General features: G+C 37.6%; 3 protein-coding genes across 14 annotated transcripts in view; 1 reads left to right on the top strand and 2 right to left on the bottom strand.

The window, feature by feature from the left end:
- Positions 1-27,790, top strand: part of LOC131146960 (SKP1-like protein 21) — a 31,805-nt gene extending 4,015 nt beyond the window's left edge. For 7 of the 12 annotated variants that reach the window (XM_058096844.1, XM_058096840.1, XM_058096841.1 and 4 more), the window contains 4 exons: positions 14,731-14,852; positions 14,972-15,144; positions 19,375-19,508; positions 27,399-27,790. In XM_058096844.1, the coding sequence (XP_057952827.1) occupies positions 14,731-14,852; positions 14,972-15,144; positions 19,375-19,508; positions 27,399-27,415 (446 nt within the window). In that variant the 3' untranslated portion in view covers positions 27,416-27,790. The remainder of the gene's footprint in view (positions 1-14,730; positions 14,853-14,971; positions 15,145-19,374; positions 19,509-27,398) is intronic. The other 5 variants (XM_058096851.1, XM_058096849.1, XM_058096848.1 and 2 more) reach the window with 1 other exon arrangement.
- Positions 27,791-30,601: 2,811 nt separating this feature from the next.
- LOC131145681 (uncharacterized mitochondrial protein AtMg00810-like) lies at positions 30,602-31,231 on the bottom strand. The gene has a single exon (XM_058094880.1). The coding sequence runs from the start codon at positions 31,229-31,231 to the stop codon at positions 30,602-30,604; it is 630 nt and encodes a 209-aa protein (XP_057950863.1).
- A 25,545-nt stretch (positions 31,232-56,776) lies between these two features.
- Positions 56,777-65,634, bottom strand: LOC131146959 (short-chain dehydrogenase TIC 32, chloroplastic-like). The gene is made up of 8 exons (XM_058096839.1): positions 65,273-65,634; positions 63,410-63,641; positions 63,098-63,177; positions 60,893-61,046; positions 60,073-60,151; positions 58,384-58,468; positions 58,000-58,046; positions 56,777-57,214 (listed from the first exon to the last, which is right to left on the bottom strand). Exons 1-8 carry the CDS (start codon positions 65,376-65,378, stop codon positions 57,056-57,058), a joined length of 942 nt encoding a protein of 313 aa, XP_057952822.1. The 5' UTR covers positions 65,379-65,634; the 3' UTR covers positions 56,777-57,055.
- Between the last annotated feature and the right edge of the window lie 6,455 nt (positions 65,635-72,089).

Here is a 72,089-nt window from a genome sequence, read left to right as displayed (position 1 = left end):
TCTTCTCATTTTTGTTATCTTAATTTATTTTCTATGTAGAGGATTTCGATGTTTTGGCAAATTATTTAGTTCATCAAATTTGAATTATGTTGGGGATTGTAGTTCATTAATAAAATGTTTTTTGGTTACTTTTTTTGACAAAAGTCTAGTCCTCCTTCATTCTCCCCTCCCCCTCAAAAAAGGAGGGGGGGGGGGGGGAGGGGGAACAGAACCTAGATTTAAGAATTGTTGTCAATTAATCATGCCCTGCCTATAGTCACTTTTAAGTAACTAGGTCAGAATGACTGAAGACCCCTACAAACCAGCTTTATAGTGCATGAATTCTAAAATGAATTGAAGTTGATGCGTTGTAGACATGTGAAGATATATCACGTGCTAAAAGGTGGAAAGTCAATGTTAGACTGATATAAATTAGATGTGGGACAAGGTCTTTTAAGGCTGATTTGCAAAGAATTTTTGGCCCTTTGATTGTGTTAATGTTTCCTAAAAGCAATTGCCGGATGAACTCAAGCATAATAATATACAATTTCAAGCAGTGTTTTTAGTTTGGGGGAGCTTTGCTCCAATCAGCATTATTAAGGTGGGATGTTACGCCTATTAAGTGAGATCATTTTTGTGCAGTGATGTACCACAGTGAAGGGATATTTTGTTAAAAGAAAAAGACCAATGTTTCTTTTTAGATATCAATGATAATGTTTAGTAAATAATAGAAAAAGGCAAAAGACACTAAAACGCCTTGAGGTTTACTAGATAGATGGGGACCTCCCTTGACATTTCAAAAATATTATTGACCTCTTATCTCAATGACAATTTGCAAGCCACATTAAGTTATTCTTATCTGGGCAATTTTACCCATCTCTAGAATTTCCAAATTATTCTATCTTCTTTGTGTCACTCCCTCCTCTCTTTGTAGGCTATTTTTTTTTCGTACTCCCGTCTATCTGCTCGCTCACATGCTTTTCTCTACTGTACTAGAACCAATCCCTCTCTCTATCCTTCTTCAAACTACCTATTACCCTTCTATTCTCCAGCTGCAAGTGAAACAAAGGCTGTCACATCACATGCTATATAAACCTCTATTAATCAATCAAAGACCACCACCCAACTCAACTCCATCTGCTCCCCCAAAATTTTTTATTTGCTATGCAAGTGGTACAACCTCAACATTGCCTTGTGTCATGGGCCGAATATTTCACGCCTTTGTGAAAGGACTGTGCAGTCTGTGCGGCGCTAGCTAAAGTACTCTTGTTTAACTAGCCAACCTAGTGTTTACCACAATTCACCAACTGAACACTTTCATTGTCATTCAAGCAAATATAAGTGAAAGTAATAAGCAACTTATGAAAGCCATGACACGCAAGCAGTAAACATTGAAGTAACGTAATTTATTATCAACATCTCCGTTAACAACGTGTCTAGTGAGGGAGGCAAGTAGGCTAAACATGTTTAAAATAGCCAGTAAGTTTTACAAGTTGATGAACAATCACCTTCCCCTAAAGAGCTTTCTATGCTATTCTTACTCTGACACTAGGAAACGTCAATATGACCGAGGAGTCATGCTCTCATTTTTAGTTTAGGGAAAAACTATCTCTAAAAAATAACCCTATACTAGTATTTACATGATGGAAACCCATCCCAAACGCATGAGACAAGCGGTCACAGGCAAGCATGATGCCCTGAACAAGCTCGGTTTGTGACGCTCCCCCACTTATGTGGTCGATGTTTTTGTAAACTTTGACGCTAGATACACTTCAACTTCGTCCACAAATGGTTGTATATCTTCTGTAGAAACCCAACTGATTTCTTCGTTGCCAAGAATTTTCCACTTCACTAAGAACTCCTGCCGCTTCCTCCTTAAGGATGTGAACTCTTTGTTTGCAAGGATGTCTTCAAATTCTCGCTTGTTGGATTGCAGTGTATTGAATTCTGCTCTGGTTGATTGACTTCTTCTTGGATCTTCGGTGTCGGCGTTGAACGGATTTAGGCAGCTAATGTGAAACACAGGACGCACTTTCATCCAAGCTGGAGGGTCAACTCTGTTAGAGGCCTTCCTGAATTTGGCCAAGATGGGGATTGGTACGTCATATTTACGAAGTATTCTCCTATCTCGTCCTTGTAGGAACTTGATCTGTTTAGGATTGAGCTTAACAAGCACCAAGTCACCTACGTTGAAGTGTTGCGGTCTTCTCCCCTGATATGCCCACTTCTTCATCTGCTTAGAAGCTTTCTCCAGGTAGGCTCAGGCGATTTCTGCATTCTGTCTCCATTCTTTGGTGGAGATGTATGTCTGTGACTTTTCCTGTGAGGTAGCAACGACTATTGGTCTATAACAAGCTTAAAAGGACCCTTGTTAGTTGTTGAGCTCTTTTGGGCATTAAAATAGAATTGAGCCACATCAAGTAGTTGCAACCAATTTTCTAGTTGGCATTGATGAAATGGTGCAAGTACTCTTTTAGTAGCCTGTAGAATCTCTCCGTCTATCCGTCTGTTTGTGGATGATAGCTCAAAGAGATGTCAAGCTATGAACTGAGGATTTTAAAAAGTTCTATCTAGAAGTTGCCGGTGGATCTTGAGTCTTGATCACTGACGATATCTTTGGGAACATCCCAATACTTCACAATATTCTTAATGAATAGTTGTGTCGTCTCCTCTGCTGAACAGTACTTCGGTGCAGGTATAAACATACTGTACTTTGAAAACTTGTCTATAAGCACAAGTATAGACCTTGCATGTCCCACTTTGGGCAAATTGGTGATGAAGTCCAGTGTGACGCTTTACCACGGTCTGCATGGTACTAGTAGGGGCTCCAACAGCCCTGCAATCTTCTTCTGCTCCACCTTGTCTTGTTGGCAAGTGAGACAAGTCCGGGTATAATCAACCACATCATTAGCCATGTATAGCCAATAATACCTATGCTGCAGTAGTGTCAAAGTTTGCTTCCATGCTGGATTTCTGGCCCACATGGTATCATGACACTCTCTCAGCAGTGTCTTTTTTTAGATCTCCAACTCGTGGCACAAAGAGCCAGCTACCATGGGTCCCCTCTTCTGTTATCTTCATGAGGTTTTGCGCCACTAGATCTTTGGCTAAATTCTCCTTGATGTGCTCTCGCATCGTCGTGGTAACAGTACCCAGCGTCAAGTGTGTTACCATCTATAAGACCGCTAGCTCGGCCTTCCTGCTTAGTGCATCAGCAACTTCGTTCAAGCGCCCCACCCTGTGTTCAAAAGAGGAATAAAATTCTGCCAAGAATTCTTACCACGGGTCCTGCTTGGGTGTCAACTTTGGCCGTGTGAAGAAGTGGCTAACACTTGAGTTATTTGTTTTCCTCATGAATCTTGACCCAAGTAAATAATGCCTCCACATGTGGAGACAATGGATTACCGCCAGCATCTCCTTCTCCTGAGCTGTTTACTTCCGTTCCACTTCACTAAGCTTACGAATCTCGTACGTAACAAGATGTCCCTTCTGTAGCAAGACTCCTCCAAGGACGTAGTCCGATGCATGTGTGTGTACCTCGAAAAGGTTTCATGATGTCCGAAAGAGCAAGTACCAGACCTCTCATCATGGCATCCATAGAGTCATCAAAGGCTTCCTGACACTTCTCTACCCAGTTCTTTAGTAGTTCTATCAAAGGAGTAGTTCTTGTTAAGTGCCCCCCTACAAACTTCCTGTAATAGTTGGCAAGACCAAGATAGGAATGCAAATCCTTCTTTGTTGTTGGGATTTTCCATTTTTGAATAGCTCTCACCTTCTCCATATCCATCCTAATATGACCTTGTTCATTCACATGACTAAGAAATTTGATGTTCCGCTGAGCGAAAGAGCACTTCTCTTTCTTCACACATAGAATATTCTCCTTTAGCCTGTCGAACACCTTCCGTAGATGCTCTTTATGTTCCTTCAAAGTGAAACTATAGACAACAATATCATCTAGGTACACCACGACAAACTTGTCGAGGTATTCATGAAATACTTGGTTCATCAAGGTACAGAATGTCACAAGTGCATTTGTCAACTCGAATGGCATCACCAAGAACTCATATGCCGCATACCATGTCACACAAGTTGTCTTCAGCCCATCCCCATCAGCAATTCTCATCAGATTGTAGCCAGACCTCAAGTCGAGTTTAGTGAAGTACTTGGCATGACTTAACTGATCAAACAGATCGGTAATGAATGGAATAGGGTACTTGTTGCGCATTGTTACCTTGTTTAGCTTGCGGTAGTCTATACACATCTGCATGCTCTCATTATGTTTCCTTTGAAACAACACCGGTGTTCGGAATGGTGCTTTGGAAGGATGAATATATCCTGCTTCCAACAAATTATCAAGTTGTTTTCTCAACTCTGCTGGCTTTGGAGGTGTCATCCGATATGATCCCTTAGCATGTGGTTTCACTCCTAGGATCAACTCGATCTTATGCTCCACACATCATCTTGAAGGCAAGTTGTGAGGTAGCTCATCTTACATCACCTCCTTGTACTCATCCAACACAACTTGGATGGTCATAGGCACCAACTCTTGGCCTACTTCTTCCTGTACCACCACCATGGTGAGATACATTTGTTCACGCCTTTTCAATCCCTTCTTGAGGTGCATGGTTGAAAGGAACTTCTCATTATCTCCTTTTTTTGCATTCACTTGCACCATGCAAGGTTGATCTCCCATTAGATAGAGAGAACCAGCAAAAGGCATCCACATTGCCTTAGTCTCCCTTCGGAATTTCATTTCCAAAATGACTTGGAAGTCAAACAACGACACTGCTGTGAAATTCGCATGATCTACCCACTACCCAAGCTTCTTAGTGACTTGCTTGGCTACTTCTGGAGTAGGTTGGCCTATAGAATTCATCGCTTTCATGCATCCTGAATCTGTCTCCAAGGATAAGTTAAGTCTCCTTGCTTCTGCCTGTGAAACAAAATTATGAGTAGCCCCCGTATCCATCATAGCATGGGTACTCTTCCCATTGATCCTCAAGTCCATAAACATCAACTCTTTCGCTTGTGTAACTTTCGGTGCTTTCGCCTGCTTTTCCAATGCGTTCACTAGCCGTATGGCACCCATCCTTGAGGTATTCTCCTCTTCCTCATCACTTTCCAATGGCCCCTCTGTGATGGAAGCTTGTAAGGTATTGAGAGATGACTTGGGCATTCAATAACTCTACGAGTGCCTCGGCACAATTAGCATGAAATTTCACCCTTTCCATTGGGTGTGTTGAACTCTTGGGATGATGAAGCTTCTTTTGAAGTTGACGCCTTACTGTTGGCTACCCCACTTTTGGGTTTGCCCTTTTTGAAATACTTTCTGCTATTTCCACCTACGCCACTTTCTTTAGACAAAGCAACATTATCACTAGCATAGCTAGTCAAGCATTCCATGGTAGCTTGTGCAGTAGACAATTGTTTGTCCTTGCCTACGGTTTCAACCCCTCAAGAAAATAGAACAGCTTGTCCTTTTCCAACATGTCCATGATATCCAACATTAAAGCGGAAAATTGTTTCACGTATTCCTTGGTTGACCCAGTATGCTTGAGGTCTTTCAGCTTTCGTCTAGCATTATACTTTTCTCAGGAAAGAATTAGACCTTGAGCTTTTTCTTCAAGTCTGCTCAACAATCAACTACATAGCGTCCATTCTCAATTTCATTGTCCTTGGTACATTGTCACAGTATCCACTTTCACCTGTTCTGAGTCCGTCCATTCTCAAAGCGCGAAAGTACTGCTTCATATCAAACAAGAAGTTCTCCAACTCCTTGGCATCATGGGCACCCTCATATGTCTTGGGTTTTGGTACCTTGGCCTTGCTAAACCTTGGAGTGTTAAAGAGTTTCTTATTGCAAGAATCATCACATTCACCTTTGCAGTCAGATCAGCTATCTGAGCTTGCAAGGTCTCCACAGTGTGGTGAAAGTCCTTTGACATTTCCACCATCGAACTTTGTTGATGTCTTTGTGATCCCTCCAATTCATCAACATGTTTCGTCAGTCGGGCCATCTCTACAACCACATTTTTGGTTGCCATCTCAGCGTATGCTTCCAACGCATCAATTCTTTGGGCATTGGTCGGCAATCGACATGGTCATTTACTAAAGTTTTACCAATCCACAACGAAAGCAATTGAATTCCCGTAGTAAATAACTGAGTTCTAATATTAGGTGTCACGGGCCGAATATTTCACACCTTTGTGAAAAGACTGTGTGGCGCTAGTTAAAACACTCTTGTTTAACTAGCCAACCTAGTGTTTACCAAAATTTACCAACTGAGCACTTTCATTGTTAAGTAACTTATGAAAGCCATGTGTCACGAGCTAAGCTTGTTCAGGGCATTATGCTTGCCTGTGACCGCTTGTCTCGTGTACTTGGGATGGGTTTCCATCTTGTAAATACTAGTGTAGGGTTATTTTCTACTAGTAGTTTATTTGTATGTCAAGTAAGGTAGTATGACTCCTTGGTCACTTTGATTTTTCCTAGTGCCAGGATGATAATTACATAAAAACCTCTTTTTAAAGGGAGGGTGAGTGTTCATCAGTCATTGTAAAACTCACTAGCTATTATCAACGTGTTTAGCCTACTTGCCTCCCTCGCTAAACACACATTGTCAACGGAGGTGTTGTTAATGAATTGTGTAGATTCAATGTTTACTGCTTGCTTGCCACTGCTTTCATGAATGCTTACTATTTCTGTTGCCATTTGATTGAATGCTAATGAAAGTGTTGCGTGGATGAATGTTGGTAAATGATAGACTGACTAGTTAAACAAGATTGCTTTAGCTAGTGCCGCACGGCCCTTTCACAACGGTGTGAAAATAGTTGGACCGTGACACCATGCTGCTCAAGCAATAAATATTGAAGCAACATTCATTATCAATGCCTTCGTTAACAACGTGTGTCTAGCGAGGGAGACAAGTAGGCTAAACATGTTTATAATTAGTGAGTTTTATAAGTTGATGAACACTCACCCTCCCCTAAAGAGCTTTCTATGCTATTCTCACTCTAGTACTAGGAAACATCAATATGACCGAGGAGCCATGCTCCCCTTTTTGGCTTAGGTAAAAGCTATCTCTGAAAAATAACCTTACACTTGTATTTACTTGATGAAAATCCATCCCAAGTGCATGAGCAAAGTGGTCACAGGCAAGCATAATGCCCTGAACAAGCTCGGCTCGCGACGCCTTGATACGTACTTTCTTCTAACAAGTGCTCCAGCACTGCTGTTAGTGAAAAGGTTTTGACATCCGTGTTCTGGGATCAGATTGCGGTTCCTTTTTTCCTCAATCACATGCCCAAGAGATCGACTTAGGGGGGAGGGATTTTCATAGTAGACCGTGCCATGGGGTGTCGATTGTCGTGTATAGGCTCTATTGGAGGTGTCTAATGAACTTTTTGGTGTTGCTTCTTCTTCTTCTTCTTCTAATTAATGCTCTTAATTTTGAGGTGATCACCAAGTTTTCTTTAATCATCCAGCAGTGAAGGAAAATATGATCAGTAGTCTTGTTCACCTCACAGCAATGCATACAGATATCTGGAGCTTTACTGCTCATCTATAGCAAGTCATTTGTATTTATCCTGTTGAGACGAAGAGTTTAGATGAAAACATGGATTTTGGAAGGAACTTTCGCTTTACTAACAGCTTTGTTCAAATGGAAAGTGTAAGATGAATAAGCAAAGATTAGAAGAGAAAGACCCTGAAGAATCCCCAATCAAATACTTGCATCCTTTCTCAAAGTAAGAGAGAAAGAATCCAGCAAACCCTATAAAGAAGTAAGCTTATGGATGTCTCTTTTATTAAGACTCTTAAAGAATTGAAATCTGAGAGCCCCCTTCTAGAAAGCTGAAATTGGTGCATATGAGCATAAGAAAGTCTAAACGAACGTGGCACCAATGGCCCCAACAGCTTCTCACCTACCAAATATCCTCTTAGGATCAAATTCTATTATCATTACCGACTAAGGTGAGTAAGAAGGAAAAAAAGACAAGCTAGCTGGCAAACATCATCCAGGGGATTGCATAGTTGACAGTGCCACTCCCTTCAGCATCCCAACCATTTTGGTGAATTCCATACTTGCCCTTAATAACTTGAATACTTTGTTCACTTGTTATGGTGAGAATTGGGTGGCTTTGCAGAATGTACATGAATTTTTGATGGTGATTTTTTGGGGCTTTGGGAATACTACAAGAGGGATGATTTTTTGGAATTGTGCAGTATTTCCTATTTTGTGGGTTCTTTGGCTCGAAAGGAATGTGTGAAATTTCAAAGTTTAGGAAACTTCTCCGATTTTTCTTCAGGAGAAAGTTACTTTTATTTTTATTTTTTTTGTTTGCTTCTTTTTGGGTACATTCCTTTGGGGTTTTGGAGGTCCTTTCACTGTCTGATCTTCAAAGGGGTTGGAAGGAGGCACTACTGTAATTCTGTTTTGTCCTTTAATGAAGGATGCCTTATCCTCCTCCTCTAGTAATTATTCCTTTTACTAATGGATTTGTTTGTTATAAATTTTTTTTTTCTTAATCTCAAAGGAGAAGGCACTTTCATGAGCAACATATCAATATGATGCTCTACTGAAGAAAGGAATTCCCAGGTTCATGAGAACGAAGGACACTAGGTGGGCAAACTGATTTTGCCAGCAATACTTCACCCTTTTACTTTTCACTTCACTTTGTTTCTGACTTGTAATTCAATTCAATTATTTCAATTTCATGTTGGCTAATTAATTGATGCACCTGAGGGTGAAGAAAATAACCCTTCTTACTGTGTTCTGCCTGCCAATTGTTGTTAGTTGCAAAAAATAACAAAATGGTCCAAACATATTAGTATTTTAACATGTTAGTTGACCATTGTTTTTATTGATAACAGTCAACTAACAGAAGTGATGTATGTCACAGCACTGCAATGGGTGTTTGTGTCATTTTAAAACATCAGGGGATGTTTTTTGACAAACTTTAGGAGAGGTTAGTGTCTTTTGCCCTTAAAAAAGAAATGTAAAGTACCTCCCAGCCTTGCACATCTCCACATAAATTCTTCTTTGCCATTTTTCCATGACACTATTCACATCTATTTGGATTTAAAAGAAACACTAAGTGGTAGCCTCAAATAAATGCATAGAAGTTGCCGATCTTGCACCCAAGATCAACTGCAAGCTGCCTCAAATTTCTCACCTGCGTCAGGATAATTTCATTTTTCTATCATTCACCCTAAGCCTTGAGATAGTGTCGAACCATGATAAAGCCACGATAAAGCATATCTTAAATGGTGAAGCTGCACTTCTGTCCCGCAGAAAATATTGGTGTCATTTGGGGAAAAAAAGCTCGTCAGGCACGTCCTTGTCTGGGCTATCATGCTTTCCCACTCTGAAACCCTTTTAAAATTCCTCTGCAGCGACTTTCCTCATTAAATGAGTCAAAACCTCCAAAATAGGCATGGGAAAATTGGATCCCCTTGCTTAAGCTCTCTTAAGCTTTGGGAGAAATTGCTCAGATTTCCATTAATGAGATTGGAAAGACGGACTGAAGAAATGAAGAATTTAATCCTTTCCTTCCATGTAGAGCAGAACTTCCTCCTGCCCAAAACATGTAAAAGGAAATCCTAGCAAACTTGTTTATAAGCCTCTCTACATCCTTTTTGCAAATTAAGTCAATTCCTACTTCTTGAATTGTCACATTCGTTAGGCACAAGAACAACATTCAAAATTTGTCTCCTTAATACAAAACATTTTCGGATTCTGAAACCACCTCCCTTTTCAAAGTGAAGGCAAGAACCTTGGCATTGAGTTTGGACACGCCTCCTACCAAACAAATAAGTCTTGTCCACTTAACTACTTTTTTTTTAAGGAATAAGAACAATAGAAGTTGAATACTTGCATTCAGATTCTTCTTGAAGCCTCCTGTCTGATGGAAAGCTGCCATGACATCACTTCTGATAATACCACTACATTGCTTGTACTACTCTTAATTGAGAGCTTGCTTTCAAGTCTTCCAACCTATTTCATGTTAATCTGGTTTGGGTGGCTAGAACACTGTAGAAGCTCCAAAGGGATTTCCTGTAGGTTGTTTCAGACAGGGAGAGAAAGTATCACTTGATAACTGGGCAACTGTCTGGTCTCCCTTCAAAGCCCCGAGAGAGAGGGGGGGGGGGGGGTTGGAAGGGGTCTTAGGGTTAAGTAATTTGCAAATGTTCAGCCAGGCTTTATTGGCTGAATGGCTGTGGAAGAGGATGGGCTTTGGAAGAGTTGTTAGAAGCAGATGGGGCTGGTTGCAGATGTGGTATGAACCTGTCATGGGAAGGGACCTTGGAAGACTGTTGTGGCTGGAAAGGAAATGTTTTCTATGCTTTGTTGGCTTCATGATAATTGTTTGGTGTTTGGTGTGGGGATGTAGCTCTGAAATTTAATGATGCATACCCTGCCCTGTTTAACTTGACAAAGAACAGGGACGAAAAAGTGGCTGATGTTCTTTCTTCGGAGGAAGATGGTGGGTTGTAGAACCTGCTTTTACAAAGGATGTCAAGGATTGGGAGTTGGAAAAAGTGGAGAACTTATTAGGAAGCCTGTAAAGCATCAGGCTATTTAAATTTCTAGGAAATGGCTGGGTGAAAGAATGTTAGTTTCGCTGTTTAAAAATTTTACTATCTTCTTATCATAATCTCTTTCCCTTGGAAGATCATTTGGAGGCCCATAGTTTCCCAGAAAAGTTGCCCTTTTCACTGGTGAAGCTTCTTGGGGAGGAATCCTTACGAGGGACAACCTTAGAAGCAAAGGCACGGTGGGTGCTAACTGGTGTTTCAGGTGTTAGGAAAATGGTGAAACACTATTTGCCTGTTTCTGTACTTGTCCTATATCCAGGAAGTTTTGGATCATTATCTAGCAGTGGTTTCATATATTTTGGGCGATGCTAAATAGTGTCCATTCTCCTCCATTGCTGGAAAGATAAGTCTCGGATGGTTCTTCAAAAGAGGTGTGGAATATTTACCCCTTTTGTGTGTTTTGTGGCTTTTGAAGGGAAATAGGAGGGCTTTGAAGGAAGGGAGTTGCCTGTACAGAAATTGAAAAATTCCTTCATGCACATTTCTTCTCACTTAATGACTTAACACATCCATAATCTTTTGTTTCCTTTTGTATTGGATTTGGCACTCCTTGGTTCCCTTTAATGCATTTATCTCTTTACCTATATAAAAAAGGGCAAAGTACTTTCTAACTTGCATTTCTCTGTCTCCTGATATTGGTTATAGAAGTTCTTTTTTAACATGAAAGCTTCATAATTAATTGGACTCGTATTTGTAGCACGTTCTGCATGTTCTTCCAAAGCAAGAAGGCGAGAATGTCCAACACTTTGAGCATGTGATGATGGGCCCTAAATTAGAAAATATAGGCAATTAAAAATAATAAAATTGAGAACATTTATTGACTATATTTATAATTGTCCTTTCCTTATTTGTGTTTTGAAAATTGAAACGCAAAATCTTGACTCAAATTAGTTAGTGTCTTGAGTTGTATGAGTAAGTTCTATTCATAAGTGTGTAATATTTAATAAATATTACTTGCACATTTCTCATTCAGATTTTCTTGAATGGGTTTCATTTGTCTGTTTTTGGTACCATTGCTTCTTCCTTGGGTGGAAGTTGTATTTTTTTGTATGGCGATTCTTCTGAGCATCCTGACCAAGAAAATTTGCTTTTTTCCTGTATTTGCTGTTAAATCTATGGTTGCCAGCTGGTCAATAATCTGAATTTAAGTTAAGATTTAAGAAACATTTTATTATCTGTCAAGTAGAGAAACCTTATTCAAGAAGCAGAAAGATATGTAGCATACCCCTTCATTGATGGATAGAACCATTCAATTAGAATCTGGAGGAAATGTGCTTATTATATGAAAGCTGTATTTAAATTTTAGTCAAACAAACTATGAGGGGCATGCTAAATGTGTAAGGCCATGCTAATCTGATTTCCTAGGATATTTTAGTCTGATACTTATTTATCTAGTGTTGCTTTGAGGTTTGGAATTGAGTTGGATTGGATTACATAATTGACTCAGTTGTTGATTTGCTATTTATTTTTGTTGAAATTTTTCCGAGTGTCTTTTTATTATTATTATTACTATTATTATGGACCTGAAAAGTGCTCTGCTCTAACTAGGATGGAAGAAAGTCTCTATCCCTCATTCCCCTTGCCATTTTTTGGGCAGTGTGGAGGGAGAGGAACAGGAGAGCTTTCAAGGTAAAGTTTTCATCTCTTCAGGATGTGATGGAACACTTGATAACTATGATTTCTAGTTGCCAAACTGGGCTGGTTGGGAGGGACTTTTTTGTAATCCTTGATTTCCTTGAAACCTTTCCGTGAGGGTTGTGTTGCCTTTTTTTGTTTTTGTTGTACTTGGATGGCATCCCCTTGATGCCTTCATTCCACAGTAATAATATTTCTCTTTGCTGATAAAAAAAAACTGTTGAATATTTACCATTATTAGGCTATAATTATAAATTTATAAAAGATAAGAATGTGCATGTGAATTAATAAAATAGAAACAAATAATGAATACAAGCCAAGAATTTGATGGACTTATATTTGAATTCGGATAAGTATATTTTGGAGTTAAATTAGCATTAGTCGTTAGACATCATGAACCATTTTTCTGTATAAAAGAAAATCTATATTTCTATAGGAGAATATACTCATTCGAGAAAATAATGTATAAAATGTTACAACTATGAAACTAAAATAAAGTAATACATAAAAAATATTTGCCCTTTATTTGATGATAAAAAAGACTAACAATTTTCAAAAATAAATATTGGTAGAAAGCTTTGTTAGTCATATACTAAAAGTTACTTTATCTAATAGAATTTAGTCTTTAAAAGGATGTCTTCTAAGATTTGTAGCTAACTCTATAATAGTGTAAATAAGAGTGTGAATTTACTATAGAGCTTGTAAAAAACGGCAACAGTATGCAATTGGGCAAGAAGAAATAATAGCACAAGAAATACTTAAGATACAAGTGATATTAATGACAGTGAGAAAAGAAATGGATTTTTTTAATCCTTTCCCTCTATGATCATTTGGTTCTGATAATTTTAGAGTATTCCTATTACTATTTTTTCTTATGAGTTTGGTTTAAATATTTTCAAATTAATTTAATGTTAAATTGACTAAAAGAATACTGATTTATTTAATACTGTTGTCAATATTTTCTACTAGAGTTACCTTCTATGGTAATATACATTTATACATACAACACATTGTAATCAATTAATCATTGAGATCGAATTCTTCTCAACTAAAAACACACACACATACATTTGTGTGCACACAAATATGTTGTACGTTTTGATATCCTTTTAGTTGCTTAAAATAAAAACGTAATGAACTCTATTGCATATAATATTTCTTATTTGCAATAGAGATTATTCAAGTGAAGCTATGTCCAACCTTTATAATGAGACCAATGTGGGATAAGGATATCATATTCTTTCCCATTCTTTACGATACGAGCTGGACTTGGAACAAGGGTACATATTGGGCAGTTTTGGAACCTTGGTTGAAATATAACTTTTTTCTGCAGACCAACTGTTGCAAATCTTAAATCCTAGATGCTCAGTGAAAATTTGATACAGAACATTTTGCATTGGTTTTGGAACATTCTATGGGTTGCTTTTAGTTTTGAATTGTATACAGATCTGACTTTCCTTTTTCAAATTGTGCTTATAGTTTGTGGCATAGTAGCTGCACTTGATTATGGTCTCTTGAATATAGAGTGAAAGCATTGCTTGTTAGCCCAAGCAGAAAATGATAGATCTATGTATTTTTTTAATCTAATAAATTTCTGTAGCTAACAGCTTCAGCCTTGAACAACTATATCCTAGCTAACACAATCTTGTACCTGCTTAGAAATCCATATAGTAGGCCTAGGGCCAAAAAGGTGAGTATATATTTTTAGGTTCTAATAAATTCTTGCAGCTACTCTTCAGCCTTCTGCAGCCATATGGTACAGCTCAATCTTTTGCCTGCTTTAAGAGCTAATATCCTAGAAAACTCAAATCTTTACCCTGTTTTAAGAGTTATTTGAATTATGATTAGGTTGAGTTAGGTTTAAAGTGTATTTTATATGGTTTTGTTTTCTGAACACAAACTTCATGCTTTGAATTTAGACATGTCTTATAGCTGAGGGAGTGGAAAGAACGTACATGTAGCCTTTGGGTAAAGAAAATGTTTTGTGGGCTTCATTTGTTATGGAGTAATTGCTAGGAGATTTTAACAGTTAGAATGTTGAAATATATTGCTTTCAATTTTTTTCTTTGTCTTGTATTTCTTTGAGTAATACTATGAGGCAAATAATAATGTCAAAATCTAGGTCCTTTGTTATTCTATGTAGAAATAATAACAGTAGTGGCAGTACCTGTGTTGATGTTGTATTATAACATGTAAAGTTTGCATGGCTCTACTGAGGCTAAATAAACTACTTCAGTTAGTGGAATGTGTGATTGTTAAATGGTTGCAAACCTTTACTGGATATAAATCTATGAAAGTTGTTCTGTATGATGTGCGCTATTTCTTTGTCTATCGTAGCAGTGTCATGTCTTTGACATATTTGAGTTTGATTGACGGTTTAATTAGTATGTTGTGGCTCAGGTTATTTTTAGTGAATATTTATTTTTTTTATTTTTTCAGGCTAGCCTTGAAAAAGTCCTAACATGTTAGCTCCTTGCATTTTTTATTATGAATTTACTTGAGGGCAAATATGCTTTGCAGATTCAAAGGGGGTTAGAGCTAATAAAAATAAAAAGAAAAACAGACGAAGGAAAGATCAAGTGAAGGAGTCTTCAAGCAGTACTAATGGAAACCATCAGAAAGTTGAGACCACCGAACTCTGTGTGTGTGTTTGTGTTTGAGCCATGCGCTGGTCTTCTTCTTCCTTTTCTTTTTCCTCTTCCTCCTCCTTCCTTGGAGAGTTAATGATATTTTGCATACTGTTGTCTTTTTCCTGTTTTAGGATCTGGATGTCCTATCTGCTAGTGATGAGCTTGAAAATCTCAGGGCAAGTAGTCCCAATAAATCTTCTAAGTTGCAGGATTCTGCCTGCATGACCTTTTCACCTAAGCTTGAGTTTGATGATGGTGACATTGATGATGAACTAGATCCGGCAATGAAGGAAGAACTTGACAGGTTAGATGGATATGTAATTTAAATATGGGTCTGTAGTTTGAATGTCTCAATTATGATATGAATTGATCATTTGGTTTTCAGAATATATTGATTTTTCATCAATATTTTTTTTGGGGGTGATGCATGCTCAATAATTGTGCCAATTCATTGCCCAATTAATGTAATGAGTTTTTGTACGCTAGAATATCTAGTTTGTTTTTTTGGGCCTGTTTGTGAAAATGTTGGGAGTAAAAGTGTTTTCACAGTGGTGGCAGTACAATGCTAACATGCTGATCTAACAATTTGATCAGGATATGATCATATACAGTGTATATGAATGTACGAATGATATAAATTATGCAAAATATTTTGTGGACAAAAATATTTTTTTTAATAAAATTTAGAGAAATTATTTTAGATCAGTTAAAATTTGAACTTAAAAATTTTTATACATGGCTAGAATTTGCTTCCTGTACCAGTTAAAAAGGGTCATATTTCTATCATAGAGCAACAATTAGTTTTCCACAGTAAAATTTTAGTGATTTGTTGTTTATTTAGAACTTTAACAAATAGCTAGTAGTCATAATTTATTCCACTAATCAAAATGTTAGTTATGGCAAAAGGTCTCAAAAGAATAATGTTATTTATGGCAAAAGGTCTCAAAAGAATGGTCATTTGGGTGAAAGACAAAATGAAGGCAACAGGATCATACATGTTAGGAAGATATATCTTAAGTAAACCTCTCTCACATATTCCAAAACTATTATGAAATGTATAATATTATTTAGATGAATAACAAGTATGACTTCTAAGACATAAATATTGAGAATAAAATTGCATACATGTCAAATTTCTCTTAGAATAAAAATAGTTATCAAGTGCATTTTCAAAATATTGTTAAGTAAACAAAAAATAGATATAACGTGCATTTTCAGCTGTGAATCACAGTTTATACAAATTTTACAAAAAGCATCCAATTGACCAGCTTTACTCCAAACTTTTTCAAAAGTTGTTAATCCTGTTAATGAGATAACTCTCTCTTATGTCTACATATGTTTTTCAAAATATTGTTCTGCTGACTCGTAACCATGGTTTTAAATAAAGGTCGCGACCGTTACGTAACGCCGTTACGTAAAGGTTTTTTGGGTTACCGATACTGTTACACACCGCGAAATTGGTGGGAAGAAAAATCACGACCGTAGCGGCCGTTATGGACCGTGACCGTTACGTAAAGGCTGCTACGACCGTTACGTAACCGCTACAGGACTGTTAAACCAAAAAAATATTTTAATTTTTACTTTTTCTTCTCACTTTTTCTCTCTCTTTCATATATCATTCTCAATATACCAAGTGGCAAGAGGGGGAAAATATTATAATGAGGATGACAATGATACAAAATTTACTATTTCTTTAAATACTCACAATAGATGCATTAATTAACAATTTCAAAATACTAACTTGTTAGAAATTTTTTTTTTTTTTAATAATATTAGTAATGTGATATTTATGTTCTTTATTTTTCAACTTCAACCTTCTTTCTTTTCTAGCTATTTTATATTTATATTATTCGTATGTCTTATGTGACTAATAGATTAATGGAGTGTATAATGTATTTTATTTTATTAATTCATTAAACACACAAAAATTTATCACAGATAAGAATAGTGAGAAGTATAAATACGCGCACACATGTAATTTTCTATCAATGATGGTTTAAAACAAATGTAAACTTGTTGCCCTTACTAAATAACTTAGTTACTCGAACTAAAGGGTCCAAAATACACTAAAACCCTTTCTAAGAATAGCTAAAAGCTTAAAACATGCAAGTACGCTAATATGCACAAGGTTGTGCGTGCTTCAAAAAAATTCACGGCCGTTACACCCGCTTCCCGTTATGTAACATCCGCTACTCCTGCATCCCGTTACCGTTACGTTACGCTACCCGCTACCGTGATTTAAAACCATGCTCGTAACTAACAAAAGTGCTATATTTATGCATGTCTGTCACATAATAGCTCAACACGAACTTGATTTTTCATGTTGAGAGAATTGTCATCTGATTTTTTCTGTTTACTCTATATAGTTTCTTCATTTAAAATTTTAATTTAAAGATTTGATCAAAATTTTTTTTTAAAGAATGATGGGATCCATTAGTAAATAAATTATAATTATATATCAAATCAAGTATAATAATGACGGTATGTATTTTTTTTTGAAATATCATTTAATTATTTTTTTGGTTGACAGAGAAATATCATCTTATTATTATTATTTTTTTTAAAAAGGACCAAAGGAATATTATCTAATCATTTAATTGTACGATCAAAATATTAAATTTTCTTCTAAGTTTTCCTAAACACTTGGAAGCCTTGTGCACTAGATTTTGCGCTTATGTTTTATTTCCTTGTATCAATTCATTAGTTATAATCTCCTTCCCTAAAAATGATGTTGCCATTCTATGCTTTGCATTGAAAATTTATGACCCTTTGCAGCTCATAATATTGTGGCTGGAGCGTTGGGCATATTTGCCGGCATTTATCATCATAGTGTTCATCCATTCGCCCCAACATCTATTACGTAGTGTCTTTGTGTGTATGAGTCATAAAATTTGCTCCCAACGTGCATTGTTTTAGTCATGCATGTGCTTTCCCTTTCTATACTCACCCTCAATTTAACTGTCTTCTCATGTTTGTTGCTTGCCTCAGAGAGAATCTAATCACTTTGTCTTGTCAATCTGTGGAATTGTATCGTCTTTTTTTTTGTTGGGGGGGGGGGGGAGACATTTTTCTTCAATCATTTTCTGCTTGCAGTAATAATGCCCTTTTGAAATTATTGAATTTGTATTTTTTAGTTGAATGACAATATTAGACTATTTGCTGCTGTAACTGGTGTAGAACATTTTGTGTATTTTTGTTTTTTTTAACAAGTAAACATCTTTCATGTCAGCTTTTAAATCATTGTAATTAGTAATTATGGGTTAACATTTTGTTAATTAGATTATTAATTCAACAGAGCCTGGTAGAGACACTGTTAAATGCTGTTTGAATTTAATTGGTGTTTCCATCCACACTTGAGATAGATGTACTTGTTTGTTTGATGTAATCGATCCATAAGAAATTCTGGAAGACAATGGGTCAATAGCTTGTTTAGATAAACTGAATTGGGTGGTATTAATGTTGAATAAATATTATATATATATATATATATATATGTAAATATTTGCCTTCTCATTCTTTCACTTGCTTATAATATACAGCATCATATTGAATATGAAAGCAATTAGGTCTGTTAGAAAACCACTTCACCTAAAAGCTTAAGCTGCTAAGTTGTGGGCCGACAATGTATATCAAGCTTTAACACTCCCCTGCTCATGCAGCTTGACAGCACTTGGAGAGATAACAACACAATAATATCACCCATTATAGGGATTCCAATAATTTTTTAAATACCACAAAATGAATGCGGGCAATGAGACTAGAGCTCAGGACCTCGTGGTAACTAGCTTTGATACCATGTTAGACAACTACTTCACCTAAAGGTTTAAGCTGTTAAGTTTTGGGCCAACAATCTATATCAAGTTTTAACAAGGTCTATTTCATGAAAATTATATTTTGAATACTCGAGCACATGAAACCATTGGGTGGTGGCAGTCATTAGGGTTTATGCCATGTGCTTTGGAGAATAGAAGTTCAGGGTTTCAAATCGTTGTTGGATGATCATGGTGGTATGACTTAATTTAGTCATTGATCCTTGACCTCATGCTTTCAGCATCTTCTATGCCCTAGATGGGTTGTGCAACTCCCTTTAGAGGATGACTGAGTCTGTGGCCCCCTAAGGCGGAAACTTAAGACATGCTACTGTAATCCACAGGCTGTCCGTCTAGACCCTCATGGTATTGTTCCCCATTTGGTTAGGGGCTTGGGGCTCCTTTGATTGTTTGTGGGGATGATTGCCATGGATCAGTTGTTCATATTCTTTCAACGTAGCCAAAAAGAAAAAGGTAAAATAGAATTTAAAACTGGAGCAAATTCAATGGCAACATCAATGTAGATTCTCATTAGAACATCATTGCATTTTTTTGCCCCTTCTGTTTCCCTTTCCAGGTTCTGTTTTCCCTTAATTACATTCTCTGCTTTTCTACTCAGATCTCTCTATTTTATCTCTGGATTTAATAAATGAAACTGTGATTATCCATTATCTTCCTCTTCCTGTGAGTTTTAGATTATTTAAATTTGGAATTTTTAAATGCAGGGAAGTGGAGGATTTTGCTCGGAGACTTAATTCTGTTTGGCCAGAAAGAATGCAGGAAATTCTATCGTTGGGCCAGGAAAGAAGGCTTGTACCATTATCTATGAATAGCAATGGTTCCTCACATAGATATACAAGTATGCATTTGCTTCAAGCTACTTCGTACTTTTTCGTCAAAGAGCTTCCATTTATTTCATGCTTTCTATTCCTTAAGAGTGCAAAATTGTGCAGATATAATTGCTGTTGCCTGCTTAGTGAAAAACTGCTGTTTCCTTTTTATGCTACACTAAGTGGCTGTTTGGCATCATTTCTGTTTCTTGTTTTTTGTTCCATTACTGTACAGTAAAAAAATGGTTTATGACGATGTTTGCTTACATTGCTAGTTTTCTGTTTTTTTTTTTTTGTGTTTGCGTCAGCTTTCACAAAAAATAAAAGTCAGATTTTATGGCTTTTAGTTGTTGTGGCAACCTATTCCTGTTGTACTTTAATATCTAGAATTGACTCTTGTGGATCACTCATTCTATGCAATATATTTAGTTAAAGTTATAAAACAAATGACTGCATTTAAAACTTGTCTAAAATAAAAATATCATTAAATTTTCTGAAATTTTTGGGAAAATAGTAATTCATTAGAAAGAGTCATTTCTTTTTACCATTACTCTTTGTCATGTACTGAAGGATTTTTCTTTGAGTACTAAAAGTGAGTTTCAAATAATAATAATTATGATTACTTTCTATTTTTATTATAATATTTTGTTAATTTATATCTCTTATATTTCTGTTATTTGAATCATATTTTTTAAGTATTATATATTTAATTCAAGGACAAAAATGAACATGAGTTCAATTAGGTTTTAATTTGTTTTAGTTTTTGAAAACTTACAAAACAAGTTGCTAGATTTCTGTTTTTAGTTTCCATTGCTCATTTTCAGTTTGTGTGTCTGTTTTTCCCCTATAGTTTTGGATAATAGTGATAAAATGGCCGGTTAAGATTTTGGGTGCATATAGTTATTCTTTCCACCATGTTTAGCACCTTAACACTGCGCTTGGTTTGTGGAATAGCTGTTTCTTGGAATAAGATGGAATACAATGAGAAATTTGGGATAGAGGTAATAGTTATCCTTGTATATTCCTTATTATTTGATCCATTATTTGATAAGAAAGGAATAGATGGCGATGAAATTTGGGAATATTTATTCCTTGTCTATTTCTTGTTATGGATTCATAAAATTTACTTTGTTATTTGATTTATGGCAACAATATAATTTTTATACAATTATTGTAGCTAACTTATTATAACTAATTTATTCCTAGGAGTGGGCGTGACTCAAACCAAACACAACCAAGTTTTTAAAAGTGTTTTTCTTGCTTGATTTATAGTGGAGAAATTCAATCCCATTTCATGTTGATTAGTTACTTCCTTTATTTGATTTGATCATATGTCAGTTCTATTTTAGTTCAATGGCTTAAGTAGCGGCCATTGTAAAATGCTGCTAACATTTATTTTTTATGCCCGTTTGTCTGAAGCATTGTCATTTTTGTTGAATTTTTTGCATGTGCCTTTTTGTTCTTTTCTCACCATCAGAAGGTAGCAAACTTATGATTTCATCTCTTTGCTACACAAGGATGGTGACTACCTCATAGTTATCTATACAAATCTAGTAGAAACTAACCTGCACATAAAATCAGTTGACTTTGTGCTTCCTATTGCCAAAAATATGAACAAATCAAAGTAAGGCCAGGGATTTGAAGCAAAGATATAAATGATGTTAATTCAATGGTGTGAGATGGAGATTGATGGTTAATATGATGCTAGAAACACGCTCGGTGCTGAGTGGAGGGAAGAATAACTGACAAACCTTCTACACAACCCTCCTTATCAGGTCCTTTCTACACAACCCTCCTCATCAGATCCTGCACATAGTGGGAAGAAAATCACTAAAGTTTGTGCTGTTTTGTTAAATGTCCTTCAATTGGATTCTCCCATACCGTCACTGAACCACCTTGCTTGACATTCGCAATTTAAATAACCAAAAGATTAACTATTCAAAACTACAGGTATTCATTTTCTGCAGGCACACCTTTTCTCCCCCAGTCAAAATATTTCCAAGCATGAAAATCATTTACTCCTGGCTTGGATGATTTTAGTGTTTTTTGCTCTATTATCTTTATTAGAGCACGCTAACTCCCCATATAGTTAAATGTAGACTGCCTGTGTTGACCACTTGATCTTGCTAGTGTCTGACTCTGTTTGATTGAACATGTGCATGTGCACGACCTGAGCAACTAGTATTCGTGCCTTTTCCATTTCTTTCCTCATCCTTTTTCCAGCCAACTTATCCTTTTCTAAATGGTGCAACATGTATCACAGAAGAGTATTAATTGAACATAAATGACGACTCATAATTGTATCAACCAGTGGTGTGGGCAAACCTCAGGTCAACAACCACCGGTCAAATTATTTCTGCCCAGCATTTGGACTCACAATGCTGATGGTTACGAGGGAGTTGGCACCATTATTTGGGAGTCTGAGGCACATCATAACATCACGAGCTCCTGCTGTTAAAGCCAACCTTAGACTAGGGGTGAGCAAACGGTCGGTTCGGCCAAATTCGGTTAATTAACCGAATTAACTGAAAATTTCGGTTAAAAAATACTGTTAACCGAACCGATTGAACCGTTTGGCTGAACCGAACTGAACCCGACCGAATTTATTTTTTGGGTAATTTGGTTAACCCATTTTAACCGAAACTAGGAAGGGGGGAAGGTGTATCAGTGTATGTGTATCAATGTATGTGTATGAGTGTATCCAGACTGAAACAAGGGAAGGTGGGGGAAGGTTGAAGCCTTGAAGTCCAGAGTCACTGAGTGTAGATCCATCACCACGCCCACGCGAGGGAAGAGCCGATCGAAGAGGGATTCGGGATCGGGATGGGTCACGAATTGGGAAGACTGGAAGAGGGGCTTAGGCGAAGCGAGGAGGAGGCGATTCGCAAAGAGGGAGAACCGGAGAACTGAGAAGTGGAGATTGATGTGGAGGAAAGGTGGTTGGTTAGGAAGACAATTGGGCTCGGGCGAGCTTGATAGTTGATGCCAGTGAGGAGGAGCCAGGGTGGTTCTCTCCTTATCGGTGAACTGCTCTGTGCGTGAGAGTCCGAGACTGTGAGAGAATAAAAATGAGAATGAAAGGGAGCTTGTGTGCTGGTGACGATGGCCAGCGACGACGATGGCGATGGGCGCAGGCGATAGCATCATGTGAAGATGATGGTGCGAACTGTGGTGGATTGAGCTCGGGTGAGCGAGAGAGAGACAGTGAGGGAGGTGCCGGAGGGCCTTCTGACTTCTGAGAGCACTGAGAGTGTGAGACTGAGAGTGAGAGGGAATAGAAAATTAGAAATATAGATAATAGAATAACAGGATTTCCATTTACTAATTTAAAATTAAAATTTAATTAATTATTAATTCGGTTAATTGGTTAACCGAATTAATGTTTTCTATTCACCGAACCGAAACCCGATTCCCCAAAATATTGGAATGCATAACCGAACCGACCGAACCGGTTTTTTTAACCGAACCGAACCGACCAATTTCGGTCGGTTAATTCGGTTAATTCGGTTTTCCCCGAATTATGCTCACCCCTACCTCAGACCTCCAAGGATGCTCTCCAATGATTCGGCTGACTTCCCAAAGTCCAATACAAAGCGTAACTTCTCAGCTGACCGGGTGGATCAAATAAATTGCTGCTGCTGTGGCAACATTTTGTCTCTTGATTCTAAGATCCATCTACAAGAAGTTTCCACTAAAACAGAAAATCATCACAAATCAGGTGTTTGGGTGGCCTGGATCTGGGTCTTGAAAATAGAACCATTGGTAAATGTAATATCATTCTCATTCCACAAGGAGTAAAAACAGTCAAGGGCAGCGAGAGAATTTTCCTGTTTTTCCTTTGAAATGATCCCCTTGCTAATTTTCTGTGAGGCCTAGATTATCAGACATTTATTTTTGAGCAGATCAGATTTGGAAATTGAACACAATTCCTTGTCAAAAGAAGGGAACCATTCCTGAATGAAATCTTCTCTCTCTACAGGACGATGAAAGAAAGGGGGACCCAAGTCACACTCTTGTATACTAGTCGCAGTAAACAAAAGATGAGCATTGGTTTTCCTTAATTATTCTGATAGATTAGAGTCATTGGACAACCAGGCTCAATATGTCATGTCCCTTGTTTTTTGGCATGTGACCGGCCGTGAGTCCATCTAAAATCCAATGGAGTCACTAGGCCTAGGCAAGAATTTGTTTTACAAATCATCATTTGGAACCAAGTTAAAAGCCAATTTAAGAGTGAACATTTGTTGAAAGCACAAAACATATATATTCCATAAGCAACTATAAACGTTTTTTCATTTAGTAACAAGCTCTTTACATTTGACCTATACTTTTAATACAACATTTTTCTCTCTCCCTAGTCTGCATACATAATGGCCCAAAACTCAACACACGCTTAGTATCCCTATTGCCTTCCTGCCAACCTGTAATGCATGTCAAAATGGTAGTATCTTGGAGAACCTAACAAGTGGAGTTCTCCTTCAGTTTGAACCTGAAATCATTAAGGAATAGAGTGAGCAACCACAAGCTTAGTAGACATGCTTAACTCCCCCTTACTTGAATAAGGATAACACATGATTTCTTACATGCATGCATGATCATAACGTGCATGAACATAATCTTTATTCAAAGCAATCTGTTCATCTAAAGCAGTCTGCATACATAATTGCCGAAAACTGAACACACGCTTAGTATCTTTATTGCCTTCCTGCCAACCTGTAATACATGTCAAAATGGTAGTATCTTGGAGAACCTAACAAGTGGAGTTCTGCTTCACTTTGAACCTGAAATCATTAAGGAATAGGGTGAGCAACCACAAGCTCAGTAGACATTATTAACTCCCTTTTATTCAAATAAGGACAACACATGATTTCTTACATATATGCATGTTTATAAGGTGCATGAACACAATTTAGATGAACAGGTTGCTTTGAATAAAGATTGTGTTCAAATTTATACAAGCTTTTACCCTTGTTTCCTTTAAATATATAAATGAAAATGAAGAACACCTTCTTTGATATTCAGCTTCTTCAACTTAGTCGAAGCTCCTCTCTGAATTTCCTGTATTTTCTCTGAATTTCCCTGATTTTCTGCAGATTTATCTCTCTCTCTCTCTCTAGAACTAGGGTTTTCAGCAAGAGTTTTGGAGTATTCTATGTTCAGGCTGTTCTGCAGGTTGGAAAAGTCAATACAGCAGATGGACACGTGGCAGGACCATAGCAGCTGGAGGCAACAGGGGTCCTGCAGTGCTGACCATGGTTTGAAATCGTGGTAGCGGGTAGTGTAACGTAATGGTAACAGGTGTAACGAGAAGCGAGAGTAGCAAATGTTACATAACGGAAAACGAGTCTAACGACTGTGAATTTTTTTCAAGCACGTACAACCTTGTGCATATTAGCGTACTTGCATGCTTTAAGCTTTTAACCCTTCTTAGAAAGAGTTTTAGTGTATTTTGGATCCTTTAGCTCAACTAACTTATTTGGTAAGGGCAACAATTTTACATTTGGTTTAAACCACCATTGATAGAAAAATTACGTGTGTCAGTGTGTGTATAGTATTTATACTTCTCATTGTTCTCATCTCTGATAAATTCTTGTGTGAGCTAAATTAAGTAATAAAACAAAATACATTACACTCCATTAATCTATTAGACACATAAGACATACGAATAACACAAATATAAAATAACTAGAACATAAGAAAGTTGAAGTTGAAATATATAGAACATAAATATCAAATTACTAATATTATCAAAATAAAATATTTTCCTAACAAGTTAGTATTTTAAAATTGTTAATTAATGCATCTCGTGCGAGTATTTAAAGAAATAGTAAATTTTGTATCATTGTCATCCTCGTTATAATCTTTTCCTCTTTTTGTCACATGGTATATTGAGAATGATTTATGAAAGAGAGGGAAAAAGTGAGACGAAAAAGTAAAAAATAAAATAATTTATTTGGTGTAATAGTCTTGTAGCAGTTATGTAATGGCCCATAGCGACCTTTATGTAACGGTTGTGGTCCATAGCGGTTGCTATAGCCATGATTTTTCTTCCCACCAATTTTGTGGTGTGTAACGGTATCGGTAACCCAAAAAACGTTGTGCAACAGCGTTACGTAATGGTCGCCGCCGTTATTTAATACCATGGTGCTGACAGCTGTGCACTAGGTGTCTGCTGCTGGTTTTTCAGAATTGCTAAGTGGCGTCTGCTGGTTTGTAGTGCTGTGAGGTGTCACACTTGGTTTCAGCATGCCCCATCTTTTTTTTTTTTCCCCTCTTTGCCCCAACTCTCATGCTATTTATGTTTTAGCTTGGCTCATAATATTTTTTCGTCTAAACCCCTCCTACCATTAATAAGTCAAAAGGAATTTCCAATATCAATTAACACAACTCAAATAAATGAATAACATGACTAGCATGAACTTATTTATTGGAAGATAAAGCAAGTCATGCTAATTTATCAAAGTAGTTTAAATTTATCGTGGCCTAAAGGGTATGGTTATCACACAATAACTATACTTTTTATGTGCAGATTAGACCTAACCTAGATTGCTCCTAGCATGCATCTCTCAACGGAAATTTTCATTCTAGGAAAGACTGCATACCGAAACAATTACATTAGGCAGGTAGAATGATGTGTGTGTCAGGGTAAGAGGTTACCTGAGTCTATTTAATGATGACAATAGTGCTAAACCATCCTGCCAACTAACTGGAGAGCTGTTTGTGTGCCCCCCACAGAGATTATTTTGGGCAGCAAATAATGGCAAAATTTCTGAGAGCCTGGGATGTTATTTAATGTTGGGAGCCAGGTAGTAAGATGTGTGTTTCCTATTGCGAGTAACATTTTCAGTTGTGCAGCGGATAAAAAAGTAAAGTTTTGATTCTCTAGATTATTTTTGTCTCTGGTGGGAACCAGGTAGTAAGATTTGTGTTTTATATTGGAAGTAATTTCAGTTATACAGCAGATAAAGAAGTAACATTTTGATCTCTAGATTCTTTTTCCGTCTTCTTTCTTCAGTTAATTATTCATCATCCATGTGAAGAAATGTGTTATCGTAGCCTTTCTCCACTCAATTTATGATTCTTTGGCATTGGCTATTCAAATCCGAGATGTCCAAATGCTTGGACAAGGCAACGACTTTTGAGTAATGAAATATCTGGGTTGCATGTGCTGCAAGTTATACTGTTACAGTCCATCTATTGTAAATTATACTTGTACCCTCAGATGCTCTGTAATAACCTAGTTACAGTGTTTCTGTAAAGCTTAAAAAGTGGCAAGTTTTTTTTTTCCTTTGTTTTTTTTTTTTTTTCGCTAGATGCGTGCAAGTCTCAGTTTGGGAATGGTTAATAGCAACCTAGTCATGCGGCAAATTGCTTATTGAAAATTACGTGTGAGCTCTAGGAGTGCTTTGGACGACCAATAATTCATTAGTGCAACATTGCTAGGAAAATGGTTGTAACATTCCACAATAAACACCTGCTTTTTAATGATTAGTTTCCGCTTCTCTTTTCATGCCTTGTTTATTTAATATAATAAATAATAAATGCATTCACATATCAAGTGATTGTTTACTTCACAAATGGTCGTCTGCTTTCTAGAAATGCTATATTAGGTTTGCATCCTAAATGCCGATGAAGCATTCTACCACCATATATCATCTAACCCGGGAGTTTAGAGAAAATCTGGGTATTACCAGCCCTTAATTTTTAGGTTTATGTAGTGACTCAGACTGCTGATATGATTTGGGAGCCATCTGCACCGGGTGTTCTTTATGTAATATTTTCCTTTTATTTTTAATGATGAACGGCTCAGTGTTGAGGTATTAGTGTCTTGACTGCACCATTACTTTGGCACGTGCAGATTTACATGTAACTCAAGGGTTTTGTGATGTTCTGTAGCTTATTGAGGATTCAATCTGCAGGTTTGGACCGGAGATAATAATCCTACAATAGGATGACTGATTTCTTGTGGTGGCCAGCCTGCTGCAGTGGTTTTGAGAACATCATGAACGCAGGGTTTGGTGCTGTTGGACCCTTGAGAAGATGGCAGTGGTTTTTGAAAGACTGCATGTAAGTATTTATGTTTTTTTTTGTGTTGCCGTCGCTGGAATGCAATTTAGGTCTTTTGGTCATCCTCTATGTTTGAGGAAGGGGGGGAAAATGTGAGCAAAATCCGCTCATTCCTCTGGAAACTTTAAATTTGTTGTTTTTGATTCTCAGCCATTTGACATCGGCTGGCTGCTGTACTTTGAAACCCGAGTCAATTTCACATTTTCTTATTATTGTTATTATTATTAATATTCTTTTGGAATCATCCCTCATATTGTTTTGCAATTTCTTTTTTGGCCATTATTGCTTTGGAGGAATGTACATGAATTTGAGTTGTGGAAAATGGAAACTCCAGAAGGTGATTGCAGGGGTTGCTTTGCATTTTCAACATAGGCTTTGTGAACATGTAAAATCAACCCCCCTCATTCTAGGAATTAAACTCCACAAAAGTTTCCTAGCCTCTTCTGAGCTCCCCAAATTGGGCTTCATTTGAAATATTTTTCGTTGAGAATTTCTCTTTGAAAGAAAAAAAAGGATTCGTCATCTCTGCCACTGTTGTTTGCAGGGAAGAGGCGTTAAGTTTGAATTTGTATTGAGATTTGGATAATATGTATTATAAAATTGTGTTAAAATTTACTTAAGATTTGAAATTTATGCTTCTAACATAAAAATTTGTTGAAACATCCATACAAGAATGAAGAAATGAAGTACTGAGAAGTAGTTACTTGAATGTGTCCAATTTCATATAATATATACATATAAATATTTCATAGAATATATTTTGGTAGACCAAATTTGGTTAGCAGATATTTTAGGGATTCTTGGAAATGTGCTGAGCACGGGAAATAGATGTTGCAGCTTCACGTTCCTTATGATTTTCTTTTTCTGTTAAATTATAAATATCTTTGGTCATTATTTTTTAGGACATATTATTTTTAATTTACAAGATATTTATTTCTAAAAAATGGATTAATTATAATATAAAATTTGGATAATTTATGCACAAAATATCATTACCATCAAACAAATAAAAACATGAATTTTTTTATGAATGCATAACGAGAAAAGGAATAATTATTTTCATATCTAATTATATTTCGTTCTTATTAATCATAAGAAATAAACAACAACAATTCTAAAGTTTCACGTCGGCTGCATGAATCCTTCTCCACTAATTTACTTGATTCAAAACATTTTCCTCTATCATATTAAGGGCTATTAAATCTTTCCTTACTACTTCATGTCAAGTTTTTTTAGGCCTATCCCTTCTCATTTTTATGTCAAAAATCAAAACTAAATTACTAACTAAATCTCCTCAAAGATGCTCTATTAGACGTGTTTCAAAATGCTCAAACCATCTAAGTAGTTCCTCTCTTATCTTGTTTTCATCCGATCTTGCTCCTAAACTATTGCGTATATGTTCGTTTCTTACTTTATCTTTTAATGTTAAACCACTCATTCGATAAGAAACATATAAAGAATAATTAGTATTTTTATCTTTAAATTTCTTATTGTTTTCTATCTTATTTCTAAAAACAAATGTTATGAGAAGTTGTTATTTTAGTCTTTTGAACGTAATGCATCTTATATTATAGCATTTTTATAATTATTATGATATTTAAAGTAATAAATTGTCATAATACAACGTTTCGTTTGTTTCAGCATAATAGCTATTGGTTGTAATAAGATGAAATATAATTTAAATTTTTAGAATTAATGAATAGTTATTCTTTATATATTGCTAATTATTTCATTTAACATGTAATAAGAAAAGAATAGACATATCCATGAAATTTGAGAACAGTTATTTCTTGTCTGTTCCTAATTATTTCGTTCAACATGTTATAAGAAAGGAACAAACATTTTCATTGTTATTTGTTTTATAGCAACAACATAATTTTTTCAATAACTAATTGTAACTAACCTATTTAAATTGATCTATTCTTAACAATAGACATTCTGCAAACCAAAGGAAACATAAATATAAAAAAAAAAATGTGAATTAATATTGCTGTTATATTATAATAATATAATCATTAAATTATATAATAGCAATTTAGATGTGTATATATATATTGTTGTTTATATCCATAAGATGATGATCTGATACTTTATTTTTATCTAAAAATAAATATTTTCACATATCATTACTGGTTATATTATACTTTGATAATCTTATTAAAATGCTTGACAAAATTGATTCCCAAGATTTCTACAAGGCGACTAAAACAAAAGTACTCAAACTTCAAATGATCCTATAGCCCGTGACCTGTCGTTTTTTTATTTATATTTTTAGCCCGTGACCTGTCGATCAAATAGTGAAAGAAGAGTTTTGCAAATGAAACATGCATGGAGCAGCTGTCACAGTTTCTTCACAACGATCTCAATGTACTAACCAAACAATCCTACTAGCCCCACCTTATGAGAGATTCTTCAATGCCTCAATATTGTCATTAAATCTCGTAGAGAGCAGGACACAGAGCAACCCTTCGACTGGTTGAAGTTGTCATAATCATTTTTGGTATACCAGAAGAGGTAGTGCTTCATCCATTTCTGTTTTGTGTTGGCGGCAAGGTAGACTCACTGTTTTTGGGAATTAGCCTGGTGGGTGAAGGAAGAAAGAAAGAAACTGTGGAGAAAAATTCTGTATATTTCTTTATATCTAATTGTATAATAGAAGATCTATTTATATGCAAATGAAGCCAAACAATAATAGAAAGATAATAAATATATAAAGAATCAAATCATAATAAAATAAACATAAAATCAGAATATTCTAACATATGTTCTAACATCCCCCCTCAAACTCGAGATGATGAAGTCAACTTGAGTTTCGAAACAAGTTCACGTAGCTGATTAGGGGGATGAGACTTCGTGAAAATATCAGCAAGTTGATCTTCAGAGGAGATGGATCGAAGATGTACGGTGCCTTGCTGAAAGTGGTGCCGAATGAAGTGACAATCAATTTCAGTATGCTTGATATGCTCATGAAAGACATCATTGTGAGTGATCTAGGTGATGCTTCGATTATCACAATAAAGAGGGGAACTAGTCGTTTGAGGAGCACTCATGTTTGTCAAAAGCCATCGTAACCATGAAAGTTCAGTTGTAGTATCAGCAAGGGCACGATACTCAGTCTCAGTACTGCATTGGGCAACATCAGTCTGCTTTTTACTATGCCAAGAAATGAGAGAGGTGTGAAGTAAGAAACAATAACCCATGGTGGAGCGACGATCGGTAAGGTACGAAGAACGACAGCATAGTGAGTAGAGCGAGGTGCACTCATAAACTGGCTAACCAAGTGAATCGCATAGGAAATGTTTGGGTGGGTAAGAGTGAGATAGATGAGACTACTGACCAGTTGTCTATACAGAGTAGCATCTGGAAGAGATTCACCATCAGTAAGAAGCCTAATATTAGGCTCAAGTGGAGAAGTGCATGTTTTGCTGTTGGTCAAGCCTGCTTTGGAAACCAAGTTAGGCACGTACTTAGCCTGAGAGAGATAATAACCATCTGAATTGGAAATAACCTCATGACCAAGAAAGTAGTTAAGCTGCCCTAAGTCCTTCATCTCAAAATTTTGACTCAAAAAGTGCCGAAGATCGCGAATACTAGAGAGATCAATTCCTGTAATGATCATGTCATCAACATAAAGAAGGATAAGAATCATACCAGCACCAGTGGTGAAGAAAAAGTGTAGAGTCATAGGCACCAGCGACAAAGCCCTACTGAGCAACAACACAACTAAATTTAACAAAACAAGGCTCAAGGAGCCTATTTGAGGCCGTAGAGAGCATGACGAAGATGGAAAACTCTGCAAGGAGGATGATCATAGCTAGGTGGAGGATGCATATAAACTTCCTTAGCAAGGTCACCATTCAAGAATGCATTTTTGACAACCATCTGAAACAGTTGCCCATGACGTATAACACCTACTACAAGCAAATATCGAATAGATGTAAGATGAGCAATAGGAGCAAAAGTCTCCTCATAGTCAACACCATAGTCCTGAGAGAAACCCTTTGCAATAAGGCGAGCTTTGTATCATTCCACTGATCCATCTGACCGACCTTTGATTTTGTAAACCCGCTTACATCCAACTGCAGACTTCCTAGAAGGCAAATCCACCACGTCCCAAGTATGAGTTTTAGTGAGAGCATTTAGTTCATCAGACATAACTTTTTGCCAAAGAGGGCTAGCACTAGCCTCATGATAACTATGAGGTTCATGAAGAGTAGCAAGGGCATAATAACAATGATAATCTTGAAGATGAGAAGGAGGGGCTCTTACTTTAGTGGATTGACGGAGTGCAGGTATCTGGACAGGCTTGGGTGCAGTTGATGTGTAAGGACCCGAATTTAAAATGGAAATTTGAGTAATAAGAGAGAGGGAAATAGAAATAGAAACAGATGGAGGCCGTAGACTTCCGCGTTCGTCGACAACATTGCATTTTTGGACGGAAAAGAAGAGGGAATGGAAACAAAATAAAATAAAGAAGGAAGCTGCCAAGCTTCGTCGACGAACACAGGGTTTCGTCGACGAAGGCTTCAGAGATTTCATCGACGAACATAGGGCTTCGTCAACGAGAAAATGTCGAGAGGGGGTTTCTGAGCTGACTGAATTTCGTCGACGAGGAGTGGATTTCGTCGACAAAATTTGTGAAGAACTCGTCGACGAAGGTCGGGCTCGTCGACAAATTCTACTGTATATATGTATGAAAAATCTAGGGAAAATATCATTTTGAAGAAGCCTCTCTCTCTCTCTCCTCTCTCTCTCTCTCTCTACGACTCTCTATCCCTTCTCTCTTCGTTTTCGGCCTCACTAGTCGTCGGATCGACAATCCGAAGCTGCCACGATGATCCTAGCGGAGATCTCCATAAGTCTGCCGGGGCGGATCATAAGGAAAACGAAGTTGGAAATCATCCCAAAATTGAGGTAAGACTTTTGAAGCAAAATTAGACTTTATGGTAGTTATAGAAATTGATGTATACATGAAAATACTGATGTTTAGTACTAGGGATTTTAAGTTTTAGGGTATTTAGTAGGAAATCCTACGGGGGTCAGGTTAGGAAATTTGAGGGGCTTTCTCAGTAGTCAGGTAAGGGAGTAAATTAAAGTAGTTCTTTTCCATGCAAACTATTATTGATTATGAGTAGATTTATTTTTAGAAAAGCATATGTTATATTGTTTATTATGAATGAAATGTACGATTGGGAAAATACTGCTATGATGATTAAAATGTATATGTTTGTATGAGATGTCAGAAAATCATTATTTTAGAATATGAAGTATAACTTTTAATAGAGCATGTGTGGCATGAATATTATTTTACGTGAAATGGGGTATGATATGAATGTTAGTAAGAGTAAAACACATTTTCAGGTATTTTGGAGAGATGGGTTATGTTATATTGAGTTAACGAATATATGATAAATGAGTTATTTTCAAAATGTAAATACCTGAAATGTATCTAGCGCAAGGCCAAATTTATGTTATCGGCACGAGGCCGTATTTACGATTTTGGCGTGAGGCCATATATTTATGTTATTGGGCGAGACTGTATTTACTATGATTTTGGCATGAGGCCGTATCTATGTTTCGGCACGAGGCCGTGATGATATTATGTATGTTCATGTATTATATGTTATTACAGTCAGGATGTTAGTTTAGTTCAGTTCAGGGCTTGGTACCGTAGCTATATGTGTAGATCAGATATCTACTTCAGATTAGTGTTAACCGTCCCACGAGGGGATGAGAGATGGATAGTCAATGTGGCTTTTAATAGAGTGTGGACGTCCACTTGGTAGTCCGGACCAGGGTGTGGCGGGCCCATCGTACTTACAGACATATTTGATTCGGCAGTGGTTGGCCAGCCATTGTCGGGTCCCGCCTTCGGGCTGCACAACCTGTCATGGGGGGTAACACATGACATTAGCTAGCTATTCATCCTGGGTATATTTTCAGTACTACAGTTACAATTGATGTTTTTATGTATGTTATTACAGTGATAACAGATGCTTATGTATGCTATGATTTATTAACAAATATGAATGTACATGATCATCCAGTATAATATTATGATTATTACTAGAGTTATGAAATGTACTGTATATGTATAAGCACTTTAAATGTTCATGTTGCCACACAGCTGTATTTAGTTTATTTTTCCTTACTGAGAAGTGTCTCACCCCCAACATTAATTAACTTTTCAGGAAACCCAGAGAGACCGGCGGGTCAGGACCGCCGTTGAGTGATTGGTGCTTCCCTACTAGAAGGGTAAGCATTGAACTAGGACTAGGAGATTTTTGTTGTATGGTCCTAGTGTTGTTTTTGACTTTTGGAGAATGCACATATAAATAGTATATTAATGTTAATAGAAAGCTCTGGTATTATGCATTATGGTTGGATGATGGTGATTTTATTTTACTGTTGCTATGTTTTTCCGCTGTGTTTGATAGGTATCCCCGCTACCCATGGGTTCGGGTTGACCATTTGATGTATTTCATTATATTTTTAATGAGGGACGTTACATGATGTATTAGGAGTATCAGCAGATGTATTAGATGACTTAGGAACAGTTGAAGAAGGAACGTTTGAGGAGCTTAGCATCTCTGCAAAGGAGTTAGGGACTAAAGCAATAGATGGGTCAGTAAAAATAGGAGCATAACTGGAAGAGGACTGCGGAAAAGGAGAAATACTTATAAACATCTTATGTTTTCCAAAACTCCACATGACGAGAAATACGAAGACGCTTGGCTATGGGATCATAGCAATAATAACCTTTTTGAGTGAGACGATAACCAAGAAGACAACAGAGACTAGATCATGGTTCAAGTTTGGTGCGTTTGTGTGTAGAAAGAGTGACAAAACAAATACAACAAAAAACTCGAAGTAATGAATAGTTAGGGACCTTACCATAAAGAAGCTCAAACGGACTTTTATTGTGTATAGTGGGTAAGGGAACACAATTGATGGTGTAGACAACAGTAAGAGCAGGTTCACCCCAAAAACGTTCTGGAAGAGAAGCAGAGATGAGAAGTGCTCTTACCATATCCATAATGTGACAATGTTTACGTTTTGCTCAACCATTTTGTTATGAGGCGTATGGACAAGAATGGTGAGATACTATCCCATTTTGCTGTAAGAGGGTAAGAAACGACTTATTCTTATATTCCATGGCATTATCTGAACAAAAAGTTTTAATGGTACAAGAAAATTGAGTTTGCACCATTTTGTGAAAATTTTGGTAAACATTTGTGAGTTCAGACTGATACTGTAAAAGATAAATCCAAGTATAACAAATGTAATCATCTATAAAGATAACAAAATAACGAGATCCCCCCTCATTTGGAGTCAGAGCGGGACCCCAAATATCAAAATGAACTAAGTCAAAAGGTGTATAGGAAAAAAATTCACTTTTATTAAAAGAAAAATGTATCTATTTTCCAAGACAACATGAAACACAATCAAAAGACTGAAAACTAACAGAACCTAAATGACCCCGAGAGGCCAAAAAATGGACACGTGGAAGTGAAGCATCACCCAATCGGGAGTGCCACAAACTAGAAGTGACCGCGATAGCAGCCATGGATGTTGTTGTTGAGGAAGGAATTTGCTAAGATAAGAGCTCGAAAAGACGTCCAACTTAAGGCCTGTCCCAAGCAGCTGACCCATATGTGAATCCTGTACATCAACACACTTGTTAAAGTGTTGGAATTGGTGTATCCTCAAGAGGGTGGGGGTGAATTGGGTATTTAAAAATTTATTCATAGGTTCAATTCAAATCCACAATCAGTGTCGCTCAACCTAGGGTCTATTTAAGCAAATACCAATTTTCCAACAATGTAAAACTGAGCAGATAAATAAACAAATATAGCAGGCTCAGTATTTTTCAATAATTCTCAATAATGAAAACATTAACATTCAAGTGCAAAAATTAAATTGTGGAAATTAAAATCAAACACAAGAAATGTTATTGGGGTTCGACCAAACTTGCCTACATTCCCGCCTCAAGCTCACAAGCAAGAGGATTCCACTAAGGCTCGCTTAACGGGTGGAGCGACACCGATTACAACACCTTATCAGGATGGTGCACCTAGTTCTCTTAATCGGGTCTGAACCAGTCTGGTGCTCTCCTAACCAAGTCTGAGTAATTTGGGACTATTAACAGGGCTAGTCTCCCTCTTCCAACCACATGTTGAGAATACAACATATAATCAAATATTTTTGTACAAATGTAATGCTTCTAATACAAGCAGATGATATACAATAGTATGCTCAATACACTCTTATATGGTAAAGATTTATGCTCAGTAGAGTTTATGTGAATAAGTGTATCTCTCAAAAGAAAGTATATGAAATATGTGAGAGATAATAATCTTTGAGTTGAAAGAAACTTATATTAAGAACACTTCAAAGATGTAATGCGTGCAATAAAATCTCCAAAATGTTTTCAAGATAAAGTATAGGAGACGTTGGTTATGGCTTACAAAAATTAATTTTAGCAATATGCACAAGAAGAGCTCTTGAGTCTTGCAATCAATTTGCCAAAAGACTCACAAGCAATTAAGAGATTTTTCCAACGAAAATTTATCAATATGAAATAATATGGAAAAATCTCAAAGCTAACTCTCAAGAGGGTTTTTCAAAATGTATGAGTATGAGAGATTATTAGCTTAGAACTGATATATGAATAGTCACACAACAATAAAACCAAACACTCTTCAAGTTGCAATGAAATTGCAAATGAAAAGGATAAGCAAATAGAACTCTCTTATTTTAAAATACTTTTTGTAATAAAAATAAAAGAGAGTATAAGTGTATGCTTGATTTTGAAAAATTTTGAGAGAAAATCTGGCTAATCTTATGTCTAATCAAGTTCCTAATCAGGAAAAATGAGAGAGTATTTATAGGTTTTCAAAAAAATATAACCGTTGGGGACACAACTGATATTTTTGAAAAGTTTAATTAAAAATTAATCCTGATTACTCGCGGTAAAAACTTACGAACTCAAGAGGTTCGGTCGCCCGATGCTTAGAGTCGGTCGCCCGAACAGACACAAAAATTTTGCCTTTTAAGTTGGGTTCAATTGGCTGTGTACAGTACAGGTCGGCCGAACCAAGGCGATTTTTCAAACCTTCGTAGGTTCAGGTGCCCGTGAGTATTGGTCGGTTTTCCGAGTGGATAAGGTCGGTTGACCAAGGTATTTTAAAACTAAATAATCGGTCGCATGGGGATGGTAGAAAAAGTCAGCTTTTAAGGTCGCTCGATCGTGGAAGTTTAGTTCAAAAGTCGTTCGGTTGCCTAAGCCAAGTCAAAGATTTGACTTCTGACAGATTCAGTCAACTGAGGTGTTTATAACGCCATGATTCGGTCGACTGAGATTTGACTTCTAACAGATTCGGTCGACTGAGGTGTTTATAACGCCATGGTTTGGTCAACTGAGGCTTTTTAACTAAGCCAAAAAATCAAGCGTCAATCGACCTTTGTGCTAAGGTTTTTGGGTCCTAGTGGTTCGTCTATGGTCTTTTGTGTTTAGAGCATTCAACCCTTATCATGCATGAGATGCAAATATTACAGACGATAATATTACAGACCTATAAATATAAACTAAATGCAATTCCAACAAGAAATTTCATGTCTTCTTCTTTTGCTCTTTGTTTTCCCATGGAATTCGCTAGGAGTGCGTGGGCTTTAAGTCCTTTCTGGCTTCCATTCCTTTAATCACATGTGCATGCCAAGACATAGACCTGTTCAAACACTGAATATACACATGAGAAACATGTGCTTTGTTAGAATCAAAACAGAGATCGGACTCAAAAAGTCAATGTAGAGAATTTCAGGTTAAAACCTAACTCACAAACTTGTCCAATGGAAAGTAGATTGAAGGATAACTTAGGCACAAGGTAAGTATCACTAACAGATAAATTAGAGGTAGAAGTAAACCATACGTGACTAATAGGCATATAGGAACCATCAGCAGTATATATGGTAGGATTGGGAGAAAGAGCGGTTTTATGAGAGAAATAGGTGGAATCAGATGTCATATGATTACAGCAGGCAGAGTCTACAAACCACTGAGATTTACTTGGGGTGACGGACAAGGTAGTGGAGGGATTGGGACAAAACCTAGTGAATTAAGTCTTTCACGTCAGCTGCAATGAGAGAAAGGGACTGAGATGGAGTCTCGAGTGTAGAGGAAGCTGATGGAACGAGCGCAGTTGTTTGTTAGGAAGCTTGTTGCTGCTTAGAATACTGGAACTTGTACATTCATTGATGGTATGACCATTACATTTACACCACTTGCAAAACCAGTTTTGGAGGTAGATTGGGATGATGAACGACCAGTGGAAGACAATGGAGTACCACGAGAAGTAGTGGCAAGGACCATTTTAGGAGATTGCATCTTCATAGTGGAACGACGAGTTTATTCAAAGATGAGTTTAGAAGCTGCATCATCTAAAATCGGAAATGGTTAACAATGAAGAAGAGAGGCTCGAGTAGATTCAAAATCATCCCGAAGAGCCATCATAAAGTGTATAAACTTCCGTCGATCAAGCCAAGTAGCAAACGTTTGAATGTGATGGGGATCGACATGCGTTGCCCATATCTTTTGTAGATGATACGATATGTGGACGACCTCTAGATGTCCACATTTCCTTTGCCGACATGTTGACACATGGAAGATCTCCGAATGCCCCTTTTTGTTTGTTGCTATGCAGGAACTTCATGGAGTATCTAGAAGAAGTTTCAGTGTGAGAAAGACTTGGATTGAGATACCGAAGCAAGCTCGAGATCAAGTCCCATTGTGGGCCCCACACATTCTTGTGGCCCCACACGGTTCCATATTAGGCCCCATGTGGCTGGGCCTCCCCTTTGACATGTAATTGCATATTTAAAGTTGTAATAAGTATTGAGTCAACTTAGCTTGCTAGTGTGTTTAGTATTTATTAGGTTTAGTAAGTTGTGTTGAAGTATTTATTGTGTCTTGTAATTTGTCTTAATTAATTTTCTTGTCTCCCATGCTTACATGGGAATTGTTTGTTTTCATTTACTTTGTCCCCTATGCCAGCTTAAGATAGTTATGGTTGCGTCTTCCCCTTCCCCATGTTAAGTCTCTTATATATATTTCCATTGTAAAGAGCTGGAATAGCAGAGTATTAATTATTGTTATTGAAATTAAAGAAAAGACTTTGTCTTTGTAAGCTTGTCTAAGCTTGTTTCGATCCTTGTGATTGAGTGGCGAGAGGCTACATCCGTTCTCCTTAGAGATCAGTTGGTGTGAGACCAATATTTATCCAGCATCTCCATTCATTCCCCTCTTTCACGACCTCCATCCATCATCCACACGACCATTACCAAATTACCCCCCCACACGGCCAACAAACCATCATTTATTTGTTGAATATATATATCCAAATATTAAGTGTGCCAAAGAATTTCAAGTGCTAGTCTAACTCTTAAAGAATATCATCAAGGTATCCTTTATAGTTATTGATAGCTTCAGTGTTTGTTTGGACCATTCAGCTAAACAACAACGTCATTGCAACTTCAAGCTTGAGTAAGGAATTCCAAAGTGTGTTCTGAATTTGTGTGAATTGAACTGAACCATCTTTCCTTAACCCTTGAAACACTGGAAAAACCCCTACTTGAAGCCCCATAAGCTCTAGGTGCGAAATCACCTTGAATCCTTACATTTTAGTTCAAACCCATAGCAGGTCAGTCACCTAATCCCGACGGTCAGTTGGATAAAACCTGGGTCAGGCGACTAACTCTGATGGTCAGTTGACTAACCTGTTACTGACTCTCAGTATTCTGTTTGAAATCTCAGTCAGTTGATTGAGGTCCTTCTATCAGTTGGCTGACCCAACAATGCCACTCCAGAAATTTGTTTTTAAATTCTTCAGGCGACTGACCTTTAATCCACAGTTGACTGTAGTTGCCCAAATTCTTAAATTAATTTCAATATTATTTCACATTGTTTAAAGCCTTGCTTAAACTTGTGTAATCCCATGCTTGAAATCTAAACTCCCATGTTTAAAAAGAGCATATCTGAGCTATTAGAATTTGATCACTATTGATACTTGCTAGCTTTAAATCAATTGTGGGAATATTGTTTGTTAAGCTTAGAATTTAATTCTTGAAACATTGAAATTGCATCTTTCCGCATTTAACTTAATATCTTTATGAAAGAATCAATTGGGACTTATTTCTGAGCTGCATCATACACATTTTCAAAATCCCAAAACATGTGAGATATGACATGCTTTATTGTGTTTATATTGATAATTGAATTCTTAATTTAAAGTGTTTGAGTGTATATGCTTGCTTGTGAGGGTTGAAATTGGTAGGACTAGGTCACCCATCCCCGTCATACATCATCTTGGGGGTGTTACCATCCCGTCTTGCATCAGAATGTCTTTAGAACATTCCAATTTTGGATCTGAGGCAGATAATTGTTCCCAAAGATGATTAGTCTGAGAATAAAAATCAACAATAGATTGAATTGGTTCTTGACACATCTAATAAAGTTTAGCATCTAGCTGAAACTCCAAGGAAGCATCATAGGTATAGTTGTAAGAATCCGAACGGTGACATGTGAGTTTAAATAATAAAGAGAAGGGTAAAATTGGAATTTGAGCAGGCTTCGTCGATGAAGCTAGATTTCTTCGACGAAGGCTTTGTTCTGCTCGTCGACGAAGTTCAGAGGCTCGTTGATGAGGAGAAGCTGAGAGATTTCGGGAAACTGGGGATCTCAGGCTCGTCGACGAGGTCACTGTCTCGTCGACGAACTGACTACAGGGCCTCATCGATGAAGTCACCATTCATCGACGAGGGCAGCCGGGTCAAAGGGCTATAAATATCCTTTCTCATTTCTTAATCACTAAGAAAACTAAAATCCTCCCCCTCTCTCTCTATAACTCATCCTACTCTCTCTCTCTCTCTAGATTTCTTCGCTGTTCGTCGTTGGAATCGACGATCTGACATTGCCACGAGGATCAGGTAAGGATTCTTTACAAAACCTATGGATCGGAATCCCATTTGCAGAGATTTTCAGGTTTCGGCTTAAAATCAAGGTAAGACTCGCTTTTCTTTTCTGATCTAGTAGTTTGGTAGAGGACGGAGTCGTGAGTATTTTTTATACTGTGTTTTGTAGATTATGAGAACTCGGTTCGCTGTTTAGGAGCCATAGAGTTCGGGATTGATCTTTTAGGGGAAAGGTAAAAGGAATCTGTTTATGTCGACTATTTTTTGAAATCGGACTCGATAGAACTGTGGTTCACGGTCCCGTGTGTGTTTTGGCTACTCATTTGGGGGGATCTAACGGGGAAAACTATGAGTTTTTCATGATTACAGTTTTGGAAAAAAAAGGGGTATTGGGCTGCATCCTTGGTTTGTTGAAAACCGTATGTATATGATGATTTTTACTGTGATATAAGGATGACCGTGCCTTGACTTGTTTTAAACTGTATGTGTTTGGAAAACCATGATTTTAGATTACCAAATGGGTGTGGATTGTTTGGTTATATGAGCATGCATGTTTGTGTTGTATTTTGGTTGAAATGCTAGTAGGAACGAAGTTTTGAATTTGTTCCAGGCACTGAGAGTGTCTGGCTCTATATTTGAGGGCGTATGAAATCGCTGACCATAGGTTGGCAGAGCGTCCGATTCTATATCTGAGGGCGTAAGCCTATCCCGACTGATCGCCGAAGGGTATGGATCCACTAGTTAGTGCCGGTACAAAGCCATAGGAGTCTGGGACTGGCAATGTGCCGGTGGCGCCGTGTTTCGCGGGTTGGCTACGGGCCAATGTCGTATGTCACGGGCCGGCTTTGGGCCGAAGGGTGTGACGACACCGAGATTGCTTGATCATGTGTGTGTGCATGTATGCACTGTTGTGAAATTGGTACTGGAACTATATTTAACTGTGTATGTATTGCGTCATGATAACACTCAAATGCCACACACCGATATAACCTACATTCTTCCTTACTGAGAGGTGTCTCACCCTTGCTGCACGTACATATTTTTAAGGTCCTTCGAGTAACCAGAACTAGCGCCCTTGTGTTGGGAGCATAGTGGCCGGTGCGGGTAGCGCTTGGGTAAGTGCTAAGACTTTTGTTTCGCGGGTTGCTGTTTTGGGGTATGCTGGCACCCATATGTACATTTTGTATGTATGGAGCCTGGACTTCGTTTTGTTTTGTATAGACTTTGGTATGATACAGTACTTGTATAGAATGACCTTTTCCACTGTGTACATTTTGTATGCTGTATCGTTGTTATTTGTATGATACAGGGACATGTTAGGTTACTAATTCACCCCTGGGTCCCATTTCTAGGTTCGAGGCATGACAGCTTGGTATCAGAGCTAACCAGGTTGCTAGGTCTTGTTGACTAGTTGTAGCTATGTGTACATACCAGAGTATAGGATATTGGATGTGGGTAGAGTTGGTTGAGGGTTGTTCCATTGCTAGACCGAGACTTGTCGGCGGTATTCCGTGTTTTTCCTAGAATGACGATTTCAGTAAAAGAAGGGTAGACCATTGATGACTTTCGTGTCGGTGTGATAGGACATACTTGGACCTGGCAGGGAGTAGTTAACACGATTAGTTGTAGGTAATTGTGTTAGCTGTATGTGTTGTGTTAGCTGTATGACCTGGGAAGTGGCTCCGAGGAGACTACGAGTGATGACTCTCCATTTGTGCCTCAAGTTTTGACGAGGTAGGTTTTGAGGGAGATCAGGTAGAGTGTGAGGAGACGCGAACACTCTCCTATTGCTATGGGGTGCACCATTGAGAGGTTCACGTGCATGCATCCTCCGACTTTATCTAGGGGACATGACCCAACGATAGTGGAGGACTGGGTCGAGAAGACCAAGAGGATTCTGGAAGTCCTCCACTGTACAGATGAGTAGAGAGTCCTATACGTTACCATCCAATTGTCTGGGGAGGCGGGGCGTTGGTGGACTGCCGTGAATTTGCTGGAAAGGCAAAGAGTCGGTGTTTCGAAGATGTCTTGGAGCCGTTTCAAGGAGGTATTCTTTAAGAGATACTTCTTGGCCTCCACTCGTGATGCGAAGGTGGATGAATTTTCTGCTGTCATAGGGAGATATGACGGTGCAAGGGTATGTTGCTCGGTATATAGAGTTATCCCACTTTGCGCCGTGCCTGGTCTTGAGCAAGTACGAGAAGACTCGAAGGTTCGAGAAGGGGTTGAGGAAGGATATCCGCAGACTAGTAGGTACGCTTTAGATCCGCAAGTTCTCAGTGTTGGTGGATAAAGACATGGTGATTGAGACTGGTATTCGAGAGGATGAGGTGGATCAGGAATCGAGGAAGAGGACAGTATCTTCTAGTTCTCAGTTAGGATCTCGTCAGGGATTGTGGAAGAAGAGGAACAAAGGCTCGGTTTACTGTCAGAACACTGAGCGCCAGGGTTCTCAGGGGAGCCAGACTAGTGGGCATTGTACTAGATGCCATAGATGGCACAAAGGCGAGTGCCGGTCATTTAGGGGTAACTGCTACAACAGTGGCCAGTCAGGTCACATGTTTCGCGATTGTAATGCACCGAAGCGAGACGTGCCTGCATCCAGTGTGAACCGGGGGGGCAATCAGATACCTTGGGGAACCGTTCAGATGAATATAGCTCCAGTTAGAGTATACTCTCTTACTCTAGCGGATGCTGAACATGTAGGGAACGTAGTGACAAGTATCTTAATATTGCTTTCAAACAAAGCTTCTATTTTGTTTGATTCGGGTGCGACCTATTCTTTTGTATCTATGAGTTTTGTTAAACTATGTGGGGTTGAGACCCAAATCATGAACAATGTGTTATCTGTTACTACACCATCTGAGAGTATATCATTCTGTAGGAAGATGTTGGAAGACTACCCGGTGGTAATTTAGGGGAAGCTACTACCGGCGAACTTAGTAGTATACAACATGTCAGGATTCGATGTTATTCTGGGGATGGATTGGTTGTTCTCCAGTTATGCTGTGATCGACTGTCGTAGGAAGGTAGTAGTATTAAGATCTCCTGTGGAGCAGGAGTACAAATTTGTGGGATCGTGTGTGCGTTCGACGCCACAGATTCTATCGGCACTACAGGTGAGGAGGCTACTCTTGGACGGATGTTAGGGGTACCTAGCTTGTGTGAAGGAACCGCCGCGGGATGAGTTGAGGCTCGAGGATATTCGGGTAGTCAGCGAGTTCCCGGATGTGTTTCCAGATGATTTACCCGAGTTACCTCTAGATCGTGAGGTGGAGTTTGCGATAGAGTTGCTGCCTGGTAAGGCGCCGATCTTTAAAGCTTTGTACCAGATGGCTCCAGCGGAACTTCGGGAGTTAAAGGAGCAATTGCAGGAATTACTGGACAGGGGTTTCATTCGACCTAGTGTTTTGCCCTGGGGAGCTCTAGTATTTTTTGTGAAGAAGAAGGATGGGTCGATGTGGATGTGCATTGATTACTGTGAGATTAAGAAGGTGACTGTGAAGAATCGTTATCGTTTGCCTCGTATAGATGATATCTTTGACCAGTTGCAGGGGAAGCGAGTCTTTTTGAAGATTGACTTGCGGTCAGGATTTCATCAGGTGAGGGTTAGATCTGAGGATGTTGCGAAAACGGCTTTCCGAACTAGATATGGCCACTATGAGTTTTTAGTCATGCCTTTTGGGTCTGGCGGTGTTAATGGATATGATGAATAGGGTTTTCCATGAGTACCTGGATCGGTTTGTGGTGATATTCATTGACGATATTCTGGTATACTCGAGGAGTTTGGAAGAGCATGAGAGTCATCTAAGGTTAGTATTACAAATTATGCGATAGAAGAAGTTGTATGCTAAGCTGAAGAAGTGTGAATTTTGGTTGAATCAAGTCATGTTCTTAGGCTATGTGGTGTCTAAGGACGGTATCTCAGTTGATCCTAGCAAGATTGAAGCGGTGGTTGACTGGGCTAGGTCGAAGAGTGTGCAGGAGGTTCAGATTTTTCTAAGACTGGCGGGTTATTATCGTTAGTTCGTAGACGGTTCTCTAAATTGTCTGGACCTCTGACACAATTGACCAGGAAGGGGGTGAAGTTTAACTGGACTAGTGATTGCGAGCAGTGCTTTCTTGAGTTGAAGCATCGACTGGTTACTCCTCCTGTATTGACCATTCCTTCGGGGGATGGCGGTTTTGTGATTTATAGCGACGCAACTCTGAAGGGTCTAGGATGTGTGCGTATGCAGCAGGGTAAGGTAGTAGTTTATGCTTCTCGGCAATTGAAAGACTATGAGAAAAATTACCCTACGGACGATCTAGAGTTGGTTGCTATTGTGTATGCATTGGAGATCTGGAGACATTATTTATATGGTGTGCAATGCAAGATCTTTACTGATCACAAAAGCCTCGGGTACTTTTTCTCACAGAAGGAGTTGAATTTGAGGCAAAGACGGTGGCTTGAGTTGATCAAGGACTACGATTGTGTCATCAGTTATCACCCGGGGAAAGCTAATGTGGTGGTTGATGCAGAACCTGTGGCTGTATCTACAATTGTAGCACATCATATTAGACGGGATTTGGGGAGCTTAGGTATTGAGTTGGTGTTTGGTGATCATCAGGCTTTCTTTGCTAGTTTGGTGGTCCAGCCGACTTTGTTTGAGCGTATAAAAGCTGCGCAAGTTAGTGATGCAGAGGTTATGGAAAAGGTACAGCAGGGACTGGCTACAGAGTTTAGCATCTCTGAGGGAGGTGTGTTGAGGTTTAGGACCAGGTTATGTGTTCCGAACGATGATGAGATCAGAAAGACGATTCTGGAGGAGGCGCATCGTTCTTTGTATATGGTATATCCTGGTAGCACAAAGATGTATCGGGACTTGGGCGAGACCTTCTAGTATAAAGAGGCAGATTGCTTGGTTCGTGGAGTAGTGTCTGACGTGTCAGCGGGTGAAAGCTGAACATCAGAGGCCGGCATGGCCATTGCATCCTTTGTCTATTCCGATGTGGAAATGGGAGCATATTTCCATGGATTTTGTTACCGGATTTTTGCCAGCACTTCACGGGCAGAATGCTATTTGGGTGATCGTGGACAGATTGATGAAATCTGCTCATTTCATACTGATGAAGGTTAGCTATCCTTTGATTAGGCTAGCAAATATGTATGTGCATTAGATTGTGAGAATGCACGGAGTACCGGTGTCCATTGTATCAGATCGAGACCTGAGGTTTACTTCTCAATTCTGGATGAGCTTGCAGGAGGCATTAGGGACGAAGCTTACTTTCAGTACAGCGTTCCACCCCTAGACTGATGGACAGTCGAAGAGGATGATACAAATCTTGGAAGATATGTCACGGGCTTGTGTATTAGACTTTGGTAGTAGCTGGATACAATTTATGCCACTAGTAGAGTTTCCTTATAATAACAACTTCTAGACTAGTATCAGGATGACACTGTTCGAGGCTTTGTATGGTCGGAGGTGTCGATCTCCTTTGTGTTGGGGGGAGGTTGGTGAACATCAAGTGTTAGGACCTGAACTTGTGCAGCAGGCGTCTGAGAAGGTGGGTTTAATCCGAGAGAGGATTAAATAGGCTCAGAGTCGGTAGAAGAGTTATGCAGATGTTCGCCGCCGTGAGTTGGAGTTCGAAGTGGGGGGTAAGGTATTTCTGAAGATCGCTTCGATGAAAGGGGTGATGAGATTCAGGAAGAAGAGCAAGCTAAGCCCAAGATATATCGAACCATTCGAGATTCTTGAGCAAGTGGGTCCTATAGCCTACAGGATTGCACTACCCCCAGCACTCTCGAGGGTCCACGATGTGTTTCACGTATCCTTGTTGAGAAGGTATGTGTTGGATGCTTCACATGTTGTTAGTTATGATGATTTGGAAATTGGGGATACTTTAGCGTATGAGGAGATACCTGTTCAGGTTTTGGACCTCTAAAGTTCAGAAGTTTCGTACTAAAGAGATACCGTTAGTGAAAGTATTGTGGCGAAACCATGAGGTTGAGGAAGCTTCTTGGGAATTGGAAACGGAAATACGCCAAAAGTATCCACAGTTGTTTTGAGTACGTGTACGTCATCCTGCTTTGGGTTGGGATAGTTGGTTTGTCTTTGGGAGTGTGTGTACTTGTGAACTCCGATGACATGATGTGTATGTAACCATAGTATTCCTTCGCCATAAGTGAGAGTTTGTTGTATACATATTATGATGGGGCTGTGTTGTAGTAGTTTCCAATTTCTTTCTAGAGTTGTGTATATGTGGTTGATTATATGAATGAGTTGTGAATGAGAGATGGCAAATTTCGAGGACGAAATTTTTGTTAGGAGGGGAGGTTGTAAGAACCCGAATTGTGATATGTGGGTTTAAATAATAAAGAGAAGGGTAAAATTGGAATTTGAGCAGACTTCGTTGACGAAACTAGATTTCGTCGACGAAGGCTTTGTTCTGCTCATTGACGAAGTTCAGAGGCTCGTCGACGAGGAGAAGCCAAGAGATTTCAGGACACCGGGGATCTCAGGTTCATCGAAGAGGTCACTGTCTCGTCGACGAACTGACTGCAGGGCCTTGTAGACAAAGTCGCCATTCGTCGACGAGGGTAGCCAGGTGAAAGGGCTATAAATATCCTTTATCATTTCTTAATCACTAAGAAAACTAAAATCCTCTCCCTCTCTCTCTAGAATTCATCCTACTCTCTCTCTCTCTTTAGATTTCTTCACCGTTTGTCGTTGGAATTGACAATCTGATGTTACCACGAGGATTAGGGAAGGATTCTCTACAAAACCTACGGATCGGAATCCCGTTTCAGAGATTTTCAGGTTTCGGCTTAAAATCAAGGTAAGGCTCGATTTTCTTTTCTGATCTGGTAGTTTGGTAGAGGACGGAGTCATGAGTATTTTCTGTACTATTTTTTGTAGATTTTGAGAACTCGATTCGCTGTTTAGGAGCCGTAGAGTTCGTGATTGATCTTTTGGGGGAAAGGTAAGGGGAATTTATTTATGTCGGTTATTTTTTGAAATCAGACTTGGTAGAACTGTGGTTCACGGTCCTGTGTGTGTTTTGGCTACTCATTTAGGGGGATCTAATAGGGAAAACTATGAGTTTTTCATGATTATAGTTTTGGAAAAAAGGGGGGGGGGGTATTGGGCTGCATCCTTGGTTTTGTTGAAAACCGTATGTATATGATGATTTATACTGTGATATAAGGATGGTCGTGCCTTGACTTGTTTTAAACTGTATGTGTTTGGAAAACCATTATTTTAGATTACCAAATGGGTGTGGTTTGTTTGGTTATATGAGCATGCATGTTTGTGTTGTATTTTGGTTGAAATGCTAGTAGGAACGAAGTTCCAAATTTGTTCTAGGTACTGAGAGTGTCCGACTCTATATCCGATGGCGTGAGCCTATCCTGGTTGATCGCTAAAGGGTGTGGATCTACCAGTTAGCGCCGGTACGATGCCATGGGAGTTAGGGACTAGCCATGTGCTGGTCGCGCCTTGTTTCGCGGGTTGACTATCGGCCAACGGCGTATGTCGCGGGCCGATTTCGGGCTGATGGGTATGACGACACTAGGATTGCTTGATCATGTGTGTGTGCGTTATGCACTATTGTGAAATTAGTATTGGAACTGCATTTAATTGTATATGTATTGCGTCATGATAACACTCAAATGCCACACACCGATATAACCTGCATTCTTCTTTACTGAGAGGTGTCTCACCCCTGCTGTACGTAAATATTTTTCAGGTCTTTCGAGTAACTGGAACTAGCGTCCTTGTGTTGGGAGTGTGGTGGCCGGTGTATTGCAGGTAGCGCTTGGGTAAGTGTTAGGACTTTTGTTTCACAGGTTGCCGTTTTGTGGTATGCTGGCACCTAAATGTACGTTTTGTATGTATGGAGCCTGGACTCTGTTTTGTTTTGTATAGACTCTGGTATGGTATAGTAACTGTATAGAATGACCTTTTTCGCTATGTATATGATTTGTGTATGGATGCGTATAGGGTGCCTGGTAACCCCACGGGGTGGGACCCTCATTCATCATGCTGTATCGTTATTATTTGTATGATATAGGGACATGTTAGGTTACTAATTCACCCATGGGTCCCATTTCCGAGTTCGGGGCGTGACAACAGTTGTATCCTTTGGCTAGAAAATCCCAAGCCACCTTAGCTTTCCCAAGTCTTGAAAGAAGACTACTGATGGATGTAATGGAAGTATTGATGAACCAAGACAGAATCTTGTAGTGAATACTGTCCCATTCTTCCAGAAGAGATGCAAATGCCTCTTCCTTCTCACTGTCCTTCTGCATTGGTTTAGGAATTGCTCCAGTCACATAACACCACAATCGGCGTCCTTTCAAGAAAATCTCCATATCTTGAGCCCACATACTATAATTGGATCCATCCAATATCACATCAATGGGACGGAAAATCGAATCAAGATTCGATGCATATTGAGGCATATTGAAGCTTCAAATGCAAACACAGAACGCAAAATGAAATTGGGACAAAAAATTGAGTAGTAAACACCTAAATCCCAAAAGTCAATGTTGGCAACGGTCAACTCGATAAAAGTCAATGGTCAACCCAATCAAAGTCAATGATCAACTGCCAATGTCGGTAGAAGTCAACAGTGATGGTTCGCCGGGCAATGGTCGGTGCTGATGTGGCGCCTGACGTGGCAGCTAGGGCTGAGGTGTCACGTGCCGAATGAGACACATGGTAGCGTGTGAAGGCCTAAGCACGTGCAACAGCCAGTTGGCGTGTGAGCGGCGCACTAGAATCTTCAGGCAGCGCGTGGGGGCGCGTGTGGCGTCGGATGGCTCCGATTTCGGCGACGTTGAACTCCTCTCTGAATGGGCTTCCCAACGGTGGTGGCACCTCGGTGGAATAGTGACTTGAACAATGCGCAGTTGAGGAAGGCAGAGAGAAGCAGCGGCGCATGGCGGCACGTGAGGCAGGTAACAGCGGAGCTTCCTTTACAGGAGGGAAGTACCGTACCTTGCGAATTTGTTTCTGGACTTATTGTTCAAAAATTGGAATGCAAAAGGGTTGAAAAGAACTCCAAACATAGGCTACCGTCATAAGAAAGAGCATTGGAAATCCGTCGGAAGAATGTTGGAAAAATTTTACAGGCCACAAGTCTGTAACTCTGATACCACGACAAAAGAAGGAAAGAAAGAAATTGTAGAGAGAGAGCTGTACAATAGAGAGCATATTTATATGAGAATGAAGTTAAATAATAATAGAAAGATAATAAATATAAAGAATCAAATCAGAATAAAATAAGCATAAAATCATAATATTCTAACATATATTCTAATAGTGGTGTGAAAAGCAGGAGCTACAGCAGTACTAGTACTGTTCCATAGCTGTGTTCACTGCTTTATATGAGGGGAAGGATTGAGAAACAGAGGGAGGGAAGGAGACGAGTGGAGGAGGAGAGAAAAAGAAGGGTACGCTTTTATTTTGGTTGTAGCTATTCTCCATTTACAGCCATTTATCAGAAACTGGTATCTTCTAGTAATTGCCTCTGCACTGTGCTGACCTTCTTGACCTAGATGAGATGACCATGTCTTCCTAGGTTTTCTGGTTATGCATGTATTTACTCGAGGTGGCTTGTTGTGACCCAATGATGAACCGTGGATTGGGCTACTTTTGGGCTTGGATCCGGTCTACAATTTAACGAACACGGTTCGATTTTAAAAAGAAAAGAAGATCTGTTTGTTTTTTCCTCTGAAAATAGGGAATTAAGCCATTGGAAGTATATATTCAAGCAGGCTAATTATATTAGCTCGCCAAAGCTTATTTTGTTTTTGAACACATTATTGTCCATTTGATTTGTAAAGTATGAAATAAAAAAATAAAGTTAAGAATGAATGAACCAAATTAAATTTTATTTTCACGTACCAATACCAAACAACTAATGAAAGTGATGGACTTTTAGAATTTGAGTTTGGAATGATAGGATCTTTTGTTCACACTTAAGTTGAGTTAGGAGTCCCTTTCTCAAGATTTCTAATCCTATACTCTTTCCTACATTCTCTTACACCCGGTTTGGAACTTGGAAAATATTGAAGAAAAAAAAAAAATAGGAAGAATTTCATTTTTTTGTATTTGGTTATCAAGAAAAATAAGAAAGAAAATAAAAAATATACCAAATCAATGAACAAAATTTTAATTTTACACATCCTTAATATTTGGTTTTTCTTAATTTTTAATCATATTAGAACAATTTTTTATTTTAAATGGTATTTGATATAGGGAGAAAATATACTGAAAAATGAATTTCCTTCTGTTGTATTTATGTGTGGCTCTTATACTTGATGTGGGGTTCATAAACAAAAGAAGAAGAAAAACATATGGATGGTGCATGACTCGTCGACGAGTAGATCCCAAGAGCAAGGAAAATTTAGAGGTTTCGAGATACCGAGAGCAGAAAAATGGACTCATTGACGAGTGACTGTACTAGTCGACGAGTGGCCTTCTTTGAATCGTCGATAAGTCTCCTGTTCTCGTCGAGTACATTTGGGCTGCAAGAAAATATTTGAATTTTGAATTGGAACATTGGGGTGGTTGGGTAATTAGAGGGAAGCCTCCGAGGGAGTGTTATTTATGTTCTTCTGGGTATACTTTGATGGTAGAGAGAGATCATTGTGAAGTATATTGCGTACCTTGATATTTGTTAGTGAAATTCTTGTGCCGATTGCTTTAGTGGATGTAGGCTTTGCTGAACCATGTATATTCTTGTGTTGTTCTCTTTATTTGCTTTCTGATTTATTGATTGTGTATACATTGTGTGTATTGGTGCTTCATCATTTTTTGTGATTTACTTATTCCATTGTGCATCCTATATCTGATTCCACAACAAATTGGTATCAGAGCGTGGTTATCATGGCTTCGGGTACTTCTTCTGCAAGATTTGATGTCGTAAAATTCGATGGAACTGAAAATTTTGGTTTGTGGCAGAGGAGAGTTAAGGATATACTTATGCAACAAGGAATGGTGAAGGCTCTACATGGAATTCAACCGGATAATATGGATGAAGCAACTTGGTAAGAATTGCAAGCAAAGGTTGTTTCTACAATGCGCTTGTGTTTAGCCGATGGAGTGCTCTATCATGTGATGGACGAAGATTCTTCAATGGTTGTATAACGAAAGTTAGAAAGCTGGTATATGTCCAAATCCCTCTCAAATAAACTATTTCTTAAGCAACATCTTTATTGGCTTAAGATGGTTGAAGGATCAAACTTAAATCAACATATTAACGCCTTTAATCAAATCATAAGTGATTTGATGCGTGTTGATGTTAAGTTTGATGAAGATGATAAGGCTTTGATATTACAAAACTCTTTGCCAGCGACTCACACTCATTAAAATTTGGTTACCACCCTTGGGGAAAATAATCTCTTAATCTAGAAGTGGCGACAAGTGCCTTACTGAATTTTCATTAAAGGCTGAAAATATGTGATGAAGGAGAAGGACTTGTGGTGAAAGGTAACAGTGAGCGTGGCAAAGGAAAATCCAAATATGGATCTAGTCAGAAATTCCGTACTCAATCCAAGAAGAAGAAGGATATCTGGTGTTATAAATGCGGTAAAAAAGGCATGTTAAACCGGAGTGTCTGGATTGGAAAAAAGGAAATGCTGAAAAGCATGAGGGTACTGCGAAATCCACGAATGTTGTTTAAGAAGGAGATTCAGTTTGCAGTGATGGTGATGTTCCTATGGTTTCGTTATGGTCGGATAACCTTACAGACTCATAGATACTTGACTCGACATGTTCTTACCATATGAATCCAAAGAAGGAGTGGTTCAGCACCTATAGGTTGGTAAACTCAGGTTCAGTTCTTATGGGTAATGATGTTTCTTGTAAGATCATTGACATAGGAAACGTTAAGATAAAAATGTTTGATGGTACTGTGAGAACCTTGAGTAATGTAAGACATATATTAGAGTTAAGGAAGAACTTAATTTCACTTGGCACCTTGGATTGTAATTGTTTCAATTACAAGCTCGAAGGCGGGGTTATGAAAGTATGAAAAGGTAATCTGATGGTGATGAAAGGGCAAAAGATAGAAAAGAATATCTACACATTGTAGGGAACTATTGTTGTAGGTGGAGTTGTAGCCGTAGATGTTGAATATGATGAAACTGTCTTGTGGCATATGCGTCTTGGGCATATGAGGTTACATGGTATGAAGGAACTACACAAGAGGAAACTCTTGAAATGTATGATATCATGTTAGCTAGATTTTTGCAAAATTTGTGTGCTTGGAAAATAAAACAGGGCAAAATTCAAGTTAGTTGTTCACATGACGAAAGGTATTCTTGATTATGTACATTTCGATGTTTGGGGACTGGTTAGAGTAACGTCAAGGGGTGGACATGTGTATTACGTGAGTTTTGTTGACGACTACTCACGGAAAGTCTGGGTATACTTCATGCGGCATAAGTCTGATACATTTGCCAAGTTTAAGATGTGATAAGCTTAAGTGGAAAACTAGATGGGGAGGAGAATCAAATATCTGAGGTCGGATAATGGGATCGAGTACGCTAATTCTCGATTTATAGACTTTTATTAGAAGTCAGACACCTTAACAAAATGGTGTGGCAGAAAGGATGAACCGGACTCTTGTTGAAAGAGTTCGGTATCTCAGGCTTAATGCAGGGCTACCGAAGAACTTCTGAACCTAGGTAGGTAGTATGACTTGTTTTCCGATAAACCGATCACCAAGGGCGTCATTAGAGGGTAAAATGGCAGAAAAGGTGTAGACGAGAAATGTAGTAGACTACTCCGAATTGAAGGTATTCGGGTGTTCAACCTATGTTCACATGTCTAGTGAGGAGAGATCTAAGCTTGAACGAAAGTCTTGACGTTGCATCTTTTTGGGATATCAAAAGGGTGTAAAGGGATACAAGCTATGGGATCTAGTGGCGAACAAAGTGGTGAACAGTAGGGATGTAATCTTTGATGAGAAGGCTATGGTGAAGCGTACTCAAGATTGTGATGAACAGAAACAGGAGCTCAAAAGCTGGGGCAGAGATGAACATGTTGTGCAGGTGGAGTTGGAAGCTCATGGCAGCAATAATGATCATGGTCCTTTGGTTGCAGTGAGCTCTAGCTCGGGAAACCAGTAAGTCGACAATCTTCCTATACGGAGATCTAGACACAGTATCAGACCTCTACCAAGGTATGGATTTGAAGAGTTAGTGTCTTATGCTTTTCTTACTAGTTGCAGTGATCCAACTATATTTCAAGAGGTAGTGCATGGCCAAGAGAAAGGTAGGTGGATGAGTGCAATGATTGAGGAGATGAAATCACTTCATAAGAACCAAACTTGGGATTTGGTGGAGCTTCCAGATGGGAAGAGACTGATAGGTTGCAAATGGGTATATAAGAAGAAGGAAGCAATTTCAGAAAAGGAAGGAGAAAAATTCAAGGCACGATTAGTGGCAAAAGGGTACTCATAGAAAAAAGGAATAGATTATGATGAGAATTTTTCACCTGTGGTCCAACACACTTCTATCAGGATTGTGTTGGGGTTGGTAGCCCATTATGATCTTCATTTGGAACAAATGGATGTGAAGATGACGTTTCTTCACGATAACTTGGAGGAACAGATTTATATGGTAAAGCCAGAGGGATTCTATGAACCAGGAAAAGAAAACTTAGTTTGCAAGTTGAAGAAAACTCTTTACGAGTTGAAACAGTGTCTAAGGCAATGGTATAAAAGATTTGATTCCTACATAATCAAGATTTGTTACAAAAGGTGTGAGTATGACTGTTGCGTGTATGTGAACAAGTTTGGTGAAAGTTCTTTTATTTTATTGTTATTGTATGTCTATAACATGTTGATAGCCGCAAAAGATTTAACCGAGGTGAATCAGTTAAAGGAACTGTTGCATAAAGAGTTTGACATGAAAGATCTTGGTTCAACCAAGAAAATACTTGAGATGGAGATTTGCCAGGACAGAACTGCAGGGAGGTTATGGTTATCTTAGGGTGGTTATGTTCAGAAGGTGTTGGATAGGTTTAGCATGACTGATGCAAAACCGGTGTGTACACCTCTAACGAGTCATTTTAAGTTGTCTACTGCAAATGACCCAAGTATGGTTGACGATATCCTGGATATTTCAAGGGTCCCCTATCCTAGCGCTGTGCGGAGTTTAATGTATGTCATGGTATGTACAAGGCCAGACTTGGCACATGTTATGAGTGTGGTGAGTAAGTTTCTTTCTAATCCACATAGATAGCATTGGGAAGTCGTTAAGTGGATCTCCAAACACTTACAAGGTACATTGGGTTATGGCATCATGTTCGGAAAGTAACGTGGTTGTCCTTCAGTTATAAGGTTTGTAGATGCTGATTATGCGGGGAATATGGATGACAGAAGGTTCACAACGGGTTATGTTTTTACCCTTGTAGGAGGACCTATATGTTGGAGATCCATGGTTCAATCTCTGGTGGCATTGTCCACAACTGAAGTTGAGTGTGGTAGTTGCCGAAACTACATTGGAAGCCTTACAGCTTACCAATTTAGTCAAAGAGTTGGGCTTACAATAAGACGGGGTTGTGTTGCATTGTGACAGTAAAAATGCTATTTATGTAGCAAATAATCAAGTGTACCACGCTAGAACCAAGCATATTGATGTGAGGTTCCACCGGGTTCGGGAGTTGATTACTTCGGGTAAACTTGTGTTGAAAAAGGTTCACACATCTGAAAACGCAGTAGATATTTTGACAAAGCCAATCACTACTGAAAAGTTCAAGCATTGCTTGAACTTATTCCACGTCTCCAAGTGATAGAAGGGAGACAAGCCCAATCTAGCGTTCCAAGTTCAAGGTGGATGAGTGTCCTATTCTCGTCGACGAGTGCATATAGGCTGCGAGAAAATATTTGAATTTTGAATTTGAACGTTAGGGTGGTTGGGTAATTGGAAGGAAACCTCCGAGGGAGTGGTATATATGTTCTTCTGGGCATACTTTGATAGTAGAGAGAGATCATTGTGAAGTGCATTGTGTACTTTGATATTTCTTAGTGAAATTCTTGTGTCGATTGCTTCCGTGGATGTAGGCTTTGCCGAACTACGTATATTCTTGTGTTGTTCTCTTTATTTGCTTTCTGATTTACTGGTTGTGTATATATTGTGTGTTGTTGCTTCATCATTTGCTGTGATTTACTTATTCCGCTGTGCATCCTATATCCGATTCCACAACACCTTCTTATTTTTCTTTTCTTTCCTTTTCTCAAACAAAATTCTTGATCCAAATTTTTGTTCGACTCTGTTCAGATCAAGGATTTTGGTGGGAAAAAATAAAGGAAAGGAAAATGAGAAGGAAAGTCAATTTCAATTATATTTTTCTCTTTATTTCAAATATTTTTAAACATGAATGGTATAAAATCAAATTTTTATTCATTGATTTGATATATTTTTTATTTCCTTGATAACCATGAGAAATTGAATTTCTTTATGCTTTCTTTTTCTTTCCCTCATATTCTATTATTCTCTAAGTTTCGAATGGCTTGGGAGGAAGCACCTCGTAAAATAAAATCATTTATCAAACTATAATGGTAATATAGCATGGGAGAGTAGGCTATAATAAATAAATATATTCTAAAAGACTCTAAGAGGACATCTTCACATTTCATTGTAATGAAACTTATCCATTTTTGTTAGTAACTTGTTAATGATATATATAGAATGTGTTGATATTATTTTCTTTCCTTTTTTAACGTACAATACTTACCCTCATGTTATTTTCTAATTTAAATAAACTTAAATCTAAATTCAAGGCAGAACTTTGAGCCCTCAAATAATAAGTCACATTTAGCATAACCTCTTCTTCTGTCTTTTGTATCAAAAATTTCATTTGAAAGAGAAGAAAAATAAGGATGAAGTTCTTTCTCTTATATTTTTCATTCTCTATTAAATATTATTAAAAATAAAATTTTATTTTTAGAGAAAAACTTTGTACTAATAAAGTGTAAAATCAAAGTTTTATTTATAAATTTGAAATACTTTTAAACTTCTATGCTAGCTTTCATGTTTTACTTTTTGCACATAAACCATGGCAGATGGATATCATGGTCGCAAGCGACACATTGGCATTTGTGAAGAACTTGAATTGAATTCTGAGCTTTATATTTGGAAAAAGACTATTCATGTGCCATCTTGAGATGAGGTGAAGAGGGCAGCCAGTAATTGGCCCTGCTCTCTCCCTGGACAGGCCCTTGATAAATATATATAGACGCATCCATTTTCTTTCATTCCTCAAAATTTTGACAACTACAAAATGGAAGAAAGGAAATTTTCAATCCCCTTGGCTTCCTCTTTTCTTCCTTCTCTTTTCATCCTTCCAAACACAACATAAGGGTACTTGGATAAAACAAAAGATGAATGACCACTGTACCTTGGCATCAACTAAAATAAGACAATCAAATCCACTCTGCAAATAGGAAACATGAAGAATTCTACCATTCAGAGTATAGCTCCTTTTCTGGCTCTTTTCATCTTTTCAAGTACAGAAATATCTTATTTCTATGAATTGTGGGTACATCATTTAACCAAATTCATGCTGAAATCCCATAGTTTCTTTGCCAAATCAGGGTCCCTTGCCTTTGAGTTAGCCGTGGACACGTTACTATCTGAAAAATATTCCCCGCTGATCCCCTTGACCTGTGGATGCAATGCCACGTAGCAGGTTGTCGCTGCCCCCTACAATTAAATTTGATGGAAAATGACATTAGTACCACAGTTTCATGTACTAGAACCATTTCTTGTGTTTTGTCTTTCAACAAAAATAAGGGGTCAAGAACTATCCCTGCAGAAATGCGGGCAACAGTCCAGAGCAGTGGCACACAGAAATTTATCCAAGGGACAAAAATGTGTGCACTGTAGTTTATTCTTAGAGAAGTGAAAATTTAAAGATTTCAAAAACTTATTACATGTAAACGTTTTATATTTGGACAAAGTTGACATGACTACCAAACGAAGGATCTATCTATTACATTTGATATTGAACCTAGTCTAGCTTTCATTGCCTAAAAAAAAGTGGGTCAGGTTAGTATTTATATAATTTTATATGGCTACAGTATACAGTAATGAAGGATTTTTTTTAACTGATAGACAAGAACTATTTAGGACCAAGCGGGTCACTACCCCTATGCGTAGCCCTTGGTTCTGCCGTTGGGCCAATGCCAAAATGACAACAGTGATTTGCAATATTGCAAAGATGTGGCCATCCCTAACCAATGCGGAGTGCAAAATTAACCACATTTAGTCGCACAGTGAGTAGTTTCCTTCACTATGGACTATGGAGAACTACAAATCATGTTTTGAACCACATATCAACATTGTGCCACAAACACAAGAATTTTTATTGAACTCTAATGAACCATATGTACAAGACCTATGTCCTTGGCATCAAACAACTGTCCAATTTGAAACGTTAACTTGATACCTTCATGAGTAGATTTAATCAAATAAAACTGGGAATTTACCTGCGGAACATTTTTAAGCACAAATTTACCTAGCTTATTAACAAGACCTGCAAAAGTGAAAGAAGCAATGGATAAATGTATGGAACATGAGAAAGTTGCATTAAACGCAAAAGAGTATTGTAAAAGATCTGAGTTCTTTGGCCTGACTTCCTAATGGGATATGTCGTCCCCACCAAATATTAAGTCTTGTAAGCTGAGAACTTTGTACTAGTTTGTAGAGGGCTTTGTAAAATGACATTGATGAAAATAGATGTTGGAGATATAGATATTGATACATAAAATATTGCAAGCACTGAATTTATTTTCCATATCAATGGTGAGAGAACTTGCTCTTTTGTCATAATTCGTGCTGCAGAAATCATCTCAAAAAGTTTTAGTGAATACCATCAAGTAAGCTGTTGTGACGGAAAAGATTGGTGACAATGGATCCTGGATGAAGTGAATTTGCAGTTATCTCAGCCCCATCTTCCTGTTCAAATGAAGAAATCATCTCTATGACAACCAAGAGCTTTGATGAAAAAACAAAAAAGAAGCTGCAGTAGCACAAAGAAAATAAAGGCACCCTAGCACACAAGGTTCTGCTTGTAGCAGAGATGAGGAACATGGATACTTGGTAGTATCACCCTCATTTTCTTAACAGGCTGATTACCAGATTTAAAAACACACACACACATTCTGTATTCCAAGGATCCAAGGGTGAAGGAAAGTTTTAAATGTAAAAAAATAATTGATATACGGAAGCTATGCATAACAAAGAAGAAGATGAAAGGGGGGAGCTTAGTTGGAAGGAATAAAATTGCCATGAAAAAATATAACAATGCAAGGCAATTTTTTTTTTTTTTTTCCCCTTTTCTCATATTTGCCTATCTCATCTGCTTCAAAAGAAAATTTCCTGGAGAAATGACCCCCGAGAGAGAGAGAGAGAGCAAAGAAGTAATAACTAGGAGAGCACTCCAATTCATTGTTTACATATTATGGAGAATCCCAAAACATGGACAAAAAGTCAGGTTATTCGGAAAGAGAGCACTTGCTAATTGACAAGTTTGGAACAATAATATCCTAGTCACAAGATTAAAAAAAAAAAAAAAATTCCCATGTCATATCAGAGTTCAACGAGAACATGATGTAGGCAACCTTACCTCCATATTTTGAGAGGCAATCCTGTGTCATGAACCTGTGACTTGGGTTTAGCAATTAGCATATCCTTATTGTTGGGCCAAGGCTCACCCTTGATATGACATAGGTGCCATATCAGTGTGAGACAAAAAGATAAGAATATAAAAGAACTAAATTTGTTATAGATACAATCAGTATCGCGCTAATTGCTAGATGGTAGGAAATGTAACTTTCCGGATAAAATATATAATTTTTACAATAAATAGAAAAAGAAAGGAACACGAATGAGCTACCAATTAATCATTTCTATCTATAAGTTAAAAGTTAAAATGCATCTAATGCTCTATGTGATTGCCAAATATGTCTAAAACTAAAAGAAATGTTATAAGATGGCCTTAGGACCAGTTACCTTATATATGAACCAAAACGTTGGCAACTAAAAAACAAGAAAAAGTAAAATGCAGAATAATAAAATGGGCAAGTGGTTTAACTCTAAAATATAAATCAAGAAATTACACATCAGTAATAAATTACAAGTAAAAGTTGTAGAAGATTAAAAAAAAAAATAGGCTAATAGTGTTTCAGATGGTTCCAACATTTGCAACAGTACACCAGTGAAGAGAAGGCTGGGAAGAGACAGGTAGATGCAAAAATACTTGAATTGAGCTAGTAAAGAACGATCGAACAGCTCTTCAAATTCTGGAGGATGGTCTCCTGGATTGACTAGAGTCTAGAGTGATGGAAAAGGATTCATATAGACAAGCTTTACTGCTGTTATTGCATTAAATGGAGGTCAGAACTGATAGGGTTTTGACACATTTTAGTTGATAAAACAAGATGAAAAGAATGTTTCTTTGAATTAGGTCATATATAAAACCTTGAAAAGAATGCCACTATTAGTTTATTTTATCATTAAAATAATCTCTATTTCATCAAATCCATAAACAGATCATGTACCTTTAAACGCCTTGCAAGTTCTTTAGCATGCAAAATATTAGCAAGCTTTGATTGGCCATATGCACCCATACTGCCATACCTGAGCATAAGCAAGCCAAGCAAAATAATATCAGCTATGCCACTTAAAGAACATATTTAAATCAAACATTTAAATACAGATATGGAGGTGTAACCTAAAATGAGTAGAAATTGAAAGAATTGACAGGGGAAAACGATAAAAATATAGAAATTGAAACAATTGAGAGGGGAGACAATAAAAATGTAGAATACTGCTTCAGCAGTTAGATCAAACTATAACATGTGCACAATATGTTTGATTTGGCATTTTTTGAAAGTAACAATTTTTTGTACGTTACATAATATGTGTATAGAAAATAACCGAACACGTATTGAATGAAATAATTCAAAATTTAACAACACACACCTTGTCAATCATATCATAGTAGGTAGACCAATGACAAGAACAATGAGAATAGATTATTTATTGATAAGTGCAGGGACAAACCTAGGCTACAGTCTACATTAGTGCTTAGTGAGATGAGTGCAGAGCAAGTTTACAGAAATCAGAAGTTAACAGAATCCATAATTGGCATCTAAAATGAAAAACTTCACAATTTAAAAGCAACCCGGGAGAATAAACTGTTGCTACTTTTTTACATACAATTTTGCACTCTATGATTTGTAGGGCCATGCAAACAATATATAGGAACATGTAGTACACATCTATAATCTCAGATAAAGCACATCTCATAGCTAACAATCAAAAATAGTATATCCATAGTAGAGTATTATCTAATGCACCAAGTTGCAATAGCATTACCCTGATTGATCATTGATTCTATCAAAACGAATTCCTTCACCATAAGAAAATCGGTGAGCCTCTGATGAAACATTCACAATCCTTCCCTCTTTATTACTTTCGCGTGCTGTTCTTTTCATAGTGTCCAACAATAGATTTGTCAAGAGAAAGTGACCTAAAAATAAAGTTCAAAGAAGTAAAAGCAGTAAGTACAACAACAACAACAACAATGATGACGACAACAACATTAGCTTCAATTATTGCATCCATATTGCATGATTTGAAGACAAGTATGGCTAGGGTAGAGCCATAAAGACAAGTAGGTGTAGGAGTGGAGCCATACCTACTCCAGTGGGTTCAATTGCACCCATTTAATTATTAAAAAAATAGCTAACATGTGTGAAATTATGGGAATACGGACCTCTACCAAGACTTTGACACAATATATGGGTAAAAGGAGTGGGTCAAGCATAAAGATTAAAACCTAATTAATGCGTTGTTTGACTTCATGAATTTCTCTTCCCTGAATTCAGGAGAACATATTAGTTGCATGGATTTAGATCTTGTGTATTTCCACTTAATTTCACTCAAAATTTTATTGGATTTACAATTTTATGCATGGTCATAGTGAAGGTTGTGAAAATTGGGATCCAACATAGGATCACTTGGAGGGTTAACAGATTTTGGATTGAGGGTCATAACATCCTACTAATCATATTAAAAAAAAAAAAAAATGCCTGTATATGTTATTTTTCATAAATTTCAATAATATAAGCCTAACAAATTTGCCAGTAAGGGTTCAAGAGTAAGAAAATCAGGTATAGAGCCCTTGTATAACAAAGAGGCAAAGTGTTCAAACTGTTGCATTCCTAACCCTATTAAAGATCTAACCAGTTTATAATGAAAAGGGAATAATTTTATCCAAAAACATAGTTCTTAGTACAAATTAGTCAACAAACAATTCAACAATATGTAAATAATTTTTTTGAAAAAAAAAAAAACAACAGAAACAAGAAGAAGCCTTCAGTCCCACTTGACGGGTCGGCTACATGAATCTTTTTCTGCCAATTCACCTAATTAAGAGCGTTTTTTTCCCTCTATTAGATTAAGGACTATTAAATCCTTCCTCACTACCTCATTTTAAGTTATTTTTTAAGTCTTAGCAAACAAATAACAAAAGCCAAACAATTGAAACAGCATGAAGGGCAATGCATTAGTGTATTAACTATTAATCTCCATCCTCAACATGAATATTAATATTTGAAGTTTGAATAATTTAATGAACATGGTGAAACTAAAAATAAAATTTTGAGACTGTTAAGTTCTTTAGTATTAAATAAATTAAATCACTTCCAAGGTTGTTCATTTCTTGTACAAGTTATACAAGACAAACATCAAGTCTGCAATATAAACATTTAGTAGGATCTTAAGATGCTACCATGATCCTCCTACGACCCTATCTGTCACAAACCCAGATCCACTACAATTTATTGTGATCCTACCAGTTATGCTTCCATCTTTGCGCCAATATTACATACTATGAAGGACAGTAGCTTAGTGCTTTAATTGATAAAGTCTGTACTTAATTCTCAGTTTTTGACCCAATTCCTACCTTAATTCTCAGTTTTTGACCCAATTCCTGTGCATAAAACAGATACAAATAGGGAGGATGAAAACAGATGACCAGTAAATCAATTTATTTCAATTAAAATGACTAAATCTAAGTTTGAATTTCACTTACTAATATAGCAACAATCATCAAGTTATTTACAAAACAAGTTTTTTTTTTTTTTTTTTAAAGGACAGTACCAGCTTCCAAGTGAAGAAATTTTCGGGGGAACACAACCCAATACACTTTTTTTTTTTTAAAAAAAGAAGACGCTATCTTAAATCTTCAAGAGCTAGCAACAAAATGAAGAGAAGCCTAGGAGCAACGGTAAAGTTGTCACCATGTGACATGGAGATCATGGGTTCGAGGCATGGAAACAGCCTCTTGCAAAAATGCAAGGCAAGGCTGTGTACTATAGACCCATCGTGGTCCGCCTCTTCTCTGGACTTTGCATAAACAGGAGCTTTGTGCACCGGGAACCCCCCACCCAAAATTTTTTAGCTAGGAACAAAAATGGCTAATGTTTGAAAGGAGACTATGGTAACCCTAAAGCATCCAACAGAATTTCTTGTTTTGATTGGGCACTAAAACATCCCTTTAACATAAATACAACATACCTAAGTGGTTTGTTGCAAACTGCAGTTCTATCTTGTCTTGAGAAAGTGTAAATGGGGTCGCCATGACTCCTGCATTGTTACTTAAAATAAAGAAGACATAATTCACTCATTGTTCAGTTGCAATAAAGATACACACCACACACACACACACACACACACCACACACACACATACAGACACACACACACACACACACAAAAGCTGCATATATGTATCTGGTGTGGTGGATTCACACGCGCACACACACACAGAATAGGAAGCCATTTATAATGGACAAGGATTCTAGCATAACTGCTCCCCTTTGTTTCTTACATTAAGATGTTCAGAGGAAGGCCTGAGGTATTGAAGTCAGATGCAAATTTCCTTACAGATGCCATTGAGCTGAGATCCAACTCCATGAGATCAACTTTAGCTGTAGGAATTTCTTTGACAATTATGTCTTTGAACTTTCTACCAGCAGCCAAATTCCTGATCGCCATGACAACATGGACACCACGAAATGCAAGAACACGAGCTGTTTCAGTGCCAATACCACTTGAAGCACCTGTAATCCCAGAATAGTGAGTGAATTAGTTCAACAAGTGGCAAAAGCTTCCAAGAAAACAAGATGCCAATCATGTGTCAAGAACTTATGACATCACAGAGGCTTTGCAGCAAATAACCAGCAAGCAAAACAATAATAGCTATTTAAGCCAGAAGCATTAAATGTGGAGAGAATCAGCTCTTAACATCTACATAGCAACAGTTCACATAACAAAACTTTAGTCTAGCATGAAACTGGGAGGAGTTTTATACTTTTTTCTCTCAATCAGATATAAAGAAATAGGCTTAATCTCTGTGTTGAAAACTGAAAGATTTACACTGCACTTGGGAGCATGAATTTGGACCTTGGATTTGGATTTGAACACAATTCAATACATTTTTGTATTACATTTTGTCTAAAATTGTATAAATCTAAATCCAAAACCTCTCCCAAACATAGGTTTTAAGTTTTTTTATTTTTCCCTAAATATTTTTTTAAAGACATAGATAGCATTCATAGTAGCCTCCTTTACAAAACATCCTCAAAACCAACAGTTCTCCATTCAACAAGAAAACAGGAGTAGGAAGTAAACAATAAGGTTAAACCCAATTACTAATGCCAAATGCCTAAAAAATATCAAATATCTACCCAATCTCACTGAAGCTCATATGGACATTCAGCCAGAGAAGAGAACTAAGAACAGAAATTGTGGTCCCAGATGAAACCATACCTTGGATTGTAAGGAAGTTAAAACAATCCCACTGATGTTACCACCCACAACTTAATTTTCCAAAGAAATTTTGAATGAGTTTATATTGTAAATTCAAAATTCATTTATTATTCATAAAACCCGTAAGTCATTTTCAATATTTGCAACCCGCCAAACTTGGCTGAATGCTAAGCTGGAGAACTCTCAAATGAAAAAATTCTCTCAGACAAGCGCCTCTCAATGAGCCACCTTTCAAGTAGTCAACTTTCTATAGGGGAATTTAAAGCAACCTTTAACATGGGATCCGGACTTAGTCAATAGAAAGATAGAAAGAGGGAAAATAAATAGCACCATATTTGGGAGAGGCTTCGAATTTGAATGTATAGATTTAGACAAAGTGCAGCATAAAATTATGTCAAAATTTATCCAAAATCACCCAAATTCAAATTCAAGACCTGAAATTCATGTTGTTAATCGCCGCGTGAATAGATTTCAGCAATTTCCCACGAAGAAAAGAACCGCCCACCAGATATGTATTACCAGAATGGAATGCAAGACAGAATTTGCAATAACCGATAGGTGTTAATTGCCTCCAAGAGAAGCACTGACGCATGTTTGATTTGCGGAATGGAATGGGTTAGGAAAGAAAGAAATGAAAATTCCATAGAGAGCACGACGGAAATCTAAGTGAGAAATTTAAATCCATTACTTCGAATTCCATCCCTACCATAGACGCCAATAACCCGTTTGTATGATAAACTTCACCCTTCAACATTTAATTTCAATCCAACACATGAAAAAATATCACACAGGAAAAAAAATAAAAAACAAACAAACAAACAAAACAACGGAACTTCCAGAGAAAAGGCAAACAGCTACTCATCAACAAACAAATAAAAAAAAAAAAAAACAAAACAAAAACAAAACCCAAATCAGAAATTACCTGTAACAACGGCAGTGAGGCCAGTTGCATCGATTCCGTGAGTAACTTCCTCCGCTGTGGAAGAAGACGAGAACCCAGAAGACCCTTTCCGGCTAAACAACCACATTCTTTCTTATCTTTCGTTGGAACTATACAGATTCGCAAAGCGATCCACCAGGTGCACGAGCTTTTACCCCAGGCGGCGGCGTCCCAGTGAAGTGAAAGTAATGGGAATGGTGGAGACGAGCGATCCGCCTACTCTAGATTGTCCAATCGTTTTAGTTCATCGTCAAGCGGAAGTAGATGTTTACTCTTGACGCCATTGATTTGGTCCAAACAATGGAAGGGTGGGGAAGAAGTAAGAGGGAGGGGAATTTATTTTTATTGTATTTTTTAAATAAAATATTATTAAAAATAAAAATAATATTTAGTAGGATTAAAAATTAAAAAAAATTAAATATTAATTAATAGTGTGTAAAATTATTTTTTATTAATTAATATACATTTTAATTTTTTCACTTTTTATATCCAAACATAAAAAAATAGAGTTTTTTTTTTCCAAAAATTTATTATTTTTTAAAGTTTAAATAGGGCCTTAGACTATTAAAACTTTAGTATTCTATGTATAAATTTTAAGTTCAATTTATGATAAAGATAAAAAAAATGTGGAATAAAAGGATAAGAGATATGTTACTTCAATTACACTGCTTAAATAAAAAGGTGTTAGGCTTTTTCTATTTTATAATTTATGTCTAATTTATTTTTAATAAAAAAAATATTATTGTCTAAAAATTAGAGCCAATTAGGCTTGACCTTGGTTTTTAATGTTTTGTGAATTATGAATATGCTTTCGATTTTATAGTCCTTTAGAATTAAAATAGTTGTTCAAATATAAATTTCAATTTGTTATAGTTTGAAATTTTTATATTAAACGTGTCATATTTTAATCTTATAAAAGGGTCGAAAGAGAATTAGGATGAGATGCAAAAATGTCTCTTTATAATTTTGGTGCCATTGGCCTCACAATTGATTAAGAAGGGCAATTAGGCAAGCGAAATTCAAGTGTAATATGATTTTATTTATTTCATATGTTATTAATTTTATATTTATATTTTTATAACTTCGTTAAATTCATTTTTGATATATTTCTAATACATGCTTATTATTCAACATACATTTTCTAACTAAAATTTAATATTCACTAGAAAATTTTATAATATTAAAATATGAAATTTAAAGAATAATTTATTTATCAATTAACTATAATCAGGAGCGGCTCTGCACTGCATGTGCACTCCGCCCACCAAACACGTGAATTCCATAAACAGTTAAATTAAATCAGGCTGGAGAGAGAGAGAGAGAGAGAGAGAGAGAGAGAGAGAGAGAGAGAGAGAGAGAGAGAGAGAGAGAGAGGCCATGTGTGAGTCTATAATCTATATATACATATAAGCACATAGGTTTTATTGTGAACAAGGGTACTTAGTATTGACACAGTAGCTATAAATAATGTTAACATTATTATATTAAAAAAAAATTGGGAGCCCCAAAAGGCAAGCATCTCAATGGCCTTAATGAAGAGTCGACCCTGACTATAATGTATTTTTGTGTTTAATTCCAATCAATTATGATTGATATAATATTCTGCATATTATTTGTAACGCCCCGACCTGCCACATGGGGCCCAGGATGCTATTTTAGTAATATTTGTATTCTTGATATCATAATCATCATATAAAAGCAACGGAAATAATTTAAACATCCTCAAATACATTACCAATGTGATACTCCGTGAAAGAAAGGGTTAAAATGGATATGATGTTACTACCCATATCAACAATGTGCATCTTTTTTTTTTTGGATTCTTTTCATAAGAACTCCACGATTAAGCGTGCTTAACTTGGAGTAGTCTTGGGATGGACGACCTTCTGGGAAATTTTCTTAGGAAGTGTGTAAGTGAGGACAAAACACACTGAAAATGATACTGTTAGCCTTACCGTGATCCTAAGAGGGGGGTGAATTGGTATTTTTAAAATTTAAACCCTAGGTCAACACTCAGATTTTACAATCAAATAATAACGGTACAATGATTGTGCCTTCGTGTAAGGCAGATATGTACCCAAATACGCTCAGTCACAAATACCATAAAATGATTTATTATGTAAGCTCAGTGTGGTCTAATCCTTCAATTCTCAAATATATTCACTATCTAGGTAATGTGTACGTGAGAGTGTCAACAAACAATCTTTGTATTTTAGGATATACTAAATCAAAGTGTTAAAACAAAGATATCACTCAGGTTTCAAATATTCCAAAGCACAGAATATATCAATCACGTAAATAATGTATATGCTTGGTTTGCAAGAGATATGTAATCTTTGTATTCAGCAAGTGATAAGTATTTGAGTAAATATTGCAACAAAGATCAATATCACAAACACAAATATCTTTTCACAAATATGTCAATGTAAATCCCACAAGATATTTGAGTAAGTTTTGAAAACGTTTTGCAACCCAAAGCACAAATACAAGCTTCCTAAGATATTGCAACACATATGCAATACTCATAAGCTTAGACAAGTCTTCTTAGGATAGACTTATAAGCAAAGCCCTCTAAGAGCACTTTAGGTTTATTTCTCATTGAAAATCAATTCAATCACACAACAATGAGAGAGCAAATGTAACGACCTGCTATTTATTTTCCAGTTTTGTTTGTTTTTTTTTTTTTTTATATACTATGAAATTTATAATGCTCTGATACCTACTAGATTAAACCAAACCATCAACCTAAACAGCAAAAAGCTAAAATCACATAACCACCACCATATATAAATATGTACAATACCTGAGAGTTACAATGTTCCCAAACTATACATATATGATTGTTTCCCAAAATACCCTTAACTGGGCTAGGGCTATACAGAAATACTCCCAAAAATACTTACTCTACTGACAGGGCGGTATTGAAGCCCTTTTACCTGCGAGCCTGATCTGCTCGCCTACCTGGATCATCTAAAAAATGTTAAAGTAATGGGATGAGCCATCGCTCAGTAAGACGAAATATGTTATTGCTAGTGTGTGGCAAATGAGTTACAATACTATGAAGATCTGTTTCTATATAATCATGTATAACTGAATCTGTAAATATAGTACAAATAATAAAAACCACCACCTTTCCAATGTTGCTTAACATATATGTATTTTAGGTTTCTATACATAATACTTTAAATATACATATATTCCCTGTTTCTGTGAAACTGTACATACATAATAATAACTGAAAATTTTCCTAGATGGATAACTGTATGTCATGATTTAACCCCTAATGACAGGGTTGTGTGGCCCGTAGGCGGGATCTATCCTAGCTGACCGACCAGGATAAACCACTATAATCCATCAGTCTGATCAACCCTCCTTAACCCATATCTGATGGGGAGCCTGTCCACACGTGGGCATGCGATCGACCTACCTACCTCGTATTATCTAAATAGGTGGTTGCACTCTATTCTGTATATAGCAACGGTACCGTGCTCTGTAAATTGTATCTGTAATGGTCCATCAGGGTCTGATACTATATAATACATCTCTATATACAACTATCTATTTTACCATGATTCTGTAATAACTGTATTAACCATGACACTGTAGTAAACTGTATCTATATCAACTGTGTTTCTAAAATTAATTGTAAATCTATATGTCATGGTACTGTAAAACTGTATAATCATGGTATTCTGAAAATTCTGTAAAACATATTCACTGTTTGTATATTTTGTAAAACATAATTATGAAAAATACTGTAAAACATGTTTCTGTACTATATTTATATCCTCAAGTTACACAGTAATTTAAAACATATTAAACATACTTGATACTCTGTATAAATTTCTGCTGTGAATAATAATCTGGTAAAAACATATAATTTATACTGAAAACATACTAGAATTGCCTAGCATAGCATATTTCCCTTACCTGATTCCTACTAAAAATCTCCTACTAGGATGGGTCTTACATCCGTAGGGTTCTCCACTCAACACCCTGAAAACCATATATCCCAGAACAAAACATTACTATTTCTACGTCTACAGCATTTCCCACAACTACTGGAAAGTCAAATTTCAACAAAAATGTCTTACCCTGAATCTGGGATGAAATCCAACTTCATCCCACCGACGATCTGCTCCGGAAGACTTGGAGAGAACTTCCCCAGAAGCGTCGTGGTGGCCTCAGATCATCGATCCGGTGAATGACGAGGCCAAAATTGAAGAGAGAAGAGGGAAGGACCGTAGAGGAGAGAGAAGAGAGGGTTTCGGGTAAATTTTCTGCGTAAAAATCCTCGTTTAACACTATTGATACTGCGAGATTCGTCAACGAGCCTCGTCATCTCGTCGACGAGGCCAAGAAGGAGGTTCGTCGACGAACGTCATCTTCTTGTTGATGAAATTCAGAGCTTAGGAACAACCTCTCGGCATTTTCTCGTCGACGAGACCCTCTTGTATCCTCGTCGACGAATGCCCTATATTCGTCTACAAGAGCCTTATATTTTCTTGGGTTATTATAGCAAACCTATTTGCACAAACACTCAAGACACTTATAGAGGATTTAGGAACTTGAGAGGGTAAGTTTGAGTTATTTTGAGTGAGATTATGAGTAGTAGAGAGTATTTGGCTTGAAAAAGAATTTTCAATTTGTTTTGCTAATCATATAGCTAATTTTCCCAAATGAAGGGGTATTTATAGACACCCCATGAATTATGACCGTTGGGAACAAGCCTAATATTATTAGAAAAGATTAATGACGTTTTAATTATTTTAACCTTGTTAAAAATATTTAACCACGGTAAAAAAATACAATGCAACCCGTGAGACCTGGTTGACCAAAAGACTTTCGATCGACCGAAGTTCATATGGCTCGGTCGACCGGGCCAATTTTGAACTTTAGAGTCGGTCGACCAGAAAGGACATTTTTTCCAAAATAGTGTAGTTCGGTCAACCAAGGTGAAAATGAACAATCTGGTCGGTCGACCAGACCGTTGGGTTCCCACACGTGGAAACTCGGTCGACTAGGTTGGTGTAGTTCAAAATCTTCTCGGTCGACCAGGAAGTCAAACTGTTGACTTCTAGGTGGTTCGATCGACCAGGGTCAAATAACCTTTAAGGGCTCGGTCGACCGGACTGTGGTCAACTTGTTGACCCAGATTGGATTCGATCGACCAGGGGCAGAATGAACTACATGCGCCGATCAACCAAAAATGCATAAAGTGTGCATTTCGGTCCTATTTTAATTCACAATCATTCTATTCAAGTGCCTAACACAAATAAGTGCAATAGTGAGTGTCTTAGGTCTTTTCTAGGTCCAGTTTTAGTTATGTTTGAATTTCGGACCATGCACATGGGGTGTGTGATCATTACAAGTAAACACCCTAATTTACTATTACAGACCAATTATATGAATGAATTATATATTACGACACAATGAGATACAGTCTTCAATTCTTCACTTGCTTTACGTGCATCTTGATCTTGACTATTTAGGTTCCTGCACATAATCTTAAATACCCATTAGATATCATGAGTATTTGTCATAATCAAAACTGGGAGTAACCTATAAGGTCAACATATACGTGTTGGTCTATGGGCCCAATCATTAGTCCGATAAGGCCCGCCTCCTATTGTCTAGTCCAAGTGGAGAAGGAGAGACGCAGTACTCCCTGGTAGACCCAGGTTGGGGCGTTACAAAATGGTATCAGAGCAATTACCCAGTCGGAAGTGTGATGAGATTCGCATCGCCTGGATTTGGAAATGTAGGTTCGCAATGAGAACGTTGCATTTTGTAAATTGGGGAGAATATGATAGCTTGTGAAAGAAATACTTAAAAAGGATTTGATATTACTATCCATATCAATAAGGTGCACCTTTCTTTTCAGGAGCCTTCCCATAAGAACTTCATGGTTAAACGTGCTTGACTTGGAGAAATCTTGGGATGGGCGACCTTCTGGGAAGTTTTCTTAGGAAGTGTGTGAGTGAAGACAAAACATACTGAAAAAGACACGTGTTGGTCTGTAGAGCCAGTCATTAGTCTGATAAGGCCCGCACTCTATTGTCTGGTCCAAGTGAAGGAGGAGAGACGCAGTAATCCTTGATAGACCCAGGTTGGGGCATTACAATCACCCTCTGCCAGTTCCACACCAAGCCTCTCCAAATCCATTTGGATCGAGTGCTAGATCGTCATTGCTGACAATGTTGCTCCCACTGATTTCTGGCTCAGAGCATCAGCCACCACGTTTGCTTTCCCTGGGTGGTAGCTAATAGTGCAATCATAGTCTTTAATGATCTTTAGTCATCTCCTTTGCCTTATATTCAGTTCTTTTTGGGTGAAGAAATACTTAAACTTTTATGATCAGTGAAGATCTCGCACTTCCCACCATACAAATAATGCCTCTTGATCTTTAAAGCATACACCATTACAACTAACTCCAAATCATGTACTGGGTATATTCCTTAAGTTGTCGAGAGGCGTAAGCAATAACTCTCCCGTGCTACATCAACACACACCCGAGTCCCTTCTGAAACGCATCACTATATATAACAAATTTCCTCTCCTAATGGAATAGATAATATCGGTGCAGTGATAAGCCATTGCTTCAATTCTTGGAAGCTCTTCTCAGACTCATCGGCTTATTCAAACTTTACATTTTTCCTCGTGAGTCATGTCAATGGACTTGATAATCTAGAAAACCCATCCACAAAACGTCGGTAATATCCTACCAGACCTAAGAAACTTCTGATCTCCTGAACATTTCCCGGTTTTACCCAATTCACCACCGCTTTTATCTTACTTG

This window comes from Malania oleifera, chromosome 13 (genome assembly GCF_029873635.1).
Source record: "Malania oleifera isolate guangnan ecotype guangnan chromosome 13, ASM2987363v1, whole genome shotgun sequence".
Classification (NCBI taxonomy): domain Eukaryota; kingdom Viridiplantae; phylum Streptophyta; class Magnoliopsida; order Santalales; family Ximeniaceae; genus Malania; species Malania oleifera.
The sequence above is the reverse complement of the archived record's forward strand: the minus strand, read 5'-3'. Positions and strand labels throughout refer to the sequence as shown.

Bases quoted from the DNA above. Each gene is read 5' to 3' on its own strand.
- LOC131145681 (XM_058094880.1), bottom strand. From the start codon at position 31,231: ATGACTCTACACTTTTTCTTCACCACTGGTGCTGGTATGATTCTTATC.
- LOC131146959 (XM_058096839.1), bottom strand. From the start codon at position 65,378: ATGTGGTTGTTTAGCCGGAAAGGGTCTTCTGGGTTCTCGTCTTCTTCC. The intron at 63,178-63,409 runs GTAAGAAACAAA...CTTTATTTTAAG, and splicing joins CTTCCTCTGAACATCTTAAT to TAACAATGCAGGAGTCATGG. The intron at 58,469-60,072 runs GTACATGATCTG...TCATTTGAACAG, and splicing joins AACTTGCAAGGCGTTTAAAG to GAAGATGGGGCTGAGATAAC.